The 72,089-nt window shown below is 46.8% G+C and overlaps 3 protein-coding genes across 3 annotated transcripts; 2 read left to right on the forward strand and 1 right to left on the reverse strand.

Moving 5' to 3' along the window:
• Positions 1–36,808: 36,808 nt before the first annotated feature.
• On the reverse strand, positions 36,809–38,263 carry LOC127327706 (senescence-specific cysteine protease SAG39). Its single transcript, XM_051354498.1, has 2 exons — positions 37,778–38,263; positions 36,809–37,680 (listed from the first exon to the last, which is right to left on the reverse strand). The coding sequence occupies exons 1-2, from the start codon at positions 38,229–38,231 to the stop codon at positions 37,103–37,105; spliced, it is 1,032 nt and encodes a 343-aa protein (XP_051210458.1). The 5' UTR covers positions 38,232–38,263; the 3' UTR covers positions 36,809–37,102.
• Positions 38,264–41,224: 2,961 nt separating this feature from the next.
• On the forward strand, positions 41,225–43,095 carry LOC127327707 (protein WHAT'S THIS FACTOR 1 homolog, chloroplastic). Its single transcript, XM_051354500.1, has one exon. The coding sequence runs from the start codon at positions 41,293–41,295 to the stop codon at positions 42,814–42,816; it is 1,524 nt and encodes a 507-aa protein (XP_051210460.1). The 5' UTR covers positions 41,225–41,292; the 3' UTR covers positions 42,817–43,095.
• Positions 43,096–52,999: 9,904 nt separating this feature from the next.
• On the forward strand, positions 53,000–54,003 carry LOC127327709 (transcription factor WRKY19). Its single transcript, XM_051354501.2, has one exon. It carries the CDS (start codon positions 53,108–53,110, stop codon positions 53,852–53,854), a length of 747 nt encoding a protein of 248 aa, XP_051210461.1. The 5' UTR covers positions 53,000–53,107; the 3' UTR covers positions 53,855–54,003.
• The last annotated feature ends 18,086 nt before the right edge of the window (positions 54,004–72,089 follow it).

The following is a 72,089-nucleotide window of genomic DNA, read 5'->3' on the forward strand; positions in this document are numbered from 1 at the left end:
AGCTTTTCCTCCGCTCCGGAGATGGCAAGCTCCACAACCACTTCACAAGCTCCACGAAGGAGAAGCCCGGGCCTCTTCACAATCTTCTTGAAGAGATCACCGGAGCACCAATCACCAAGCCAACTAGGAGGTCACCCTCCAAGAGTAACAAGCTCACGGTCTCTCACTCGAACAAATCGTGGTGGAGAGCTCAACACTATGCAATGATGCAAAGCAAGAACACCGGAGGTGTTCAAGTCCTTCACACTCAAATCCCACCAAAGCAACGAATGCTAGGATGAGATTGGAGAGGAAGAACAAGGGGGAAAGTCAACTAAAGACTCCAAGATCTAGATCCCAAGAGATTCCCTCACTTAGAGAAGAAATGGTTTGGTGGAAGTGTAGATCTAGATCTCCTCTCTCAAATCCTCAAATATGAGCAAGAATCATGGGGGGGAACAAGAGAGAGAGCAACTTCTTCAAATGCAACAATGGAGGTGAGAGAAAGGGGAAGAAGTGCTTGTCTCAAGGTGGAAGAAGGTCTATTTATAGCTAGGAGCAAATAAAACCGTTGGGCGGAAAAAGACAAGAGAAAGGGAAGAAAATCGGGCTAAAAAACACAGCCTAGCCGGCCAGCAGGCCGGCGGCCGAGCTGGGCTGGGGAGGCCGGTCGGGCGTCCGGTCGGGCCGGCCCACCGACCGGACGAGGCGAGAGGCAGCTGCTGGGCGGCGGATTGGCTCGAGCCGCGCGGGGAAGCCAGCCCGCATGGGCACTGGCGCGGTGAGGCGGCCTGGTGGGGGATCCGGTTGGGCCGGGAAGGCAGCCGGGGCGGGGAGGTGCGGTCCGGCACCTGGGCCGGTTGGGGCGGCGGCCCGGTCGGACGGAGGTGGAGCTGGGCTGCCGGCGCGTGGGCCGGTGGCCGCCCGGTCGGCCGGGTGGGCCGGCGAGCAGCCGACGGACCGGTCGCCAACCGGCTGCCCTTCCTCCTCTTTTTCTTTTTCCTTTTATATTTTCTCTTTTTCCTTTTTCTTTAATAACTATTGCTCCCGAACTCCGATTGATATGAAACCAATTTTGTTGGAAAGATAACGACGAATAGAACCCCAACAAAAACTATCGTTTAGTTTACAAGCACAAACCCTAAATATGCTAAGCTCAACTAAATGTAACAATAGCAACTAGAGCTAAGCAAGATAGGCACAAGATATATGTAGCACAAGTGATAGCAAGATATATGTACTTCAAGCACGATGGCTATCACAAGGAAAGAGAGCTCGGGTATAGAAATAACCGAGGCACGCGGAGACGAGGATGTATTCCCGTGTTCCCTTGCTTTGCAACAAGGTACGTCACGTTTGGAGGAGTGGAGGTCCCACGAAGGATTCCCGCGCCACGAAGGCTCACCCTATTCTCCGAACCACACCCACGAAGGATAATGGCCCTTTCCTTATGGTTAGCTTTTCCTCCGCTCCAGGAGATGGCAAGCTCCACAACCACTTCACAAGCTCCACGAAGGAGAAGCCCGGGCCTCTTCACAATCTTCTTGAAGAGATCACCGGAGCACCAATCACCAAGCCAACTAGGAGGTCACCCTCCAAGAGTAACAAGCTCACGGTCTCTCACTCGAACAAATCGTGGTGGAGAGCTCAACACTATGCAATGATGCAAAGCAAGAACAGGAGGTGTTCAAGTCCTTCACACTCAAATCCCACCAAAGCAACGAATGCTAGGATGAGATTGGAGAGGAAGAACAAGGGGGAAAGTCAACTAAAGACTCCAAGATCTAGATCCCAAGAGATTCCCTCACTTAGAGAAGAAATGGTTTGGTGGAAGTGTAGATCTAGATCTCCTCTCTCAAATCCTCAAATATGAGCAAGAATCATGGGGGGGGAACAAGAGAGAGAGCAACTTCTTCAAATGCAACAATGGAGGTGAGAGAAAGGGGAAGAAGTGCTTGTCTCAAGGTGGAAGAAGGTCTATTTATAGCTAGGAGCAAATAAAACCGTTGGGCGGAAAAAGACAAGAGAAAGGGAAGAAAATCGGGCTAAAAAACACAGCCTAGCCGACGGCAGGCCGGCCGACCGGAGCCTGGGCTGGGGAGGCCGGTCAGGCGTCCGGTCGGGCCGGCCCACCGACCGGACGAGGCAGAGGCAGCTGCTGGGCGGCGGATTGGCTCAGGCCGCGCGGGGAAGCCAGCCCGCATGGGCACGGCGCGGTGAGGCGGCCTGGTGGGGGATCCGGTTGGGCGGGAAGGCAGCCGGGCTGGGGAGGTGCGGTCCGGCACCTGGGCCGGTTGGGCGCGGCCCGGTCGGACCGGAGGTGGAGCTGGGCTGCCGGCGCGTGGGCGGTGGCCGCCGGTCGGCCGGGTGGGCCGGCGAGCAGCCGGCGGACCGGTCGCCAACCGGCTGCCCTTCCTCCTCTTTTTCTTTTTCCTTTTATATTTTCTCTTTTTCCTTTTTCTTTAATAACTATTGCTCCCGAACTCCGATTGATATGAAACCAATTTTGTTGGAAAGATAACGACGAATAGAACCCCAACAAAAACTATCGTTTAGTTTACAAGCACAAACCCTAAATATGCTAAGCTCAACTAAATGTAACAATAGCAACTAGAGCTAAGCAAGATAGGCACAAGATATATGTAGCACAAGTGATAGCAAGATATATGTACTTCAAGCACGATGGCTATCACAAGGAAAGAGAGCTCGGGTATAGAAATAACCGAGGCACGCGGAGAACGAGGATGTATTCCCGTGTTCCCTTGCTTTGCAACAAGGTACGTCACGTTTGGAGGAGTGGAGGTCCCACGAAGGATTCCCAGCGCCACGAAGGCTCACCCTATTCTCCGAACCACACCCACGAAGGATAATGGCCCTTTCCTTATGGTTAGCTTTTCCTCCGCTCCGGAGATGGCAAGCTCCACAACCACTTCACAAGCTCCACGAAGGAGAAGCCCGGGCCTCTTCACAATCTTCTTGAAGAGATCACCGGAGCACCAATCACCAAGCCAACTAGGAGGTCACCCTCCAAGAGTAACAAGCTCACGGTCTCTCACTCGAACAAATCGTGGTGGAGAGCTCAACACTATGCAATGATGCAAAGCAAGAACACCGGAGGTGTTCAAGTCCTTCACACTCAAATCCCACCAAAGCAACGAATGCTAGGATGAGATTGGAGAGGAAGAACAAGGGGAAAGTCAACTAAAGACTCCAAGATCTAGATCCCAAGAGATTCCCTCACTTAGAGAAGAAATGGTTTGGTGGAAGTGTAGATCTAGATCTCCTCTCTCAAATCCTCAAATATGAGCAAGAATCATGGGGGGAACAAGAGAGAGAGCAACTTCTTCAAATGCAACAATGGAGGTGAGAGAAAGGGGAAGAAGTGCTTGTCTCAAGGTGGAAGAAGGTCTATTTATAGCTAGGAGCAAATAAAACCGTTGGGCGGAAAAAGACAAGAGAAAGGGAAGAAAATCGGGCTAAAAAACACAGCCTAGCCGGCCAGCAGGCAGCCGGCCGGAGCCTGGGCTGGGGAGGCCGGTCGGGCGTCCGGTCGGGCCGGCCCACCGACCGGACGAGCGAGAGGCAGCTGCTGGGCGGCGGATTGGCTCAGGCCGCGCGGGAAGCCAGCCCGCATGGGCACAGCGCGGTGAGGCGGCCTGGTGGGGGATCCGGTTGGGCCGGGAAGGCAGCCGGGCTGGGGAGGTGCGGTCCGGCACCTGGGCCGGTTGGGGCGGCGGCCCGGTCGGACCGGAGGTGGAGCTGGGCTGCCGGCGCGTGGGCGGTGGCCGCCGGTCGGCCGGGTGGGCAGCGAGCAGCCGGCGGACCGATCGCCAACCGGCTGCCCTTCCTCCTCTTTTCTTTTTCCTTTTATATTTTCTCTTTTTCCTTTTTCTTTAATAACTATTGCTCCCGAACTCCGATTGATATGAAACCAATTTTGTTGGAAAGATAACGACGAATAGAACCCCAACAAAAACTATCGTTTAGTTTACAAGCACAAACCCTAAATATGCTAAGCTCAACTAAATGTAACAATAGCAACTAGAGCTAAGCAAGATAGGCACAAGATATATGTAGCACAAGTGATAGCAAGATATATGTACTTCAAGCACGATGGCTATCACAAGGAAAGAGAGCTCGGGTATAGAAATAACCGAGGCACGCGGAGACGAGGATGTATTCCCGTGTTCCCTTGCTTTGCAACAAGGTACGTCACGTTTGGAGGAGTGGAGGTCCCACGAAGGATTCCCAGCGCCACGAAGGCTCACCCTATTCTCCGAACCACACCCACGAAGGATAATGGCCCTTTCCTTATGGTTAGCTTTTCCTCCGCTCAGGAGATGGCAAGCTCCACAACCACTTCACAAGCTCCACGAAGGAGAAGCCGGGCCTCTTCACAATCTTCTTGAAGAGATCACCGGAGCACCAATCACCAAGCCAACTAGGAGGTCACCCTCCAAGAGTAACAAGCTCACGGTCTCTCACTCGAACAAATCGTGGTGGAGAGCTCAACACTATGCAATGATGCAAAGCAAGAACACGGAGGTGTTCAAGTCCTTCACACTCAAATCCCACCAAAGCAACGAATGCTAGGATGAGATTGGAGAGGAAGAACAAGGGGAAAGTCAACTAAAGACTCCAAGATCTAGATCCCAAGAGATTCCCTCACTTAGAGAAGAAATGGTTTGGTGGAAGTGTAGATCTAGATCTCCTCTCTCAAATCCTCAAATATGAGCAAGAATCATGGGGGAACAAGAGAGAGAGCAACTTCTTCAAATGCAACCATGGAGGTGAGAGAAAGGGGAAGAAGTGCTTGTCTCAAGGTGGAAGAAGGTCTATTTATAGCTAGGAGCAAATAAAACCGTTGGGCGGAAAAAGACAAGAGAAAGGGAAGAAAATCGGGCTAAAAAACACAGCCTAGCCGGCCAGCAGGCCGCCGGCCGAGCTGGGCTGGGGAGGCCGGTCGGGCGTCCGGTCGGGCCGGCCCACCGACCGGACGAGGCGAGGCAGCTGCTGGGCGGCGGATTGGCTCGGGCCGCGGGGAAGCCAGCCCGCATGGGCTGGCGCGGTGAGGCAGCCTGGTGGGGGATCCGGTTGGGCGGGAAAGGCAGCCGGGCTGGGGAGGTGCGGTCCGGCACCTGGGCGGTTGGGGCGGCGGCTGTCGGACCGGGAGGTGGAGCTGGGCTGCCGGCGCGTGGGCCGGTGGCCGCCGGTCGGCCGGGTGGGCCGGCGAGCAGCCGGCGGACCGGTCGCCAACCGGCTGCCCTTCCTCCTCTTTTCTTTTTCCTTTTATATTTTCTCTTTTTCCTTTTTCTTTAATAACTATTGCTCCCGAACTCCGATTGATATGAAACCAATTTTGTTGGAAAGATAACGACGAATAGAACCCCAACAAAAACTATCGTTTAGTTTACAAGCACAAACCCTAAATATGCTAAGCTCAACTAAATGTAACAATAGCAACTAGAGCTAAGCAAGATAGGCACAAGATATATGTAGCACAAGTGATAGCAAGATATATGTACTTCAAGCACGATGGCTATCACAAGGAAGAGAGCTCGGGTATAGAAATAACCGAGGCACGCGGAGACGAGGATGTATTCCCGTGTTCCCTTGCTTTGCAACAAGGTACGTCACGTTTGGAGGAGTGGAGGTCCCACGAAGGATTCCCAGCGCCACGAAGGCTCACCCTATTCTCCGAACCACACCCACGAAGGATAATGGCCCTTTCCTTATGGTTAGCTTTTCCTCCGCTCCGGAGATGGCAAGCTCCACAACCACTTCACAAGCTCCACGAAGGAGAAGCCCGGGCCTCTTCACAATCTTCTTGAAGAGATCACCGGAGCACCAATCACCAAGCCAACTAGGAGGTCACCCTCCAAGAGTAACAAGCTCACGGTCTCTCACTCGAACAAATCGTGGTGGAGAGCTCAACACTATGCAATGATGCAAAGCAAGAACACCGGAGGTGTTCAAGTCCTTCACACTCAAATCCCACCAAAGCAACGAATGCTAGGATGAGATTGGAGAGGAAGAACAAGGGGGAAAGTCAACTAAAGACTCCAAGATCTAGATCCCAAGAGATTCCCTCACTTAGAGAAGAAATGGTTTGGTGGAAGTGTAGATCTAGATCTCCTCTCTCAAATCCTCAAATATGAGCAAGAATCATGGGGGGGAACAAGAGAGAGAGCAACTTCTTCAAATGCAACAATGGAGGTGAGAGAAAGGGGAAGAAGTGCTTGTCTCAAGGTGGAAGAAGGTCTATTTATAGCTAGGAGCAAATAAAACCGTTGGGCGGAAAAAGACAAGAGAAAGGGAAGAAAATCGGGCTAAAAAACACAGCCTAGCCGGCCAGCAGGCCGGCAGCGAGCCTGGGCTGGGGAGGCCGGTCGGGCGTCCGGTCGGGCCGGCCCACCGACCGGACGAGGCGAGGCAGCTGCTGGGCGGCGGATTGGCTCAGGCCGCGCGGGGAAGCCAGCCCGCATGGGCTGGCGCGGTGAGGCGGCCTGGTGGGGGATCCGATTGGGCCGGGAAGGCAGCCGGGCTGGGGAGGTGCGGTCCGGCACTGGGCCGGTTGGGCGGCGGCCGGTCGGACCGGAGGTGGAGCTGGGCTGCCGGCGCGTGGGCGGTGGCCGCCGGTCGGCCGGGTGGGCCGGCGAGCAGCCCGGCGGACCGGTCGCCAACCGGCTGCCCTTCCTCCTCTTTTTCTTTTTCCTTTTATATTTTCTCTTTTTCCTTTTTCTTTAATAACTATTGCTCCCGAACTCCGATTGATATGAAACCAATTTTGTTGGAAAGATAACGACGAATAGAACCCCAACAAAAACTATCGTTTAGTTTACAAGCACAAACCCTAAATATGCTAAGCTCAACTAAATGTAACAATAGCAACTAGAGCTAAGCAAGATAGGCACAAGATATATGTAGCACAAGTGATAGCAAGATATATGTACTTCAAGCACGATGGCTATCACAAGGAAAGAGAGCTCGGGTATAGAAATAACCGAGGCACGCGGAGACGAGGATGTATTCCCGTGTTCCCTTGCTTTGCAACAAGGTACGTCACGTTTGGAGGAGTGGAGGTCCCACGAAGGATTCCCCGCGCCACGAAGGCTCACCCTATTCTCCGAACCACACCCACGAAGGATAATGGCCCTTTCCTTATGGTTAGCTTTTCCTCCGCTCCGGAGATGGCAAGCTCCACAACCACTTCACAAGCTCCACGAAGGAGAAGCCCGGGCCTCTTCACAATCTTCTTGAAGAGATCACCGGAGCACCAATCACCAAGCCAACTAGGAGGTCACCCTCCAAGAGTAACAAGCTCACGGTCTCTCACTCGAACAAATCGTGGTGGAGAGCTCAACACTATGCAATGATGCAAAGCAAGAACACCGGAGGTGTTCAAGTCCTTCACACTCAAATCCCACCAAAGCAACGAATGCTAGGATGAGATTGGAGAGGAAGAACAAGGGGGAAAGTCAACTAAAGACTCCAAGATCTAGATCCCAAGAGATTCCCTCACTTAGAGAAGAAATGGTTTGGTGGAAGTGTAGATCTAGATCTCCTCTCTCAAATCCTCAAATATGAGCAAGAATCATGGGGGGGGAACAAGAGAGAGAGCAACTTCTTCAAATGCAACAATGGAGGTGAGAGAAAGGGGAAGAAGTGCTTGTCTCAAGGTGGAAGAAGGTCTATTTATAGCTAGGAGCAAATAAAACCGTTGGGCGGAAAAAGACAAGAGAAAGGGAAGAAAATCGGGCTAAAAAACACAGCCTAGCCGGCCAGCAGGCCGGCCGACCGGAGCCTGGGCTGGGGAGGCCGGTCAGGCGTCCGGTCGGGCCGGCCCACCGACCGGACGAGGCAGAGGCAGCTGCTGGGCGGCGGATTGGCTCAGGCCGCGTGGGGAAGCCAGCCCGCATGGGCTGGCGCGGTGAGGCGGCCTGGTGGGGGATCCGATTGGGCGGGAAGGCAGCCGGGCTGGGGAGGTGCGGTCCGGCACCTGGGCCGGTTGGGGCGGCGGCCGGTCGGACCGGAGGTGGAGCTGGGATGCCGGCGCGTGGGCAGTGGCCGCCGGTCGGCCGGGTGGGCAGCGAGCAGCCGGCGGACCGGTCGCCAACCGGCTGCCCTTCCTCCTCTTTTTCTTTTTCCTTTTATATTTTCTCTTTTTCCTTTTTCTTTAATAACTATTGCTCCCGAACTCCGATTGATATGAAACCAATTTTGTTGGAAAGATAACGACGAATAGAACCCCAACAAAAACTATCGTTTAGTTTACAAGCACAAACCCTAAATATGCTAAGCTCAACTAAATGTAACAATAGCAACTAGAGCTAAGCAAGATAGGCACAAGATATATGTAGCACAAGTGATAGCAAGATATATGTACTTCAAGCACGATGGCTATCACAAGGAAAGAGAGCTCGGGTATAGAAATAACCGAGGCACGCGGAGACGAGGATGTATTCCCGTGTTCCCTTGCTTTGCAACAAGGTACGTCACGTTTGGAGGAGTGGAGGTCCCACGAAGGATTCCCCGCGCCACGAAGGCTCACCCTATTCTCCGAACCACACCCACGAAGGATAATGGCCCTTTCCTTATGGTTAGCTTTTCCTCCGCTCCGGAGATGGCAAGCTCCACAACCACTTCACAAGCTCCACGAAGGAGAAGCCCGGGCCTCTTCACAATCTTCTTGAAGAGATCACCGGAGCACCAATCACCAAGCCAACTAGGAGGTCACCCTCCAAGAGTAACAAGCTCACGGTCTCTCACTCGAACAAATCGTGGTGGAGAGCTCAACACTATGCAATGATGCAAAGCAAGAACACCGGAGGTGTTCAAGTCCTTCACACTCAAATCCCACCAAAGCAACGAATGCTAGGATGAGATTGGAGAGGAAGAACAAGGGGGAAAGTCAACTAAAGACTCCAAGATCTAGATCCCAAGAGATTCCCTCACTTAGAGAAGAAATGGTTTGGTGGAAGTGTAGATCTAGATCTCCTCTCTCAAATCCTCAAATATGAGCAAGAATCATGGGGGGGGAACAAGAGAGAGAGCAACTTCTTCAAATGCAACAATGGAGGTGAGAGAAAGGGGAAGAAGTGCTTGTCTCAAGGTGGAAGAAGGTCTATTTATAGCTAGGAGCAAATAAAACCGTTGGGCGGAAAAAGACAAGAGAAAGGGAAGAAAATCGGGCTAAAAAACACAGCCTAGCCGGCCAGCAGGCCGGCCGACCGAGCCTGGGCTGGGAGGCGGTCGGGCGTCCGGTCGGGCCGGCCCACCGACCGGACGAGGCGAGAGGCAGCTGCTGGGCGGCGGATTGGCTCGGGCCGCGCGGGGAAGCCAGCCCGCATGGGCACGGCGCGGTGAGGCGGCCTGGTGGGGGATCCGGTTGGGCCGGGAAGGCAGCCGGGCTGGGGAGGTGCGGTCCGGCACCTGGGCCGGTTGGGGCGGCGGCCGGTCGGACCGGAGGTGGAGCTGGGCTGCCGGCGCGTGGGCCGGTGGCCGCCCGGTCGGCCGGGTGGGCAGCGAGCAGCCCGGCGGACCGGTCGCCAACCGGCTGCCCTTCCTCCTCTTTTTCTTTTTCCTTTTATATTTTCTCTTTTTCCTTTTTCTTTAATAACTATTGCTCCCGAACTTCGATTGATATGAAACCAATTTTGTTGGAAAGATAACGACGAATAGAACCCCAACAAAAACTATCGTTTAGTTTACAAGCACAAACCCTAAATATGCTAAGCTCAACTAAATGTAACAATAGCAACTAGAGCTAAGCAAGATAGGCACAAGATATATGTAGCACAAGTGATAGCAAGATATATGTACTTCAAGCACGATGGCTATCACAAGGAAAGAGAGCTCGGGTATAGAAATAACCGAGGCACGCTGGAGACGAGGATGTATTCCCGTGTTCCCTTGCTTTGCAACAAGGTACGTCACGTTTGGAGGAGTGGAGGTCCCACGAAGGATTCCCCGCGCCACGAAGGCTCACCCTATTCTCCGAACCACACCCACGAAGGATAATGGCCCTTTCCTTATGGTTAGCTTTTCCTCCGCTCCGGAGATGGCAAGCTCCACAACCACTTCACAAGCTCCACGAAGGAGAAGCCCGGGCCTCTTCACAATCTTCTTGAAGAGATCACCGGAGCACCAATCACCAAGCCAACTAGGAGGTCACCCTCCAAGAGTAACAAGCTCACGGTCTCTCACTCGAACAAATCGTGGTGGAGAGCTCAACACTATGCAATGATGCAAAGCAAGAACACCGGAGGTGTTCAAGTCCTTCACACTCAAATCCCACCAAAGCAACGAATGCTAGGATGAGATTGGAGAGGAAGAACAAGGGGAAAGTCAACTCAAGACTCCAATATCTCCATCCCAAGAGATTCCCTCACTTAGAGAAGAAATGGTTTGGTGGAAGTGTAGATCTAGATCTCCTCTCTCAAATCCTCAAATATGAGCAAGAATCATGGGGGGGGAACAAGAGAGAGAGCAACTTCTTCAAATGCAACAATGGAGGTGAGAGAAAGGGGAAGAAGTGCTTGTCTCAAGGTGGAAGAAGGTCTATTTATAGCTAGGAGCAAATAAAACCGTTGGGTGGAAAAAGACAAGAGAAAGGGAAGAAAATCGGGCTAAAAAACACAGCCTAGCCGGCCAGCAGGCCGGCCGACCGAGCCTGGGCTGGGAGGCCGGTCGGGCGTCCGGTCGGGCCGGCCCACCGGCCGGACGAGCGAGAGGCAGCTGCTGGGCGGCGGATTGGCTCAGGCCGCGCGGGAAGCCAGCCCGCATGGGCCTGGCGCGGTGAGGCGGCCTGGTGGGGGATCCGGTTGGGCGGGAAGGCAGCCGGGCTGGGGAGGTGCGGTCCGGCACTGGGCCGGTTGGGGCGGCGGCCGGTCGGACCGGAGGTGGAGCTGGGCTGCCCGGCGCGTGGGCGGTGGCCGCCCGGTCGACCGGGTGGGCAGCGAGCAGCCCGGCGGACCGGTCGCCAACCGGCTGCCCTTCCTCCTCTTTTTCTTTTTCCTTTTATATTTTCTCTTTTTCCTTTTTCTTTAATAACTATTGCTCCCGAACTCCGATTGATATGAAACCAATTTTGTTGGAAAGATAACGACGAATAGAACCCCAACAAAAACTATCGTTTAGTTTACAAGCACAAACCCTAAATATGCTAAGCTCAACTAAATGTAACAATAGCAACTAGAGCTAAGCAAGATAGGCACAAGATATATGTAGCACAAGTGATAGCAAGATATATGTACTTCAAGCACGATGGCTATCACAAGGAAAGAGAGCTCGGGTATAGAAATAACCGAGGCACGCGGAGACGAGGATGTATTCCCGTGTTCCCTTGCTTTGCAACAAGGTACGTCACGTTTGGAGGAGTGGAGGTCCCACGAAGGATTCCCCGCGCCACGAAGGCTCACCCTATTCTCCGAACCACACCCACGAAGGATAATGGCCCTTTCCTTATGGTTAGCTTTTCCTCCGCTCCGGAGATGGCAAGCTCCACAACCACTTCACAAGCTCCACGAAGGAGAAGCCCGGGCCTCTTCACAATCTTCTTGAAGAGATCACCGGAGCACCAATCACCAAGCCAACTAGGAGGTCACCCTCCAAGAGTAACAAGCTCACGGTCTCTCACTCGAACAAATCGTGGTGGAGAGCTCAACACTATGCAATGATGCAAAGCAAGAACACCGGAGGTGTTCAAGTCCTTCACACTCAAATCCCACCAAAGCAACGAATGCTAGGATGAGATTGGAGAGGAAGAACAAGGGGGAAAGTCAACTAAAGACTCCAAGATCTAGATCCCAAGAGATTCCCTCACTTAGAGAAGAAATGGTTTGGTGGAAGTGTAGATCTAGATCTCCTCTCTCAAATCCTCAAATATGAGCAAGAATCATGGGGGGGGAACAAGAGAGAGAGCAACTTCTTCAAATGCAACAATGGAGGTGAGAGAAAGGGGAAGAAGTGCTTGTCTCAAGGTGGAAGAAGGTCTATTTATAGCTAGGAGCAAATAAAACCGTTGGGCGGAAAAAGACAAGAGAAAGGGAAGAAAATCGGGCTAAAAAACACAGCCTAGCCGGCCAGCAGGCCGGCCGACCGGAGCCTGGGCTGGGGAGGCCGGTCAGGCGTCCGGTCGGGCCGGCCCACCGACCGGACGAGGCAGAGGCAGCTGCTGGGCGGCGGATTGGCTCAGGCCGCGCGGGGGAAGCCAGCCCGCATGGGCCTGGCGCGGTGAGGCGGCCTGGTGGGGGATCCGGTTGGGCCGGGAAGGCAGCCGGGCTGGGGAGGTGCGGTCCGGCACTGGGCCGGTTGGGGCGCGGCCGGTCGGACCGGAGGTGGAGCTGGGCTGCCCGGCGCGTGGGCCGGTGGCCGCCGGTCGGCCGGGTGGGCCGGCGAGCAGCCCGGCGGACCGGTCGCCAACCGGCTGCCCTTCCTCCTCTTTTTCTTTTTCCTTTTATATTTTCTCTTTTTCCTTTTTCTTTAATAACTATTGCTCCCGAACTCCGATTGATATGAAACCAATTTTGTTGGAAAGATAACGACGAATAGAACCCCAACAAAAACTATCGTTTAGTTTACAAGCACAAACCCTAAATATGCTAAGCTCAACTAAATGTAACAATAGCAACTAGAGCTAAGCAAGATAGGCACAAGATATATGTAGCACAAGTGATAGCAAGATATATGTACTTCAAGCACGATGGCTATCACAAGGAAAGAGAGCTCGGGTATAGAAATAACCGAGGCACGCGGAGACGAGGATGTATTCCCGTGTTCCCTTGCTTTGCAACAAGGTACGTCACGTTTGGAGGAGTGGAGGTCCCACGAAGGATTCCCCGCGCCACGAAGGCTCACCCTATTCTCCGAACCACACCCACGAAGGATAATGGCCCTTTCCTTATGGTTAGCTTTTCCTCCGCTCCGGAGATGGCAAGCTCCACAACCACTTCACAAGCTCCACGAAGGAGAAGCCCGGGCCTCTTCACAATCTTCTTGAAGAGATCACCGGAGCACCAATCACCAAGCCAACTAGGAGGTCACCCTCCAAGAGTAACAAGCTCACGGTCTCTCACTCGAACAAATCGTGGTGGAGAGCTCAACACTATGCAATGATGCAAAGCAAGAACACCGGAGGTGTTCAAGTCCTTCACACTCAAATCCCACCAAAGCAACGAATGCTAGGATGAGATTGGAGAGGAAGAACAAGGGGGAAAGTCAACTAAAGACTCCAAGATCTAGATCCCAAGAGATTCCCTCACTTAGAGAAGAAATGGTTTGGTGGAAGTGTAGATCTAGATCTCCTCTCTCAAATCCTCAAATATGAGCAAGAATCATGGGGGGGAACAAGAGAGAGAGCAACTTCTTCAAATGCAACAATGGAGGTGAGAGAAAGGGGAAGAAGTGCTTGTCTCAAGGTGGAAGAAGGTCTATTTATAGCTAGGAGCAAATAAAACCGTTGGGCGGAAAAAGACAAGAGAAAGGGAAGAAAATCGGGCTAAAAAACACAGCCTAGCCGGCCAGCAGGCCGGCCGACCGGAGCCTGGGCTGGGGAGGCCGGTCAGGCGTCCGGTCGGGCCGGCCCACCGACCGGACGAGGCAGAGGCAGCTGCTGGGCGGCGGATTGGCTCAGGCCGCGCGGGGGAAGCCAGCCCGCATGGGCCTGGCGCGGTGAGGCGGCCTGGTGGGGGATCCGGTTGGGCCGGGAAGGCAGCCGGGCTGGGGAGGTGCGGTCCGGCACTGGGCCGGTTGGGCGGCGGCCCGGTCGGACGGAGGTGGAGCTGGGCTGCCCGGCGCGTGGGCGGTGGCCGCCCGGTCGGCCGGGTGGGCCGGCGAGCAGCCCGCGGACCGGTCGCCAACCGGCTGCCCTTCCTCCTCTTTTCTTTTTCCTTTTATATTTTCTCTTTTTCCTTTTTCTTTAATAACTATTGCTCCCGAACTCCGATTGATATGAAACCAATTTTGTTGGAAAGATAACGACGAATAGAACCCCAACAAAAACTATCGTTTAGTTTACAAGCACAAACCCTAAATATGCTAAGCTCAACTAAATGTAACAATAGCAACTAGAGCTAAGCAAGATAGGCACAAGATATATGTAGCACAAGTGATAGCAAGATATATGTACTTCAAGCACGATGGCTATCACAAGGAAAGAGAGCTCGGGTATAGAAATAACCGAGGCACGCGGAGACGAGGATGTATTCCCGTGTTCCCTTGCTTTGCAACAAGGTACGTCACGTTTGGAGGAGTGGAGGTCCCACGAAGGATTCCCGCGCCACGAAGGCTCACCCTATTCTCCGAACCACACCCACGAAGGATAATGGCCCTTTCCTTATGGTTAGCTTTTCCTCCGCTCCGGAGATGGCAAGCTCCACAACCACTTCACAAGCTCCACGAAGGAGAAGCCCGGGCCTCTTCACAATCTTCTTGAAGAGATCACCGGAGCACCAATCACCAAGCCAACTAGGAGGTCACCCTCCAAGAGTAACAAGCTCACGGTCTCTCACTCGAACAAATCGTGGTGGAGAGCTCAACACTATGCAATGATGCAAAGCAAGAACACCGGAGGTGTTCAAGTCCTTCACACTCAAATCCCACCAAAGCAACGAATGCTAGGATGAGATTGGAGAGGAAGAACAAGGGGGAAAGTCAACTAAAGACTCCAAGATCTAGATCCCAAGAGATTCCCTCACTTAGAGAAGAAATGGTTTGGTGGAAGTGTAGATCTAGATCTCCTCTCTCAAATCCTCAAATATGAGCAAGAATCATGGGGGAACAAGAGAGAGAGCAACTTCTTCAAATGCAACAATGGAGGTGAGAGAAAGGGGAAGAAGTGCTTGTCTCAAGGTGGAAGAAGGTCTATTTATAGCTAGGAGCAAATAAAACCGTTGGGCGGAAAAAGACAAGAGAAAGGGAAGAAAATCGGGCTAAAAAACACAGCCTAGCCGGCCAGCGAGCCGGCCGGCCGAGCTGGGCTGGGGAGGCCGGTCAGGCGTCCGGTCGGGCCGGCCCACCGACCGGACGAGGCAGAGGCAGCTGCTGGGCGGCGGATTGGCTCAGGCCGCGTGGGAAGCCAGCCCGCATGGGCCTGGCGCGGTGAGGCGGCCTGGTGGGGGATCCGGTTGGGCGGGAAGGCAGCCGGGCTGGGGAGGTGCGGTCCGGCACTGGGCCGGTTGGGGCGGCGGCCCGGTCGGACCGGAGGTGGAGCTGGGCTGCCCGGCGCGTGGGCGATGGCCGCCGATCGGCCGGGTGGGCCGGCGAGCAGCCGGCGGACCGGTCGCCAACCGGCTGCCCTTCCTCCTCTTTTTCTTTTTCCTTTTATATTTTCTCTTTTTCCTTTTTCTTTAATAACTATTGCTCCCGAACTCCGATTGATATGAAACCAATTTTGTTGGAAAGATAACGACGAATAGAACCCCAACAAAAACTATCGTTTAGTTTACAAGCACAAACCCTAAATATGCTAAGCTCAACTAAATGTAACAATAGCAACTAGAGCTAAGCAAGATAGGCACAAGATATATGTAGCACAAGTGATAGCAAGATATATGTACTTCAAGCACGATGGCTATCACAAGGAAAGAGAGCTCGGGTATAGAAATAACCGAGGCACGCGGAGACGAGGATGTATTCCCGTGTTCCCTTGCTTTGCAACAAGGTACGTCACGTTTGGAGGAGTGGAGGTCCCACGAAGGATTCCCCGCGCCACGAAGGCTCACCCTATTCTCCGAACCACACCCACGAAGGATAATGGCCCTTTCCTTATGGTTAGCTTTTCCTCCGCTCGGAGATGGCAAGCTCCACAACCACTTCACAAGCTCCACGAAGGAGAAGCCCGGGCCTCTTCACAATCTTCTTGAAGAGATCACCGGAGCACCAATCACCAAGCCAACTAGGAGGTCACCCTCCAAGAGTAACAAGCTCACGGTCTCTCACTCGAACAAATCGTGGTGGAGAGCTCAACACTATGCAATGATGCAAAGCAAGAACACCGGAGGTGTTCAAGTCCTTCACACTCAAATCCCACCAAAGCAACGAATGCTAGGATGAGATTGGAGAGGAAGAACAAGGGGGAAAGTCAACTAAAGACTCCAAGATCTAGATCCCAAGAGATTCCCTCACTTAGAGAAGAAATGGTTTGGTGGAAGTGTAGATCTAGATCTCCTCTCTCAAATCCTCAAATATGAGCAAGAATCATGGGGGGGGAACAAGAGAGAGAGCAACTTCTTCAAATGCAACAATGGAGGTGAGAGAAAGGGGAAGAAGTGCTTGTCTCAAGGTGGAAGAAGGTCTATTTATAGCTAGGAGCAAATAAAACCGTTGGGCGGAAAAAGACAAGAGAAAGGGAAGAAAATCGGGCTAAAAAACACAGCCTAGCCGGCCAGCGGGCAGCCGGCCGAGCCTGGGCTGGGGAGGCCGGTCGAGCGTCCGGTCGGGCCGGCCCACCGACCGGACGAGGCAGAGGCAGCTGCTGGGCGGCGGATTGGCTCAGGCCGCGTGGGGAAGCCAGCCCGCATGGGCCTGGCGCGGTGAGGCGGCCTGGTGGGGGATCCGGTTGGGCCGGGGAAGGCAGCCGGGCTGGGGAGGTGCGGTCCGGCACCTGGGCCGGTTGGGGCGGCGGCCCGGTCGGACCGGAGGTGGAGCTGGGCTGCCGGCGCGTGGGCCGGTGGCGCCCGGTCGACCGGGTGGGCCGGCGAGCAGCCCGGCGGACCGGTCGCCAACCGGCTGCCCTTCCTCCTCTTTTTCTTTTTCCTTTTATATTTTCTCTTTTTCCTTTTTCTTTAATAACTATTGCTCCCGAACTCCGATTGATATGAAACCAATTTTGTTGGAAAGATAACGACGAATAGAACCCCAACAAAAACTATCGTTTAGTTTACAAGCACAAACCCTAAATATGCTAAGCTCAACTAAATGTAACAATAGCAACTAGAGCTAAGCAAGATAGGCACAAGATATATGTAGCACAAGTGATAGCAAGATATATGTACTTCAAGCACGATGGCTATCACAAGGAAAGAGAGCTCGGGTATAGAAATAACCGAGGCACGCGGAGACGAGGATGTATTCCCGTGTTCCCTTGCTTTGCAACAAGGTACGTCACGTTTGGAGGAGTGGAGGTCCCACGAAGGATTCCCCGCGCCACGAAGGCTCACCCTATTCTCCGAACCACACCCACGAAGGATAATGGCCCTTTCCTTATGGTTAGCTTTTCCTCCGCTCCGGAGATGGCAAGCTCCACAACCACTTCACAAGCTCCACGAAGGAGAAGCCCGGGCCTCTTCACAATCTTCTTGAAGAGATCACCGGAGCACCAATCACCAAGCCAACTAGGAGGTCACCCTCCAAGAGTAACAAGCTCACGGTCTCTCACTCGAACAAATCGTGGTGGAGAGCTCAACACTATGCAATGATGCAAAGCAAGAACACCGGAGGTGTTCAAGTCCTTCACACTCAAATCCCACCAAAGCAACGAATGCTAGGATGAGATTGGAGAGGAAGAACAAGGGGGAAAGTCAACTAAAGACTCCAAGATCTAGATCCCAAGAGATTCCCTCACTTAGAGAAGAAATGGTTTGGTGGAAGTGTAGATCTAGATCTCCTCTCTCAAATCCTCAAATATGAGCAAGAATCATGGGGGGGGGAACAAGAGAGAGAGCAACTTCTTCAAATGCAACAATGGAGGTGAGAGAAAGGGGAAGAAGTGCTTGTCTCAAGGTGGAAGAAGGTCTATTTATAGCTAGGAGCAAATAAAACCGTTGGGCGGAAAAAGACAAGAGAAAGGGAAGAAAATCGGGCTAAAAAACACAGCCTAGCCGGCCAGCAGGCCGCTGACCGAGCCTGGGCTGGGGAGGCCGGTCGGGCGTCCGGTCGGGCCGGCCCACCGACCGGACGAGGCAGAGGCAGCTGCTGGGCGGCGGATTGGCTCGGGCCGCGTGGGGAAGCCAGCCCGCATGGGCTGGCGCGGTGAGGCGGCCTGGTGGGGGATCCGGTTGGGCCGGGAAGGCAGCCGGGCTGGGAGGTGCGGTCCGCACTGGGCCGGTTAGCGGCGGCCCGGTCGGACCGGAGGTGGAGCTGGGCTGCCCGGCGCGTGGGCCGGTGGCCGCCCGGTCGGCCGGGTGGGCCGGCGAGCAGCCCGGCGGACCGGTCGCCAACCGGCTGCCCTTCCTCCTCTTTTTCTTTTTCCTTTTATATTTTCTCTTTTTCCTTTTTCTTTAATAACTATTGCTCCCGAACTCCGATTGATATGAAACCAATTTTGTTGGAAAGATAACGACGAATAGAACCCCAACAAAAACTATCGTTTAGTTTACAAGCACAAACCCTAAATATGCTAAGCTCAACTAAATGTAACAATAGCAACTAGAGCTAAGCAAGATAGGCACAAGATATATGTAGCACAAGTGATAGCAAGATATATGTACTTCAAGCACGATGGCTATCACAAGGAAAGAGAGCTCGGGTATAGAAATAACCGAGGCACGCGGAGACGAGGATGTATTCCCGTGTTCCCTTGCTTTGCAACAAGGTACGTCACGTTTGGAGGAGTGGAGGTCCCACGAAGGATTCCCGCGCCACGAAGGCTCACCCTATTCTCCGAACCACACCCACGAAGGATAATGGCCCTTTCCTTATGGTTAGCTTTTCCTCCGCTCCGGAGATGGCAAGCTCCACAACCACTTCACAAGCTCCACGAAGGAGAAGCCCGGGCCTCTTCACAATCTTCTTGAAGAGATCACCGGAGCACCAATCACCAAGCCAACTAGGAGGTCACCCTCCAAGAGTAACAAGCTCACGGTCTCTCACTCGAACAAATCGTGGTGGAGAGCTCAACACTATGCAATGATGCAAAGCAAGAACACCGGAGGTGTTCAAGTCCTTCACACTCAAATCCCACCAAAGCAACGAATGCTAGGATGAGATTGGAGAGGAAGAACAAGGGGAAAGTCAACTAAAGACTCCAAGATCTAGATCCCAAGAGATTCCCTCACTTAGAGAAGAAATGGTTTGGTGGAAGTGTAGATCTAGATCTCCTCTCTCAAATCCTCAAATATGAGCAAGAATCATGGGGGGAACAAGAGAGAGAGCAACTTCTTCAAATGCAACAATGGAGGTGAGAGAAAGGGGAAGAAGTGCTTGTCTCAAGGTGGAAGAAGGTCTATTTATAGCTAGGAGCAAATAAAACCGTTGGGCGGAAAAGACAAGAGAAAGGGAAGAAAATCGGGCTAAAAAACACAGCCTAGCCGGCCAGCAGGCCGGCCGACCGAGCCTGGGCTGGGGAGGCCGGTCGAGCGTCCGGTCGGGCCGGCCCACCGACCGGACGAGGCAGAGGCAGCTGCTGGGCGGCGGATTGGCTCAGGCCGCGTGGGGAAGCCAGCCCGCATGGGCCCGGCGCGGTGAGGCGGCCTGGTGGGGGATCCGGTTGGGCCGGGAAGGCAGCCGGGCTGGGGAGGTGCGGTCCGGCACTGGGCCGGTTGGGGCGGCGGCCCGGTCGGACCGGAGGTGGAGCTGGGCTGCCCGGCGCGTGGGCCGTGGCCGCCCGGTCGACCGGGTGGGCCGGCGAGCAGCCCGGCGGACCGGTCGCCAACCGGCTGCCCTTCCTCCTCTTTTCTTTTTCCTTTTATATTTTCTCTTTTTCCTTTTTCTTTAATAACTATTGCTCCCGAACTCCGATTGATATGAAACCAATTTTGTTGGAAAGATAACGACGAATAGAACCCCAACAAAAACTATCGTTTAGTTTACAAGCACAAACCCTAAATATGCTAAGCTCAACTAAATGTAACAATAGCAACTAGAGCTAAGCAAGATAGGCACAAGATATATGTAGCACAAGTGATAGCAAGATATATGTACTTCAAGCACGATGGCTATCACAAGGAAAGAGAGCTCGGGTATAGAAATAACCGAGGCACGCGGAGACGAGGATGTATTCCCGTGTTCCCTTGCTTTGCAACAAGGTACGTCACGTTTGGAGGAGTGGAGGTCCCACGAAGGATTCCCCGCGCCACGAAGGCTCACCCTATTCTCCGAACCACACCCACGAAGGATAATGGCCCTTTCCTTATGGTTAGCTTTTCCTCCGCTCCGGAGATGGCAAGCTCCACAACCACTTCACAAGCTCCACGAAGGAGAAGCCCGGGCCTCTTCACAATCTTCTTGAAGAGATCACCGGAGCACCAATCACCAAGCCAACTAGGAGGTCACCCTCCAAGAGTAACAAGCTCACGGTCTCTCACTCGAACAAATCGTGGTGGAGAGCTCAACACTATGCAATGATGCAAAGCAAGAACACCGGAGGTGTTCAAGTCCTTCACACTCAAATCCCACCAAAGCAACGAATGCTAGGATGAGATTGGAGAGGAAGAACAAGGGGGAAAGTCAACTAAAGACTCCAAGATCTAGATCCCAAGAGATTCCCTCACTTAGAGAAGAAATGGTTTGGTGGAAGTGTAGATCTAGATCTCCTCTCTCAAATCCTCAAATATGAGCAAGAATCATGGGGGGGAACAAGAGAGAGAGCAACTTCTTCAAATGCAACAATGGAGGTGAGAGAAAGGGGAAGAAGTGCTTGTCTCAAGGTGGAAGAAGGTCTATTTATAGCTAGGAGCAAATAAAACCGTTGGGCGGAAAAAGACAAGAGAAAGGGAAGAAAATCGGGCTAAAAAACACAGCCTAGCCGGCCAGCAGGCCGGCCGACCGGAGCCTGGGCTGGGGAGGCCGGTCAGGCGTCCGGTCGGGCCGGCCCACCGACCGGACGAGGCAGAGGCAGCTGCTGGGCGGCGGATTGGCTCAGGCCGCGCGGGGGAAGCCAGCCCGCATGGGCCTGGCGCGGTGAGGCGGCCTGGTGGGGGATCCGATTGGGCCGGGAAGGCAGCCGGGCTGGGGAGGTGCGGTCCGGCACCTGGGCCGGTTGGGGCGGCGGCCCGGTCGGACCGGAGGTGGAGCTGGGCTGCCCGGCGCGTGGGCCGGTGGCCGCCCGGTCGACCGGGTGGGCCGGCGAGCAGCCCGGCGGACCGGTCGCCAACCGGCTGCCCTTCCTCCTCTTTTTCTTTTTCCTTTTATATTTTCTCTTTTTCCTTTTTCTTTAATAACTATTGCTCCCGAACTCCGATTGATATGAAACCAATTTTGTTGGAAAGATAACGACGAATAGAACCCCAACAAAAACTATCGTTTAGTTTACAAGCACAAACCCTAAATATGCTAAGCTCAACTAAATGTAACAATAGCAACTAGAGCTAAGCAAGATAGGCACAAGATATATGTAGCACAAGTGATAGCAAGATATATGTACTTCAAGCACGATGGCTATCACAAGGAAAGAGAGCTCGGGTATAGAAATAACCGAGGCACGCGGAGACGAGGATGTATTCCCGTGTTCCCTTGCTTTGCAACAAGGTACGTCACGTTTGGAGGAGTGGAGGTCCCACGAAGGATTCCCCGCGCCACGAAGGCTCACCCTATTCTCCGAACCACACCCACGAAGGATAATGGCCCTTTCCTTATGGTTAGCTTTTCCTCCGCTCCGGAGATGGCAAGCTCCACAACCACTTCACAAGCTCCACGAAGGAGAAGCCCGGGCCTCTTCACAATCTTCTTGAAGAGATCACCGGAGCACCAATCACCAAGCCAACTAGGAGGTCACCCTCCAAGAGTAACAAGCTCACGGTCTCTCACTCGAACAAATCGTGGTGGAGAGCTCAACACTATGCAATGATGCAAAGCAAGAACACGGAGGTGTTCAAGTCCTTCACACTCAAATCCCACCAAAGCAACGAATGCTAGGATGAGATTGGAGAGGAAGAACAAGGGGAAAGTCAACTAAAGACTCCAAGATCTAGATCCCAAGAGATTCCCTCACTTAGAGAAGAAATGGTTTGGTGGAAGTGTAGATCTAGATCTCCTCTCTCAAATCCTCAAATATGAGCAAGAATCATGGGGGGGGAACAAGAGAGAGAGCAACTTCTTCAAATGCAACAATGGAGGTGAGAGAAAGGGGAAGAAGTGCTTGTCTCAAGGTGGAAGAAGGTCTATTTATAGCTAGGAGCAAATAAAACCGTTGGGCGGAAAAAGACAAGAGAAAGGGAAGAAAATCGGGCTAAAAAACACAGCCTAGCCGGCCAGCAGGCCGGCCGACCGAGCCCGGGGCTGGGGAGGCCGGTCAGCGTCCGGTCGGGCCGGCCCACCGACCGGACGAGGCAGAGGCAGCTGCTGGGCGGCGGATTGGCTCGAGCCGCGTGGGGAAGCCAGCCCGCATGGGCCTGGCGCGGTGAGGCGGCCTGGTGGGGGATCCGGTTGGGCCGGGAAGGCAGCCGGGCTGGGGAGGTGCGGTCCGGCACTGGGCCGGTTGGGGCGGCGGCCGGTCGGACCGGAGGTGGAGCTGGGCTGCCCGGCGCGTGGGCCGGTGGCCGCCCGGTCGACCGGGTGGGCCGGCGAGCAGCCCGGCGGACCGGTCGCCAACCGGCTGCCCTTCCTCCTCTTTTTCTTTTTCCTTTTATATTTTCTCTTTTTCCTTTTTCTTTAATAACTATTGCTCCCGAACTCCGATTGATATGAAACCAATTTTGTTGGAAAGATAACGACGAATAGAACCCCAACAAAAACTATCGTTTAGTTTACAAGCACAAACCCTAAATATGCTAAGCTCAACTAAATGTAACAATAGCAACTAGAGCTAAGCAAGATAGGCACAAGATATATGTAGCACAAGTGATAGCAAGATATATGTACTTCAAGCACGATGGCTATCACAAGGAAAGAGAGCTCGGGTATAGAAATAACCGAGGCACGCGGAGACGAGGATGTATTCCCGTGTTCCCTTGCTTTGCAACAAGGTACGTCACGTTTGGAGGAGTGGAGGTCCCACGAAGGATTCCCCGCGCCACGAAGGCTCACCCTATTCTCCGAACCACACCCACGAAGGATAATGGCCCTTTCCTTATGGTTAGCTTTTCCTCCGCTCCGGAGATGGCAAGCTCCACAACCACTTCACAAGCTCCACGAAGGAGAAGCCCGGGCCTCTTCACAATCTTCTTGAAGAGATCACCGGAGCACCAATCACCAAGCCAACTAGGAGGTCACCCTCCAAGAGTAACAAGCTCACGGTCTCTCACTCGAACAAATCGTGGTGGAGAGCTCAACACTATGCAATGATGCAAAGCAAGAACACCGGAGGTGTTCAAGTCCTTCACACTCAAATCCCACCAAAGCAACGAATGCTAGGATGAGATTGGAGAGGAAGAACAAGGGGGAAAGTCAACTAAAGACTCCAAGATCTAGATCCCAAGAGATTCCCTCACTTAGAGAAGAAATGGTTTGGTGGAAGTGTAGATCTAGATCTCCTCTCTCAAATCCTCAAATATGAGCAAGAATCATGGGGGGGGGAACAAGCGAGAGAGCAACTTCTTCAAATGCAACAATGGAGGTGAGAGAAAGGGGAAGAAGTGCTTGTCTCAAGGTGGAAGAAGGTCTATTTATAGCTAGGAGCAAATAAAACCGTTGGGCGGAAAAAGACAAGAGAAAGGGAAGAAAATCGGGCTAAAAAACACAGCCTAGCCGGCCAGCAGGCCGGCCGACCGGAGCCTGGGCTGGGGAGGCCGGTCGGCGTCCGGTCGGGCCGGCCCACCGACCGGACGAGGCAGAGAGGCAGCTGCTGGGCGGCGGATTGGCTCAGGCCGCGTGGGGAAGCCAGCCCGCATGGGCCCGGCGCGGTGAGGCGGCCTGGTGGGGGATCCGGTTGGGCCGGGAAGGCAGCCGGCTGGGGAGGTGCGGTCCGGCACTGGGCCGGTTGGGGCGGCGGCCCGGTCGGACCAGAGGTGGAGCTGGGCTGCCCGGCGCGTGGGCGTGGCCGCCCGGTCGACCGGGTGGGCCGGCGAGCAGCCCGGCGGACCGGTCGCCAACCGGCTGCCCTTCCTCCTCTTTTTCTTTTTCCTTTTATATTTTCTCTTTTTCCTTTTTCTTTAATAACTATTGCTCCCGAACTCCGATTGATATGAAACCAATTTTGTTGGAAAGATAACGACGAATAGAACCCCAACAAAAACTATCGTTTAGTTTACAAGCACAAACCCTAAATATGCTAAGCTCAACTAAATGTAACAATAGCAACTAGAGCTAAGCAAGATAAGCAACTAAATGAAATATGGAGACTCCTCACATAACATTTTTAGATGATTTTAGAGAGGGAGTCTCCCACCGTCAAGAAACGGTAAAGACGTCCAAACTCGAAAACGCAATAGAAGATGCATGCGGATTCCGTTTTCGATGAACTTGGGCTTGTTGTAAAGCTAGCAACAAGCTCAAGAACCTCACACAGAGAAACACCAAGAAGCAATAAGGATATGCAAAGTATGCAAAGGGTTGAGCTCCCTAAGACGATGTGATCAAGTTACCCAACCGAAAGCCCCTCTTAATAGTGCGGCTATCTATCCTATAATCCGGTCTCCCAACATCCACCCTGAGACCGGTAAAAGGAAAACCTAGCAAGGCCATACCTTTGCCTTGCGCATCCCGCTTGATCTTGATGATAACTCTTCAAGCTTCACTCAAGCCGGAATGCCACACTTGACCAATGTTGCTTCGTGAAGACTCACAAATGCTCCCCCATACACTATGATGGGAAAGCCCCATTGATGCACATCTTCACAAGTCCATTATCACCAAATGGACGACAAGCTTCAAGCATGTGATCCACTCAAGATACTCATCTTGAACTTGTCCAACTCAACCTTGTATCTTCTCATACGATGTTCTTGATGCCAATAACCAAGGTATACATTTATCTTCATGGCATCCATACTTGAATCCAACACATGGAGAGCAAGTAGTACCTATGGAATATTCCTTCATATAAACTCAATGAAAACATTAGTCCATAGGGGTTGTCATTAATTATCAAAACCACACATAGGGGCAATGTACCCTTACATAACCAACTAAAGGAGAGATACTTCCAAACTGCAACCCATCTTATATGATAACTTCCCTACCCATGATATGACACTACTTGACAGTAAAAAGTAAAAGATAGTGATGATGTGATACCGCGGCACTCCCCCAAGCTTGAAAAAAAACAAGGGGATGCCAATACCGATGATGAATTACTCCTTCGGCGATGGTGGTGATGAATTCCCGTCTTCAGACTTCCAATATAGAGGCTCTCCATCAACAAATGACATCTTGGTCTCGGGAATCCTGAAACTAGCAGCACGGCTTATGTGTTTAAACCTGTTTTCATACTCACAGTTCTGATTATGAACGTCATAGAGTTGAGCTTGGAGTTTGTTGGTGGTGTCGTGAAGTGAGAGGATGTCGCCCCATAGCTTTGCAGTTTCCTTCTCGTGTTCAGCAATGAGTTCAGACACAATCTTGTGGAAGATATCCACTTCACGCTCGGCCATCTTCTTGTAATTGAAGACCTCTTGTTCTAGCTTCTCCATCCTTTCTTCCAAGCTTCCTTCTCCTTTGGGACCCTGAACATCTTTGATCTGCAGTTTTCCCTCGACGAGCATCAACTCCTTTGGGTGCATCCTCAGCTCCTCCATGTACAAATTGCCAACATCCTTGCAGGAGCTCTCCTTCGGAGTTTCCGACGAAGACATGATGGCTCTAGATCCGAAGCAAATCCTGGCAGAAACAGCTCGAAACAAAACACGTCGAGAAAACGATATACGGGCCTCCAGGGGTCCGGGGGATTATATAGCAAAAATTTTCACGACAAAAGGAAAGTACCAGATCGAACCAGGGTCGGAAAGGGGCGACGAGGCGGCCAGACCATAGGTCGGCGCGGGCCCAGGTCAGGCCGCGCCGGCCTATGGTGGCACGCCCTCGTGCGTCTTTTCCACTCCGTTTCGATCTCGTAATTTTTCATATTTTCCAAAAACAGCAAAAATATTGTTCGGAAAGTAAATTGCGTACTTTTCATTACCAGTACTGTTACCTATTCAAAGTCGAGTTCGCAGATTTGTCAATTTGTCCTTTGATGAAAGCCTCCAGGTGTTTCCACTTGAATAATATCAACATCAACATTATAAGAATCACACGAGATATAATGCTTGAGTCTTTGTCCATTCACCACTTGCGTGGCATTGCCTTGGAGAGAGCTAATTTTAATTGCTCTGAATGATACACCTCCTCAACAACATATGGTCCTTCCCATTTCGAGTAATTTCCCTGAAAAGAATCTGAGACGAGACCGATACAATAGGACTTTATCCCCAATATTAAATTCTCTTTTGATAATCCTTCTATCATGCCATTTTTTAACTTTCTCTTTAAAGAGTTTAGCATTTTCGTAAGCTTCACTTCTCCATTCATCTAGAGAACTTAATTGCAACAACCTCTTATCTCCGGCAAGTTTAGGATCTTTATTTAATTCTCTAACTGCCCAATAAGCTTTGTGCTCTAGTTCTAAAGGTAAATGACAAGCTTTCCCATAAACCATTTTATAAGGTGACATTCCCATGGGATTTTTATAAGCAGTTCTATAAGCCCATAGTGCATCCTTCAATTTACTAGCCCAATTCTTTCTAGTTTTATTAACAGTCTTTTGCAAGATAGATTTAATCTCTCTATTTGATAATTCTACTTGCCCACTAGTTTGAGGATGATAAGCGGAAGAAATTCTATGATTAATACCATACCTAGCAAGAGTTTTTCTAAAACCTCCATGAATAAAATGAGAACCTCCATCAGTCATAATATATCTAGGCACTCCAAATCTAGGAAAAATAATGTCTAAAAGCATTCTTAAAGAGGTCTCACCATCAGCACTTTTTGTAGGTATGGCTTCCACCCATTTAGTAACATAATCAACAGCAACACGTAACTGAGTGTTACCTTACGAAGACGGAAAAGGTCCCATGAAGTCAAATCCCCAACAATCAAATGGTTCAATAACAAGAGTATAATTCATAGGCATTTCATTACGTCTGGAGATATTACCAACCCTTTGGCATTCATCACAAGATAAAATAAACTTTCTCGCATCCTTGAAGAGAGTTGGCCAATAAAAACCTGATTGTAGAACCTTTTGCGCGGTTCTTTCTCCGGCGTGATGTCCTCCATAAGCACTACCATGACATTTACTCAATATCTCTTGTTGTTCATATTCGGGAACACACCTTCGCAGAATACCATCCACTCCTTCTTTATATAAGTGTGGGTCATCCCAGAAATAATGCCTCAAGTCATAAAAGAATTTCCTCCTTTGCTGAGCTGAAAAGGTTGGAGGCAAGTACTTGGAAACAATAAAGTTAGCATAATCAGCATACCAAGGACTGTCTCGCGAGCTCACCTTTATTACAGCCAATTGTTCATTTGGAAAACTATCATTAACAGGAACAGGATCGTAAGCAATATTTTCCAATCTAGACAAATTATCAGCGACAGGATTATCAGCACCTTTCCTATCTACAATATGTAAATCAAATTCTTGCAAAAGAAGTACCCATCTAATAAGCCTCGGCTTAGCATCTTTCTTTGTCATAAGGTATCTAATTGCAGCATGATCAGTATGAATCGTAACTTTTGAATCAACAATATAAGATCTAAATCTATCACAAGCAAAGACTACAGCTAATAATTCTTTTTCAGTTGTAGCATAATTTCTTTGAGCAGCATCAAGAGTTTTACTAGCATAATGAATAACATTCAGTTTTTTATTTACCCGCTGTCCAAGAACAGCGCCTACAGCAAAATCACTAGCATCACATATAATTTCAAATGGTAAGTTCCAATCAGGAGGTTCAACTACATGAGCAGTTGTTAAGGCTTTCTTTAGAGTTTCAAAAGCTTCCTTGCAATCATCATCAAAAATAAAAGGTACGTCTTTTTGAAGAAGATTAGTAAGAGGCTTTGAAATCTTAGAGAAATCTTTAATAAATCTCCTATAAAACCCAGCATGACCAAGAACACTACGAATACCTTTAACATCCCTCGGATAGGGCATCTTCTCAATTGCTTCAACTTTAGCTCTATCAACTTCAATACCTCTCTCAGAAATCTTATGTCCCAATACAATTCCTTCATTAACCATAAAGTGGCATTTCTCCCAATTAAGAACAAGGTTAGTTTCTTCACATCTCTGCAAAACTTTATCAAGGTTTCGCAAGCAACTATCAAAAGAATTCCCATAGACGAAAAAATCATCCATGAATACTTCCACAATACTCTCACAAAAGCCATGAAAAATAGCAGACATGCATCTTTGAAAAGTAGCAGGAGCATTACATAAACCAAAAGGCATACGCCTATAAGCATAAGTTCCATAGGGACAAGTAAAAGTGGTTTTCTCTTGATCTTTAGTTTTAACAGCAATTTGTGAAAACCCAGAATAACCATCAAGAAAGCAAAAATGAGTATTTTTAGACAATCTTTCTAGCATTTGATCAATAAATGGTAAAGGGTAATGATCTTTCTTAGTAACTTTATTAACTTTTCGAAAATCAATGCACATTCTATACCCTACAACTACTCTTTGAGGGATGAGCTCATCATTATCATTAGGCACAACAGTCATTCCTCCTTTCTTGGGAACGCAATGCACAGGACTAACCCATCTACTATCAGCAATAGGATATATAATACCAGCTTCAAGAAGTTTTAATACCTCATTCCTTACCACCTCCTTCATCTTCGGAATTAGACGACGCTGATGTTCAACAACAGGCTTTGCATCATCTTCCATATTAATAGCATGTTGGCAAATAGAAGGAGAAATCCCCTTCAAATCATCAAGAGTGTAGCCAATAGCTCCTCGGTGTTTCTTCAATATTTCCAATAACCTTTCTTCCTCAATCTCTGAAAGCTTAGAACTAATAATAACATGATATATTTTCTTATCATCAATATGAGCATATTTAAGATTATCAGGTAAAGGCTTTAAATCAAAAACAGGATCTTCCTTTGGTGGCGGTGTTGTACCCAAATCTTCCACCGGTAAATCATGCTTGAGAATAGGTTGGCGAAGAAAAATTTCCTCAAGCTCATCTCTTTCTTTCCTAAAAACTTCACTCTCGCTATTCTCCAAATGTTGCTTTAAAGGATTATTAGGAACAAGAACAATAGATGCACACTGCTCCATTTTAAAATCATCACTAGGCAAATCAGCTTTATAAGGAGTTTTGGTAAATTTAGAGAAGTTAAACTCATAAGATTCACCAGAAAATTTAGTCAAAATTTTCTCTTTCTTGCAATCTATAATAGCTCCACAAGTATTTAGAAAAGGTCTACCAAAAATAATAGGACAATAATCACTAGCAGCAGAACCAAGTACCAAAAAGTCAGCAGGATATTTAATCTTACCACATAGAACTTCCACATCTCGAACAATACCAATTGGAGAAATAGTTTCTCTATTAGCCAGCTGAATAACCACATCAATATCTTCAAGTTCACAAGAACCAATTTCGTGCATAATCTCCGTGTAAAGCTCATAAGGAATAGCACTAACACTTGCACCAATATCACATAATCCATAATAGCAATGATCACCAATTCTAACAGATAGCATAGGAACACTAACTTGTTTGGGTTTATTAGGATGTGAAACAATATTAGAAGCATCTTCACGAGAAAATAATATGACCATCCTCCACATTTTCAGTCACAAGATCTTTAATTATTGCAACGATGAGGTTCAACTTTTATTTGTTCTTCAGGTTCTACAGGTTTCTTTTCACTTTTATGAACCGCACTATTTATAACAGAGTACTCCTTCATTTTAGCAGGGAAAGGAGTTTTTTCAATATAAGCTTCAGGAATAACATGATCAGCGGTTTCAACTACAACGCATTTATTAATAGATGAATCAATTTTATCTTTATACGGTTCATGATACTTATCAAAATTCTTCTTAGGCAATTCATAATGAGAGGCAAAAGCTTTATAAAGATTTGCAGCAACTTGAGAATCAAGACCATATGTAGCACTCATATTACGAAATTTATCAGTATCCATAAAAGCTGCAATGCATTTATAATCATAAATTATACCTGATTCTCTATCCTTGTCGTTCTCCCAACCTTCAGTATTTTCTTGGATCCGATCAAGAAGGTCCCTTTTAAACTCTTCTTTGTTGCGTGTAAATGATCCAGAACAGGAAGTATCCAGCAAAGTCTTGTCTTGAAAAGAAAGTCTTGCATAGAAATTATCAATAATAACATTACCAGGAAGCTCATGAATGGGGCATTTGAGCATTAAAGACTTCAATCTCCCCCAAGCTTGGGCAATACTTTCTCCATCATGAGGCCAGAAATTATATATGCGGTTACGATCTTTGTGAATTTCACTTGGAGGATAGAATTTAGAATAAAATAAAGGCACAATGTCCTCCCAATCAAGAGAATCACCATTCTTCAGCAATTTATACCAATGCGCCGCTTTACCAGACAGCGATATAGAGAATAGTTTCTTTCTAACTTCATTCATGGCAATACCTGCACATTTGAATAACCCGCATAATTCATGCAAAAACAGTAAATGATCACCGGGATGGACAGTTCCATCCCCATCATAGCGGTTATCCATAACACGTTCAATAATTTTCATAGGTATTTTATATGGTATCACTTCCTCACCTGGCGCCTCATCCACTACCGTTGCAGTAGTAGTAGATTTCCCAAATAAAAATTGAAGAGAAGATCTCTCCATAATGACTTATAGCAGCGAGCGAGAAATAAAATCAGCACAAACAGTAAAGGTTTTCCTTACCAATTCCACTTACCAATAGCGCTTCACTCCCCGGCAACGGCGCCAGAAAATAGTCTTGATGACCCACAAGTATAGGGGGTGTATCGTAGTATTTTCGATAAGTAAGAATGTCGATCCCAACGAGGAGCAGAAGGTGTTGACAAGCAGTTTCGATGAAGGATTCCCTGTAAATGCTCACAGACAAGTATTCAGGGGGTTTTGATGTAACAGTTGAATAAAGTACGAGTAAGTAAAGTGCGAGAGTAACAATTGCAGTGAGTGGCCCAATCCTTTTTAGCGCAAAGGACAAGCCGGGTTGTTTACTTATAATGACCAAACGTTCTCGAGGACATATGGGATTTTAGTCTAGTGCTTTCGCTACATACGGCTAAATAATCTTCATTGTTATGATAAGTGTTGTGTGGGTGAACCTATGCTAACGTACCGCCCTTCCTAGGACTAATACATACTTGTGATTATACCCCTTGCAAGCATCCGCAACTACAAGAAAGTAATTAAGAATAAATCTAACCACAGCCTTAAACTCTGAGATCCTGCTATCCCTCCTGCATCGATATACCAACGGGGGTTTAGGTTTCTGTCACTCCGGCAACCCCACAATTGGCAAACGAGTACAAGATGCATTCCCCTAGGCCCATAAAGGTGAAGTGTCATGTAGTCGACGTTCACATGACACCACAATAAGAATAACACCACAACTTAAATATCATACCATTGAATATTACTCAACCATAGTTCACTACTAACAGTTAGACTTCACCCATGTCCTCAAGAACTAAACGAACTACTCACGAGACATCATATGGAACATGATCAGAGGTGATATGATGATGAATAACAATCTGAACATAAACCTTGGTTCAATGGTTTCACTCAATAGCATCAACAACAAGTAGAAATCGATACCGGGAGAGTTTCCCCTATCAAACAATCAAGATCAAACCCAAATTGCTACAGCGGTGACGGTGTCCAGTGGTGGAGACGGCGGTGATGATGGTGGAGATGATGATGATGGTGATGGAGATGATGTCCAGCTCGATGACGGTGACGATGGCGTCGACTTCCCCCTCCGGGAGGGAATTTCCCCGGTGGATTCCTGCCCGCCGGAGAGCTCTTTTCTCTCTGGTGTTCTCCGCCCCGCAGAGGCGGCTGTAACTCTTCGTGAGGTACCCTCTGTGGCTTAGGTCTTCGGGACGAAGGGTTTCGCGAAGAAAAGGAGGCGAAAGGGGCTGTGGGGCCCCCACACCACAAGGTGGCGCGGCCAGGCCATGGGCCGCGCCGGCCTGTGGTCTGGCCCCACCTTGGGCCTTCTCAGCTCCTCCTTCTGGCTTCCTTCATCATCTTGAAAAATAGGATTTTTGGTATAATTTCCTTCCACAGTTGATCTTCCGAAATATTGCGTTCTGACGGTGCTTTTTCCAGCAGAATCCTGGCTCCGGTGCTTGATCCTCCAATAATGATGAAACATGCAAAATAGATGAAATAACATAAGTATTGTGTCCAAATATGAAATATATCAATGAATAACAGCAAATTATGATATAAAATAGTGATGTAAATTGGACGTATCACCCTCTAATGAGTTTGTTTCGAGTTTGGTGTGGAGGAAGTTTTCAAGGATCAAGAGAGGAGGATGATACAATATGATCAAGAAGAGTGAAAGCTCTAAGCTTGGGGATGCCCCCGGTGGTTCATCCCTGCATATTTCAAGAAGACTCAAGCGTCTAAGCTTGGGGATGCCCAAGGCATCCCCTTCTTCATCGACAACATTATCAGGTTCCTCTAGTGAAACTATATTTTTATTCCATCACATCTTATGTGTTTTACTTGGAGCGTCTATTTGTTTTTGTTTTTGTTTTGTTTGAATAAAGTTGGATCCTAGCATTCATTGTGTGGGAGAGAGACACGCTCCGCTGTTGCATATGGACACATATGTCCTTAGGCTTTACTCATAATATTCATGGCGAAGGTTGAACTGCTTCGTTAAATTGTTATATGGTTGGAAACGAGAAATGCTACATGTGGTAATTGGTACAATATCTTGAATAATGTGATACTTGGCAATTTTTGTGCTCATGTTTAAGCTCTTGCATCATAGACCTTGCACCTATTAATGAAGAAATACATAGAGCTTGCTAAAATTTGGTTTGCATAATTGGTCTCTCTAAGGTCTAGATATTTTCTAGTAAAGGTCGAACAACAAGGAAGACGGTATAGAGTCTTATAATGCTTACAATATGTCTTTTATGTGAGTTTTGCTGTACCGGTTCATACTTGTGTTTGCTTTAAACAACCTTTCTAGCCTAAACCTTGTATCGAGAGGGAATACTTCTCATGCATCCAAAATCCTTGAGCCAAACACTATGCCACTTGTGTCCACCATACCTACCTACTACATGGTATTTCTCCGCCATTCCAAAGTAAATTGCTTGAGTGCTACCTTTAAAGTTTCTATTCTTTATCTTTGCAATATATAGCTCATGGGACAAATAGCCTAAAAACTATTGTGGTATTGAATATGTACTTATGCATCTTATCTCTTATAAGTTGCTTGTTGAGCGATAACAAAGTTCCTGGGGACGCCATCAACTATTTCTTTGTTGAATATCATGTGAGTTGCTATGCATGTTCGTCTTGTCTGAAGTAAGGGCGATTTACCATGAGTTGAATGGTTTGAGTATGCATATTGTTAGAGAAGAACATTGGGCCGCTAACTAAAGCCATGATTCATGGTGGAAGTTTCAGTTTTGGACAAATATCCTCAACCTCATATGAGAACATTATCTGTTGCTAAATGCTTATGCATTAAAGAGGAGTCCATTATCTGTTGTCTATGTTGTCCCGGTATGGATGTCTAAGTTGAGAATAATAAAAAGCGAGAAATCCAATGCGAGCTTTCTCCTTAGACCTTTGTACAGGCGGCATAGAGGTACCCCATTGTGACACTTAGTTAAAACATATGTATTGCGATGATAATCCAGGTAATCCGAGCTAATTAGGACAAGGTGCGGGCACTATTGGTATACTATGCATGAGGCTTGCAACTTGTAGGATATAATTTACATGATACATATGCTTTATTACTACCGTTGACAAAATTGTTTCTTGTTTTCAAAATAAAAGCTCTAGCACAAATATAGCAATCCATGCTTCCCTCTGCGAAGAGCCTTTCTTCTACTTTTATTGTTGAGTCAGTTTACCCATTTCCTTCTATCTCAAGAAGCAAACACTTGTGTTAAATGTGCATTGATTCTTACATACTTGCATATTGCACTTATTATATTACTTTATGTTGACAATATCCATGAGATATACATGTTACAAGTTGAAAGCAACCGCTGAAACTTAATCTTCCTTTGTGTTGCTTCAATGCTTTTACTATGAATCTATTGCTTTATGAGTTAACTCTTATGCAAGACTTATTGATGCTTGTCTTGAAAGTACTATTCATGAAAAGTTTTTGCTATATGATTCAGTTGTTTACTCATTACATTAACCATTGCTTCGAATCGCTGCATTCATTACATGTGCTTACAATAGTATTGATCAAGATTATGATAGCATGTCACTTAAGAAATTATCTTTGTTATCGTTTACCTACTCGGAACAAGTAGGAACTAAGCTTGGGGATGCTTGATACGTCTCAAACGTATCTATAATTTCTTATGTTCCATGCTACTTTTAAGATGATACTCACATGTTTTATACACATTATATGTCATTATTATGCATTTTCCGGCACTAACCTATTAACGAGATGCCGAAGAGCCAGTTGCTGTTTTCTGCTGTTTTTGGTTTCAGAAATCCTAGTAAGGAAATATTCTCGGAATTGGACGAAATCAACGCCCAGGGTCCTATTTTTCCACGAAGCTTCCAGAAGACAGAGAGAGAGACGAAGTGGGGCCACGGGGCGCCGCCACACTAGGGCGGCGCGGCCTGGACCTTGGCCGCGCGGCCCTGTCGTGTGGGGCCCCCGTGAGGCCCCCTGACCTACCCTTCCGCCTACTTAAGCCTTCGTCGATAATAGCCCCAGTACCGAGAGCCACGATACGGAAAACCTTCCAGAGACGCCGCCGCCAATCCCATCTCGGGGGATTCAGGAGATCGCCTCCGGCACCCTGCCGGAGAGGGGAATCATCTCCCGGAGGACTCTACACCGCCATGGTCGCCTCCGGATTGATGTGTGAGTAGTTCACCCCTGGACTATGGGTCCATAGCAGTAGCTAGATGGTTGTCTTCTCCTCATTGTGCTATCATTGTCGGATCTTGTGAGCTGCCTAACATGATCAAGATCATCTATCTGTAATGCTACATGTGCGTTTGTTGGGATCCGATGAATAATGAATACTATGCTATGTTGATTATCAATCTATCTATGTGTTGTTTATGATCTTGCATGCTCTCCGTTGCTAGTAGAGGCTCTGGCCAAGTCATTGCTTGTAACTCCAAGAGGGAGTAATTATGCTCGATAGTGGGTTCATGCCTCCATTAAATCTGGGGGAGTGACAGCAACCTCTAAGGTTGTGGATGTGCTGTTGCCACTAGGGATAAAACATCAATTCTATATCTAAGGATGTATTTGTTGATTACATTACGCACCATACTTAATGCAATTGTCTGTTGTTTGCAACTTAATACTGGAGGGGGTTCGGATGATAACCTGAAGGTGGACTTTTTAGGCATAGATGCATGCTGGATAGCGGTCTATGTACTTTGTCGTAATGCCCAATTAAATCTCACACTACTCATCATAACATGTATGTGCATTGTTATGCTCTCTTTATTTGTCAATTGCCCAGCTGTAATTTGTTCACCCAATATGCTATTTCTTATGGGAGAGACACCTCTAGTGAACTTTGGACCCCGGTCCATTCTTTTACATCGAATACAATCTACTGCAATACTCGTTCTACTGTTTTCTGCAAACAATCATCTTCCACACTATACATCTAATCCTTTGTTACAGCAAGCCGGTGAGATTGACAACCTCACTGTCACGTTGGGGCAAAGTAATTTGGTTGTGTTGTGCAGGTTCCACGTTGGCGCCGGAATCCCTGGTGTTGCGCCGCACTACACTCCGCCGCCATCAACCTTCAACATGCTTCTTGACTCCTACTGGTTCGATAAACCTTGGTTTCTTACTGAGGGAAACTTGCTGCTGTACGCATCACACCTTCGACTTGGGGTTCCCAACGGGCGTGTGCTTTACGCGTCATCAATATCACGTATATATTATATAACTAACACAAAAGTTCATGGAAACATTTTCAATGTATCAATCGTTAGAACTTTGTAATAACACCGAAGGTTCCTTTTGGTCAAACCTGGGGTCCTATATAGAGAGTTGCACCATCTGGTGGAACTCAAAATATTTGTCCGGAGGCAAAGGCCGGAAGTTGGCATCTGTTCTGGTGTTTATACACTGGAACTTCCGACTTCCGCCCTGAAACTTAAGCAAACAACCGGATATGGTGGTGTTCTCTCTGCCAACATAAGAGTTATGCGCCAGTATGAAGTTTAAATGCTGGAAATGCTCACGTCGCTCCCAAATGAAGCAGAGCCTTTCGGGGAGTGTGACTATGATGGCCGCCTCGAGAGGATGCAACCTCTTCCTGAGTTCCTTGATGCGCCTTATTCTAAGTTTCTCGTAGTTCTTGAATCTGAGCCTCTCGTCGTGGTCACCTCGGTCAAGCATATGGAGCGTCATGCAAGCTCGCTGCTCTCTTAGGCGAGGAGGTCGACATGGATCACAAGGGTGGATGCACTCTTGTTTGTTGGAGGCGACGACAACATAGAGAGAGGCATGAGGAGTAGGAGGATGAGAGAGAGAGGGCCGGAGAGCCACTGCCCCACGATGAGTTCGCTGGAAGAGACGAAACGATTAACGGGGATTAGTGGGTGGAACATATTTGTATATAACACTGCAATTTATTTGATTGCACGATTACGTCCGTTCAAGTCAAACCAAACACGAACTAATGTCACTGTTATTGTATTTCTTACAATAATGCCACTGTTATTGTTTTTATACAATAATACTTATGTTATTGTTGGATTATGTGTTACTCCCTCCGATCCATATTACTTGCCACTAAAATGGATGTATCTACGATTAAAATGTGTCTAGATATATCTATATTAATATCAAGTAATATGAATCGGAGGAAGTACAAAAAATGCCAAACCAAACAAGTTCATAGTGTAGAGTCAAAACAAGCATGGGGTACAAATAATCGTTCATTCATATATGGTACATATATAGTGGTTACCCAAAGCAATCTCATGCTATAGTTAGGAGTGGTCTAATAATGCTGTTTTGATCAGGCTGGGTTTATTCAAGTACTATGTATATTTTTAAAAATTTATGAATCTTGTGTGCTTGCGTAGTCGGGCTGTGAGGGTAGACTCATGCGACAGGGTAAGAGGCCATCAGGGCAACGCCGCAGGCGCCGGTGCCTCTCTCGAGCTTCATGTAGCCTCCTTCTCCCCAGTTTTCGCCCCATGAGTTCTTGAGGAGCCAGTAGCTGGTTCCGTCCTGCTGGACACCGTACCCCACCACGGTGACCGCGTGGGTCAAGTGCGTGCCGCAGGCGTCCGCGGTCATGATGCCGCCACCGTAGAGATGGAAGCTCCGGCTCTCCCCGTCAATGCCCACGGACACGGGCTGGTTGGCGACGGCCAGGGCGAGCGCGTCCTCGTCGTTGGCGGGCACGCGCTGGTAACCGCTGATGGTGGCGGCCGGCTGCATGCCACCGGAGTCGCAGGTGCCTTGGGCATGGACGTATGGGTAGGCGTCCTCGGTGGTGATGCCTCCGTTGTTGGCGATGTACTGGAAGGCGTAGTTCATGACGCCGCCGCGGCAGCCGTTGTTCCGGCCGGTGGTGCAGTCGAGCAGCTGCTGCTCCGAGAGGGAGACCAGCTGGCCGGTGGTGATCTGGTGGATGCCCTCCACTGCAGCCGCCGCAGAGAAGGCCCAGCAGCATCCTGTACGTCGATCGTGCGTATACGCGCGCGTGTGTAAGTTTATGTACTTTGTATAAGTATATCGGTAAGGAATGCAATGAGTTGGACGGTACTCTACCACAGTGTCCTTGAGTCTTTACACCGGTAACTGCGCCTCTGGTCCTCCAGTCAACGCCCTGCTCCTCCTCAGCGGAGAGGCTGACGTTCTCGTACTTGAATCCCGGCAGCTTCTCGGCTCCGGGCGGCGCGGGCTTGAACCCGGTGTGCGTGGCGGTGAACTCCTCGCTGGTCAGGTCGGCGAACTTGTTGATGGCGAGGCGGTACTTCTTGGTGCCGTCGGCATTGGACCTGTCGACAAGCTCCGAGTTGGCCTTGAACACCTGGAAGCGCCGAGCTTTCTCGGCGTCGTCCTTGTACTTGCGCCCGTGCTTGGCCATCCACTCCTCGTGCCTCGCCCGCATCGCCGCCGCCTCGCCGGCCAACTCACGGGCCGCCACCACGCTGGATGCTATGCTCATTAGGGCAATGAGCAGCAGCAGTAAGAAAGGGCTAGCCATCTTCGTCCCTGCCATGTATTCGAGTGATTTGCGAGACAAGTGTGGTATGGTAGTTTGGTGCTGAAGGTAGCGGGATCTCGAGGGCTTAAATAGGCGGCCTGCATCTGCATGAGCTGCGACCCGCAGATGGTGCTTCAGTTAAACAGCCCGTGTATGTTACGGCAGATGTAGGCATGCATGTAGCTGAATATTCTACAGGTCGGAGCTAATTTAATTTTAGCCCTCTTGTAGTCTTGTGTGGAAAAAGGGGAAATCCTACGAAACTCCCTCGAGTTATTTAAGTATTTTTCTCCGTCCTCTCTTTGGTCGCTGCAGGATGCACTGGAATACGTATAAGACGGGGCGTGAGTTTGAATGCTGACCAAAGATTACTTGTATGAAACCTTGGACATATAGTGCCATCGTCCAAATTCAGTACTCCCCGGATTTGTCTACATTCGTTTGCAAAAGAAAAATTATTCCTTCAATCATTAATACTGGTCACAAATTTCAACAAAATATAGGCTAAAATATGACACCTAACTCGGCTATTTGCAAAGATGGGAACATACCAAAAGAGCTTAGTAAGTGCAAAAAGCATATACTCATAAATCTGTCATTCAATACTTTCACAGGCTCTATCCCTGAAGAACTTGCAGATTTAGAAGCAATTGCCACATTTTCATTGAAAACTTTCGGGTCATTTTCCAGATTGGATACGGAATAGAGCGAGTGTTCGATTCATATCTCTTGCAGAAAACATGTTCAGTGGGCCTTTCAGCATCTTGTTAGTTTCTCAGCACAAAGCAACCACCTGTCAGGTTCTATCCCAGCCCATATTGCACAATAACAATCTGACTTGGAGTACTATAGACATATTCATTTAAAGGACGCAAGAACCTCACAAAGCTGAACTTGCTAGGTAACCGTCTTAATGGTGATATATGAGATTACTTGGTTCAGCTACCGCTAGTAAAACTGGAATTGTCACAGGAATGCTGCCTTGTGGGAGTCATCAACCATTTTGGAGATTCGTTGGTGTCCACATGTTCGAACTCTCTTTACCCAAAATAGTATATCAGAATGGCTTTTTTTACTAAGCGCTACCAGAAGCCCTCCGCGGGCATCCCAGGTAGAAATGTGGCGCCTAGATAGGTGGTCGAATGATCGATCGAACTGAGTGAGTGAACATTGGAATCCGTACTTTACCTTCCTCACTGTCTAAGCTTGCAAAAAGAATCTGAACAGAGAGATTTAGAGTCTACGACCGATAGATGCCTTGACCCTCCCTCGTTAGGATATGTTATCCTCCCACGTAGAAAACCAAGAGCAGTTTCAGAACTTTGGATTCATCAAATCCGTGACAAGTATTTAGAGGAGAAAGAGTATCACTTTAATTGCTCATAGTACTACTTCTTCCGATTTAAATTAATTGACTCAACTTTATGTAGATACATATGTATCTAGAGATAAAATATTTTACATACATCCTTATCTATATAAAGTTGAGTCAATTATTTTAAACGAAGGGAGTAGTAGTATCCTAACATGTGCGGCGATTGTATACAATGTCATACCCAATGACCTTTGGCCGTGTATACCCCCGTTGAGCTAACTAAGGGGGTACTCAATGACTCGATTAGCATTTGATGAGATTCTCAATTTAGTCAAAGTCAAACTCTGTAAAATTTAATAGTATAAGAAAAATATAAACAACCATAATTCTATAAAATATGCTTTATATGATTCCAATACTATAGATTTTACATTATAAGCATTGATATTATACTAAATAATTGGTCAACTTTTTTTAAACTTTGATTGAAATAAAATACAAAGTAATTATGAGCGGAGTAACTAAGTCACCCGATGAAGCTAATGCATCAGAATCACCCCTCAATTCCAACCTCTATGAGCTTAGTTAAATTAACGCTTTTACTAGCTCTGAGTTGAGATTCGTGCACTTGATTTGCAAGTTAGGTAATAACTGAGATTTTTTTTAGTTATAGCTTGAGTTGCCGCTGAATAATTTTAATTGCTACTGAAGTTGCAACCAAAAAAAATCTTCAAACCGATAGATTTGATTCTTGATTCGTGCTAATGGTTTAGCTAATAAATTTGTGAAGGTTGACATGCCACCTCAAAGACATGCTATTAGTGATCGGGCCAAGCGCGTGAAGATTGGCTAACGGAGAAAAAAGATTAGTCATCGGCGGGTGACGTCGGTGGACTAAGGTACACGTATACGTAGTCTCTCCAAACAGAGACATACAACTGGTGCCAACAACTCAAACTCTAAGGAACAAACATGTGTCTTCCTCCTTTCCTATATATGTTTTGTTCGTGTTTAATCTTTCTTTACTTGTAATCTTGGTTGACGTACTATTTGTGCTATGTTTCCCTTTGAATTATGCTTGAAGCTTCCAGTATAGATTTTCTGCAGCTGTAATTCAGTTAAACACTCCTATTCACCCCCACTAGTTGTTATATCCGATCATTCAAAGACGAAAGACCGATCTATAAAGCATGGAGTTGATGCAGGGAGGTGAGGAGACATGTGTGGTTCGTGACAAAGTGATAATTGCCGATATGACCGATGAAGAAATGAGTGGTTCCTATTTCCTAATACGGTCTCGCCACGTACCCATGAAAGAGGGGTTTGGGTCAAAACAATAGAGTTGCTTGCATGGGCGACCAAGATGGTTCCCTCCATAGGGGAGTGCCTAGCGGCCGACCTCTCACCTCTCTTGCACGTCTTCCTTCTCCCCCAGGATGGTATCTTGATGAGATGGGATGAAGAAATTATTCAAGGATTTTGTGGACGAGCGGAGAAAGTGTTTTTGCCAAAACCTTGCCTAATTCTCTAAAAAAAAAAGGCCGGTCTTCGCGAGACTCTCCGCATACGAAAAGAAACATTACATCGTCTCAACCCAGCCCAAAATATAGTCGGGCCCAATGAACCCACGGGTAAGAGCCCAACGTAGCACGCCCTCCCCAAAATATCACCGCCCAGGACCCAAAATATCCATTCGGAATGGGAGGTTTATCCCCACTCTCCCTCTCCCCCAGTGCGGCGACGCTGAGCTGAGCCGCGGCAATGGAAGCCATGAACCTGAACCTGCTGCTCTCCTTCCCCTCCCCGCCCGCCGCCCTCCACCACCCACCGCCGCCGCCCCCCAAATCCCTCTTCCTCGGCGCCTCCCTCCCGCTCCGCCCGCTCGCCGCACACCCCCCGCCGCCGCCGCCGCTGCGCCTCCTCCGGCCCCGGCTCGCCGTGGTGGCGCAGGCGGCGGCCGTGAAGCGCCGCAAGGAGGTCCCCTTCGACAACGTGATCCAGCGCGACAAGAAGCTGAAGCTCGTCCTCAAGCTCCGCAACATCCTCGTCTCCAGCCCGGACCGCATCATGTCCCTCCGCGACCTGGGCCGCTTCCGCCGCGACCTCGGCCTCACCCGCAAGCGCCGCCTCATCGCGCTCCTCAAGCGCTTCCCGGGCGTCTTCGAAATCGTCGAGGAAGGGGTCTACTCCCTCCGCTTCCGCCTCACGCCCGCCGCCGAGCGCCTCTACCTCGACGAGCTCCAGCTCCGCAACGAGTCCGAGGGCCTCGCCGTCACCAAGCTCCGCAAGCTGCTCATGATGTCCCTCGACCGCCGCATCCTCATCGAGCGGATCGCGCACCTCAAGTCCGACCTCGGCCTGCCGCCCAACTTCCGGGACACCGTCTGCGTCAGGTACCCGCAGCACTTCCGCGTCGTCAGGATGGACCGCGGGCCCGCGCTCGAGCTCACCGACTGGGACCCCGAGCTGGCCGTGTCCGCCGCCGAGGTCGCCGAGGAGGACAACCGCATTAGAGATGCCGAGGAGAGGAATCTCATCATCGACCGCCCGCTCAAGTTCAACCGGGTGAAGCTGCCCAAGGGGCTCAAGGTGTCCCGGGGCGAGGCGCGGAGGATCACGCAGTTCAGGGAGATGCCCTACATTTCGCCGTACGCCGACTTCTCGCACCTGCGGTCCGGGTCCGCCGAGAAGGAGAAGCACGCATGCGCGGTGGTGCACGAGATCCTCAGCATGACGCTCGAGAAGCGCACGCTGGTGGATCACCTCACTCACTTCCGCGAGGAGTTCCGGTTCTCGCAGTCTCTGCGGGGGATGCTCATCCGCCACCCGGACATGTTCTATGTGTCACTCAAGGGGGACAGGGACTCGGTGTTCCTCCGCGAGGCGTACAGGAACTCGCAGCTCATCGAGAAGAGCCATCTCGTGCTGCTTAAGGAGAAGATGAGGGCTCTTGTTGCCGTTCCGCGCTTCCCTCGGCGCGGTGGGCCTAGGACTGGCGAGGAGACTGAGGGCGCCAATGAAGGAAGCGACATGGAAGATGATGAAGATGATGATTTTTCAGATATGGATGATTTGATTGGGGAACTTGGTGGCAAGTCCGACAATGACTACCACTGGGGTGATGGCTGGGTTGGTGAGAGTGGTGCGACGCCGCCGGACTTTGGAGATGGCGATGACTCCAGTTCAGAAGAAGCTGAGGTGACAATGAAAGAGCCGGTTAATTCCATCAACGGCGACTCGTCTGATCCTGTATTTCCTGATGGCAGACAAAGGGAACGGTGGTAAATCAGGCTATTTTTGAGTTCTAGCTGATAGAATTTTTTATCTGTACTGTTAGTTTGATCATCTTGTCTGATTGCATTGCCCTCTGCCTTTTGATGTGCCCTGCTGGCTAGTGTTGTGTATCACCATGCGCGCCAGTAGGATACAGTATGCTATTTTTGAAACCCTGCATGATAACACTTGAATTGTCTCAAGTATAGTCATGTAAGAAACATTCACAATAGACATATATGTAAAACTACATTTGACATGAATGAAAGATGGTCACGGTTGCAAATGGTACCGCCTGGTTTGAAAATTGTGTGTGTGTGTGTGTGCGATCAAGCATACCTTGTGATATGTTGATGTCTATGTATAGGTATCATCTGTCAGGATGTGATGTGCTATATCTTGTTAGCCATGCCTGTCTTCTCTTAGAAAAATGGCTTTGCTGTTTATGCAGTTTAAAGTGTCTACTTAAACATTTAATCTGTGTTGTTAGTTTTTTCATCCTCTCTTATTGCAAAGCCCTCTGTCTTTTGATGTGCACAGCTGGCCAGTCTTATGTATCACATTTTGAACAATCTGTATGATAACAGAATAGTTGTCTTCAGTACAGTCCTCCAATGAATATGCACAATAGAGATATCTATGAAAATATATTTCACATGCATAGTTGCAAATTTACCATTTGTTTGGAAAATGTTCAGTGCATGATTGATGATACCCTCATATAGTGATGTGTCGATTTGTATGTAAGGACGAAATAGCAGTATCAAGATACAATATTTAAATATAACATTTTGTTATTGGCATCTGCCTTCTCTTGGACAAATGTGGCAGAATACACCGTGTAAACTCTGAACGTTTGCAAAATCATTCATATATTGTAGTTTCGAACTGTCATTTTCTAGGACATACTTGTGGGTTTAAGATCATTAGTAACCTCTGGGGATATGTTTTAGACTTTTAGTGGAACTGGGATGAAAGGCATCATTGCTTGTTGAAGTTAATACCAAAGCAACGAACTGGAATGTCCACAGAGAATTATATCTCTTGCAGTTTACTGTGTTAATTTTATACAGTTTAATGATGAGATCGAATCCTGGGGAGACCCAATCACAGTTTGATCAAAACTGATCCTGGAGTGCTGTACTCTGGTACCTTATCTTTCCCTTTCTGAATTGTCGGTAATAAATTCCAGAAGCATTAAATGATTCATCAATTGAACAACAATCTAGATCAAGTTGTGTAAGTCCCACATGTTTGTTTTTACTCTTTTGTCCTTGCAAATTCACAACTTCAGCATTCAGTGGCCTCACCTCGACCTCGTGGACATGTGTCGCAGCACTGGAATCTGCCGGTACATGGAGTGGAGCACGTTCTGAGTGGTTAGTTTATTTTTAACAACCTGCATGATAGTAAAATTGTCTCGAGTATAGTCCCGTGAAGCTGATCATTGATCGACCACTCAAGTTCAACCGTGTGAAGCTGCCCAACAGGCTGAAGGTTGTCCTGGGTAGAGGCGCGGAGGATTACACAGTTCAGGGGAATGCTGTACATTTCGCCATACGCTGACTTTTCGCATCTGTGGTCCGGGTCGGCCGAGAAGGAAAAGCATGCCTGCACGGTAGTTCACGAGATTCCGAGCATGACACTCGAGAAGCGAGGCTGGTGGACCACCTGCCTTGTTTCCGGGAGGAGTTCCTGTTCTCGCAATCTTTGGGGGATGCTCATTCGCCATCTTGACATGTTCTATGTGTCACTCAAGGGGGACAGAGACTTGGTGTTCCTCCGTGAGGCATACAAGAACTCACAGCTGATGGAGAAGAGCCATCTCGTGCTGCTTAAGGAGAAGATGAGGGCTCTTGTTACGGTTCCACGCTTCCCTCGACGCGGTGGGCCACTGGTGAGAAGACTGAGGAATGGCGGTGCACAAAGGTTTAGTGATGGAAGCGACACGGAAGATGAAGATGATGATTTTTCAGGTATGGATGATTTGATTGGAAAACTTGGTGGCAAGTCTGAGAATTGACTACCACTGGGGTGATGGTTGGGTTGGTGAAAGTGATGCGACACCGCCGGACTTTGGAGATGGGGATGACTCGAGTTCAGAAGAAGTCGAGGTGACAATGGAAGAGCCTGCTATTTCTACCAATGGTGACTCGTCTGATCCTGTATTTCCTGATGGCAGACAAAGGGAACGGTGGTAAATCAGGCTATTTTGAGTTCTAGCTGATATAATTTTTAATTTGTATTGTTAGTTTTGTCATCTTGTCCGATTGCAAAGCCCTCTGTCTTTTGATGTGCCCTGCTGGCCAGTGTTATGTATCACCACGGGCACCAGTAGATTAACAATATTTTATTTTGAACAACCTGCATGATAATCTAAAATTGTCTTGCAGTCCTCTGAATATTCGCAATAGACATGTTTCTAGAACTGTACTATTAGATATGAATTGCAGATAGTCATGGTTCACGGCTGCAAATATACTAGTATTTGTTTTGAAGCTATCGAGTGCATGATCAACCATATGCTGCATATGTTGATTTGTATGTGAAGCCTAAGTATCAACCAGGAAGATACAATGTGGTATCATAACATCTTGTAGCCATGGCGATGTCGGCCTTATCTCAGGAAAATGCCTTTTCTTGTTATATAGCTAAAAGATTATCTTGAAAGCCTGAGAGGCTGGCATAATACACCTTGTAAATTGTGAATGTTTGCAAAATAATGCATGTGTTGTAGTTTTATAGTGTTTTTTTTTAATTACTTGTGGGTTTAAGGTCATCATAACCTCCGTGGAATCTGTTCTAGTGCCACTGGGACGAAATACAAGGCTGATACCAGAAAGGAAAGGCAATGCTGAATTATATGTTCTGCAGTTTACTGTGTTAATTTTATCACAGGTTGATGAGATCGAATTCTGGGGAGACCCAATTACAGTTTGATCAGAAAGATGATCCTGGAGTGTTGTACTCTGCTACCTTATCTTTTTGAATGTCGGCAATAACTTTCAGAAGCATTAAGTCGTTTATCAATCTAGATCTCCAGTGTGTACAACCACATGTTCGTTTTTGACTGTTAGTCCTTGCAAATTCACAACCTCTGACCTTCGCACATGTGTCGAGTGTCGTGGCACTGAAATACCCAGGCACACGGAATATAGGACGTTCTGAGTGGGTACAGTTATGAATCTGCATGATAACGCTAAAATTATCTCGAGTAGTCTGCGTGATCGATCATACGGAGTACCTCTTAACATGCTGATCTCTATGAAAGGATTTGGTATGAACTATCAAGACGCATGTGTTAAAATAAAGTTTTGTTTATCTATATATGTGCTGGTCTTCTCTTGGGAAAGATCTCTGTTTTTCACAGTCAAAAGTGTCCATTTTGAATGGCAGCTTGTGCCTAAGCTCTGAACTAAGCATGCATATATTGTAGTTTCGACGTGCCATCTTTTAGAAAAAATGATTGTGATTTTAAGATCGCAGGTAACCTCCTAGAAATCCGGGCAAGTGCCAGTGGGATATAAGGCATCGATGCCTCATCAGGTTGATGTCGAAGCAACGAGACGCCAAGACGGATATTAGAAATTCAGTAGACTAGTTATTCTGTAGGAACTCAGGAATTATATCTTGCTGTTTACTAGATCATTAAATTTATTATGGTGTGGTATATGAAATCTATTTCTCGGGTGTTTCTCATTTCTCGCCTCGCTCGGAGAGTACCCTTTTATGCCGAAGACCACATGATCCGAAAGACTAGAACATGTTACTCAGTTAACTTATCTTTCTATCTTTCTGAAGTGTCGGCAATTACTTTCTGAAGCATTCATTGATTTATCAGCTACAATCAATAGTACACGGGAAGAACTTCATCACCAGAATCATCACTTCACCAGTTATCATTATTAGAAGATGAGTAGCAGAAACTAAAACAGCCGCCAGGGATCGAAACCAGCAACCGCCAGGAGGTTTATTTGGGAAAATCAGAGAACAAAGTGCATTGTGCGTCAGTTGATACTCAATGAATGTCCAGGACACCATATTGCATTGGCCTTCTGACCTTGAGCATGCCATGCGACAACGACTATCATCAACAAGCTGACGCGTCCCGGTCCTTCGAAGATAATAATTATAATAACGATTATTCTACCAAAAAGACTAGTGGAGGAGGAAGAACGACTGTATTATTATTATGTTACTTTTCTTGAATTACATCCTTCGAAAGATGTTATCTTGTTAATGGTCACGCCGACAAGAGAGAATGGACTATCATTTAAATAGCTCGTGGGTCCAATTTTTAGTCGAAACTACGTCCAACGACTCCTCATTATAACGTGTCATTTTCTTAAAATAGTTTGTTTACCATCTCATCAGAAATTGCCAAGGATGTTCAAATAACTAGTCAACTCACTAAGATGCAACTGTTTTATAGTCCACATTTTCTTAAACTTTAATTGTATATATGATGAGAATAATTACAGTTGCATTACTACCTAAATGTGAATCTGCCATTATTAGCATGGTTGTCCAAATATGTACATGTCTAGTGTTTATTAGTCATTACGTTACACTTAGTATATATTGATACGACATGGTCAAACATGGTCTATTTTCGTTCCAACTCTGGAGAGAAACAGTCAATGCACGAACTTATCGGAAACAATATGCACCAGGACACCAAATACATTCAACCTATACCCTTTAACAATTCCATTGTTTATATTAAACTTTTTTATTTTTTCCAGCTCATTCTCTACATGTATGATCTTAATCATACTATTCTCCCATTGCCCATCGTTTGGGGAGAGAGAGGCCGAGAGGAGAGTCGCGGAAAAAGAAGTGCAAGAAATATTCCGTAATCCAGTTTTAACAAAATGACAATTTCAAACTAGTTTTCCTAAAATTCCTCCTAAAATCCATTTTACTAAACTTGCTCCAAATACATGTTATCCAAACAAGCATCGGAGGAATTTTCATATATATGTTTTAGAAAAATATAGTCCCGGTGGTATATTAGGTAACGATTAATGATTAAATTATTTATACTAATCATTTTTGCTTATTACAACTAGTTCTCTAAAAATACAATCTCAATGATAAATGCATTCGAATACACCTTAAAAATTTACTAAATTTATATCACATTATCAAGTATTTTACATTAATTTTTTTAGAACACGCCTTTAGAAAACCATGTATTAAATGTATTAAATGTTCCTTTTAAATGTACTAAATGCTACTAGATCGCAGAAACAAACAAGGACAAAATCATATATCTGCATGGGTTAATGTGTCACTTAGATGCATTGTAGGTATATCTGTTTATGTCTATAAAAGTAACCTTAAATATCTTGTTTGACATATCTAATTATGCACTCAGATAAATATCTCAAGAGAGGGTTTTTTTAACATAACTAATGTATATTTTTAGGTTAAACAAATGCAAATTTCGGGGTTTATATGTTGTCTAGCAGCCTTGAATAACTCTATTTTGTTGTCTTAATAGTTCTTTCATTGTTAAATATATCAATCATGTTTCTAGGTTCAACAACTAGAGCATCGCACGCTTGTATTCTACTTGGTGTTGTAACATCATAGGTTGGCTCAGTCGAGATGTCATGCTTGCTCTTTACTTGGCAATTTTTTTTTCGATAATGGGCGCTTTATTACTCAAATAATATTACACCCGGCCTCTGCATAACTAGGATGCACACAGCCGTATAGATCCATTTATTACACACCGAACAAAAGTAAAAGTCTAGGCAACACCGAAGCAAATGACTAAAACCAGAACTATGTGGTAGGCGGGCCAATCCGCAGATCACGCTGCCACCCATGTTGGGAAAAAGTATCCCTCGCCGTATCCTCAAACCGTGTAGACACCTCCGTAAAGAGGTCTCGATGAACCACACGTTGTAGACGCGACCATAAACGGAGCATAGCTGTGCAACGGTAGATGACCATGCGAGTCTAGATTTGCTCTTTACTTGGCAAAATAGCATGATTTGTTATAGATACACATGAAAATCGCACATATGTATATTTTCCTTAGTTTGAGATAATATTTATAAACACTCTCTATCCAAACCCAAAATAACATTGCCTTAAAGACCCCCTTGTAACCCTGCTTAAAACAACCTAAATCATAAAGAAATACGTATTAACCGTGGAAACTATTGTGTCAGAATCCACATACGCACAACCATTCAACATTGCTTCGCCCTATTGTAATCGATTAGGAACACATTTCATATACACATGAATTAGTTCCTACAAAATGAGATGCTCTATGCCAACATCAATATTGTTACACTTAACCGAACGCCAACCTTAAATTCTATGTGAGGACACTTATCCCAAATCATCTAGACCTTCCACTGACATACATGTTGGTTTCTCTTACCTTCGGTGGCCATTTCTAAGTTTATTTTATGTCCGACGCGACATCGCCATGGAAGTTAAGGCGGAGGTGTGAGGAGAAAGAGTCTCAGTGTACATCTACGCGATGATATATCCAACACTAATCGTTCAGATTCATTGTTTGGGCTCCAAGATTGTAGATTCCATATCATGAGTGTTGTTCAGATATCCCTTCTCATTCCACAATACAAAAGTTGTCATCATCGGTGATAGTGGTAGAAGTAATAATAAGGTATGACTCTGAGCACACGACAGGTACCCCTCAGGTATAGGTATAGATAAAATTTTATAACCATGGGTACGGGTATAGGTACTAACTATACAGGTATGTGTATGGTATTGCTCAACCCTACTCATTGCCACCCTTAACTTCCTCCATCTATATATGATGTCGGAGATTTATCAAAATTCGGATGCATCTATACACTAAATAGTGTTTACATATATCAAAATTTAAATAAAATTAAGATATATTCTTTTATGGCGAGACATGTAGCAGATAGGCTTGGATCGTTTGTTCAAAGCCAAACGGAGGCTTGAAATTTCAGCTTGTTCTGAATACTCCGTAGCATGTTCAAAAAAAATAAAGAGAATACTCCGTAGCACGCCGAGCAGAGGATAGCTTGCATATCTCTCTCTCCATAGTCTGAACAGGCGGCAGACCGACGCGTCAAGGCATCGATCGTTGCCGGGCCCGTCGTCGTACGTACACTCGGCGATCCCGCTCGGGGGCCACCGTGATCTGCCACAGTGGTATATGTTACCTGATGTTCACCGTTGGATGCTGCAACCGCGTGGCCAAAATCTTCTCCCCTGTCCAATTGTCCATCATGCCCCAACCCTACTGTACGTGCCAAAGCAGCCGTGACTACCTATCCGGCTATCCCTCTAGAGCCAGGTTTTTCTTCCGTTCACTTCAAAAGGTAACCCATCGAACAAGCACTCGGGTAATGCACTTGCAGCATGTAACAGCAGCGAAACTTCACTGAAAGATCGATCGATCGACGAGATTCGGCGACCAAATGAACACACACACGTACACTCGCCAGTAGTTGCGCCTTTTTCAGTCTAATCGTGTTGCGTGTTCTCGAGGGAACACGCTAGAACGGCGACCGCACCTCGGGCCATGTCGCTGTATTGTCCTTGCACCTTTGTACTCGTACATGTAAATGCATGCATGGTACCAATCCAGGTCCGGCAGCCGCACGCGGCTTAAGAGGATCGCCAAGACCTTACCCATAATTCGCTTATCTAAAGTATTTTCTTTATTTTTAAAAAGAGAGCCGTCAGAGGCGTCAATTTCATTCAGCTCATAAACAGGTCACATCGAAGTAGAGTTCTGAATAGCTAGAGCTATGGGACAAATCATGTTGGCATGAGCTGATGAAACAAAATTAAAGATAGGCCTAGATGTTAGACTTCTAATGGCATGTTGTCAGCATGTTCTGAGCAGTTGTGTCCCACACCGTTTAAATTCCTGGAAATGTGGTAAATCTTGACATGTACTCCCTTCAGTCTCTTTTAATTTACTCGAATTTAGTATAATTATGTACTTAATTTGAGTTAATTCAAAAAGACCGGAGGGAGTAGCACATGCGAATTGGAGAAATGCATCGAAACCTCATGGGCCCCTGCGCCGCTCTCACGAGGGCGACACGGGCGGTGGCCCAAACCCTAGCACGTGCAGCCACCCCTCCCCTCCTCCGCATTCCTCCCCTTTGTCGCCGGAGGACGCCGCCCGATGAAGCCCGCACAGCTGATGGCGACTGCGGGGCTTCGCCCGCAGCAGGTCTTTGCATCAGACGGCCGTTCTCGCGCGCCTCCTTTAGTTGATGAAGTCGCGCATCCACTTGCCTCCAGGGTTGGTGCCAGTGGTTGTTGCCTGCCCTACGCCGCCAGTTGGGTCTGGACTGCTTGGGTGAGCTCGAGTGGTGTTATGGTTTTAGGATTTTAGGGCTGGGTGGGATCTTGCCTCTGAAGGTTGTTGTGGTGTGCTCGGGTGTTGAACGTGGCGTGGATTCTCGACGGTTGACGGCGATAGATCACCTTCCCCTACCTAACGGCTCGCTCCCATGGGAGCTAGGTGGTGCGATCCACTTTCTGGGCAGGCTGCCTGGACCTGGTTGGGAAGGGGGTTCGTGGTTGGTGGGGTGGGCGCAATTAGATCTCACCGGCGGCATACCAGCCTTCACCATCTATGATTTTCTTTCCTTTCCTCCTGCCAGATCCGGTGACTGTCGGGGTGGTCGCCTAGATCACCCTATCTCCAGGAGGCCCTGTCGCCAGTACATTGCGGGGTGCTGGCGGCAGGATTAGATTGGCTCCCTCTTCGTTGTTTTTGTTTGCAAGTACGTCAGTGATTAGGATGTGGTGTGAGCGAAAGCACCGAAAGGCTTCAGGCGCTGGCTTCGTTAATTCAAAGTTGGGCTCATTTCGAGCCTTCCGTGTAAACCTGTTGGAGGTTGACAACGAGGTTATGAATTTTCCAAAGAGCTTGAGTAGAAGAGGCGCGGGATCAAACTACGGGCGGCACACATGAGCCACATTGGGGATGGGGGGAGGGGGCTGTGGCCGGGTCGGTAAGGAGCACCGAATCGATGAGCACCATCAGGAGCAAATCGACGTTTTCGAGATCTTATACAGCCATGGATGGCACCACGGGACTTGAGGACACGGCGAGAGGTCTAACATCGAAGCATGGCCGCCGAAGATGGTGAGGAAGGATGGCATCCGACACGTGAAATTTCCACGCCAGTAGTTGATCTCTCTCCGAGTAATTCATCGTCTTTTGTGTGCAGGGGCGTGGATTGCAAGATATGCAAATTTGGACACGGATTTTGGGCCATGAACCAAAAGGAAAAAAAAAACATAAGTTTACAACCACATCTACGTAAGCTGTTTTTCTTTCAATAAAAGACAAATTTTATTGCATTAAATATCGTACCACAAGGTAAGTCTTGCTGAAAACGAACCAACACGTCGATGATAGTTCCCCTTGGCCGTGGGCCTTGGCGGCTAGCTTTACTGTTGTTCTTGTACGCGTTCCTCAGCCTGTCGCTAGTCAAGTCTCCTTCTTGCACCGGTCTACTTGTACCCGAGCTTCACTCTGGGCAGGTAGTAGTGTGATCAGGGGCAGACCGCAGTAGGGGTAGGCTTACACTGTCTACTCCCTGATCCTTTTCCTGTCACGCTCAGTTAAGCCAGTGTGCCAAAACGGTGCAATCTCCATCGAGTTCCGGCGAAGGCTCCCGGCAGCTGGCCGCAGCCTTCCGGGCATCTTCCTCCTCCCGGCAGAATCACACATCCATTGAGGAGTCCACAGTACTACACGTACTGACGCTACATAACGCCAACGCAAACCACTTTTCCCCACCCTCTAGGCTCTCACGATGCATGAATCTTCCACGAAAAACGCACTCCATTTCATGCCATTTTACATTTCCATCAGCTTGACCGCTGACGATGACGCAGCTGGTTTCGTAACCAGCCGCGTCACTGGGCCAGTGTGTGAAGTTAGATAAACTATACTGACAAAATTAAGATCGAAATCTAACAAGTGGTCGCAGAGCATCATGGTCGATCTCCATGTATACAATTCCTAGGACCAGAGAACCGGTCCAAGCGTACGGATCACACACTCGCCAGATGGGCTGTTGTGTATTATTCTCTCTCGCGTTAGTCCTAACCTTTTCTCCGGTCATCAGTCAAACATCCAGACTGATCAAATTCCAAGCCGGGAACAGTGGCTCTTACTCAGTCCAGCACTATAAAACCCCCATCGCCACCACACTCATCATCATCATCGAAACAAAGCATCCAACCACACGCACGCACAGGCTCACGCGATTGATCGGCTAGGCGCACATCCGACGGAGGGCAGGTCATGGAGGACACGGCACTGGCGTCGGAACTCGACCGGCTACAGGCCATGGCGAGGGAGCTGAAGGCGAGCGTCGTGGACAAGAACACGCCGGCCGCCGCGCGGGAGCTCTGCGGCGAGCTGGCCGCGTCCGTCGACAGGGCTGTCCGCCTCGCCGGAAATGGCAATGCCAAGAACAGCGGCCATCCGAGGAACAGCAGCAAGAAGTCCACCGCGGCGGCGAAGGTGAGGAAGCAGGTGCGGGTGGCGTCGATGCAGGACACGGCACCGCTCGACGACGGGCTCAGCTGGCGGAAGTACGGCCAGAAGGACATCCTCGGCGCCCCGTACCCGCGGGCCTACTTCCGGTGCACGCACCGGCACACGCGGGGCTGCCAGGCCACCAAGCAGGTGCAGCGCGCCGCCGCCGACCCGCTGCTCTTCGACGTCGTGTACCACGGCGACCACACCTGCGCCCAGGCCCCCGCGCTCTCGCTCCTAAGCGCAGAGCAGCAGCATGCCTTCGGCCAGCAGGAACAGGACTCGCCGGCTGCAGCGCCGGAAGGAATTCTTCAATGGCCATTAGAGCCCGTGACGCCACCCGGTGCCATCGACGGCTGGACCTCACCGGCAGGCTCCTGGTACCAGCATGCCGGTAGCTACGGCTACGCCGCGGGTGCCGGCCTTGGAACTGACATGGACTTCGAGGCTCAGCTCGACGAGTTCTTGAACCCGACCAAGTTTTTCCAACCAGAGATTCACAGCCTGTAGGCATCGCGGCTAGTATTGTACTTTACTCGCACTAGTGTTAGAATTAGATTCAGACTATTACTCGCGTCACCACTATGGACGTACTATCACTGTTACTCAGGATTGCAGCACCTACTCCTCCATAATAACTCCAATATATTATGGATCAACGATATGTGCAAAAGCCCTTTTCCCCCCTTTCTGTCCCGAAGGAGCATATAGCCAAAAATCACCATTTTAATACTTAAATTTACCATTTAGTACCGGTTTATATTTGCGGGATGAAAAACCACCACATAACCGGAAGTTCTTAGCAAAAAACGCTAAAAGTTGTTTGAGAGCGAATCAACACGGAACAAGACCCCACACCTAAACGATGACGTGGAATAGCGTAGACGGCGGTGAGAGATGGTCATTAACGGCCATTGTGGGTCCCATTTTCAGGTCATGCAGACATATCCTCTTCACTCGCCGCCAATTGCACGACCGCCGCCGGCGGTCGTTGCCATGCCCACGACATCGACTTTTCGAACCATTCCTGGTTAATGGTAAGTTCATTCGGCCCTCTCTCAACATCTGGGGTTAGGGTTTGGTTTCGATTCGGGAAATTTTGATTTAGCCTAGATTAATTTTGATTTCATTGCAATTTATGTTGGGTTAGGATATTAGAGATATGGATAATGCTCCAAATACTTACGACGACCCCACATTTCGCGGGTTAGTGGTGGATTGGCCCTAGGTGTGTTGTGCCCACAAGCTAGAGCAGCTCAAGCGTGTCGTTTTTTAATGGAAGAACACAATCCGTAAATTCTACATGTGTTTGGTGCAGAATATAAGGTTATTCTGCGATTTGTGACTTATTATGTAGTGTTTAGTTCAGTGTGAAATGCGGTGTCAGATAAGTGCATCATTTATAGTTGCAGTTAAACGCAAGAGTTATAGTCGAAGTCCGCATTGTTGTTAGTTACAATGATTAGTTCAATGCAGTATTGTTAGCTACATTGATTAATTGTTATAGTTGCAGCAAACATTAGTTGTGATAGTTGTAGAAAATATTAGTTAGGGTTGTTATAGTTGCATAAACGTTATTTGTTATATGAATGTTGTATATGCGAGTATATGAAGTAATGCATTGTAAGAAATTGTTGTTTGCAGTGTATAGTTTAGTTACATAGTGATCTGTAATTTAGTTAGAAAACGTACTGTATACTAATTTTTGATGAGAAAATATTTGTTATAAGGAATTTAGATCACTCACACCATCTTTATGCATGTACTATATTTGTTCCCAATTTGGATCTTCTCACATCATCTTGTTTCTTGTCTTGGTTAAATGGGGAGTGGTCAGTTCCACTCCAAAATGCATTAGCTAGACTTTGGAGGATGTACCATGTCACATCCCGAAATGTAAAATAAAAAAGAATTCAATGCTTGATTGTTTAAAATTGTTTGAAAGTTCACAAAGAATTAAAACTTTTTGGAGTTATTTAAAAGTATTTTTTTAAATGTTGGTTTCCAAATACTTTTGGTTCCAAAGTATTTTCAAAACCAAGCATATCTTGGCTTTCAAGGTTTCAAATCCATGCGTTTTTATTTGAGAAAAATCAAAACCGAGAAAACTCTATTTGCAAAGTAATGCCCAAATAGCCATATAGGACAAGTGTATAAAACGATTATTTTATTTTTCAAAATGGATATTAAACGGGTCCCTTAATGTCCTAAAACACTATTTTGATTTTTTACAAATTTTTAGAAACTTGTTCGATTTGCATATGTTGAAAACTATCGCATATGGCCATAATGGCATAATAGTAATAAAATAATATAAAATAATAATTTATAAAATGTTTATCTTTATACTGAACAAAATAAATTTTCAAACTTATAGAAATTTGTGTCACTCAAATCGGAGTTACTAAACTCATTTTATAAATGAAACAAAAAACAGTTAAAAAAAAGAAGAAAATGATCGGGCCGGCCAGTTGCCGCTCGGCCCAGCTCGCGCGAGCGGCAGCCAGCCAGCAGACCAGCGCCCCGCGCGCTACAGCCCACCCGGCCACCCTGCCCGGCCAGGCCAAGCCCAGCAGCAGCCCAGCCGGATCACCGAACCGACCGAGCCTGAATCGGTCGTCTTGAGGAACCACGAATGATTTTCCTTTTGAACAAACATACCTTCACTTAAACCATAATATTTTCGTCTACACAACTTTAAATTCGGATTCGTTTATTTTCACGCGTTCTAAACTTCGAGGACTATCTTTTCGACCGATCTATGGTCTATATAAATCCTCCATAACCCTTTGCTCCTCCTGAAACCCTAGATCAATGAATTTTAACTCGTTGTTTTGATCACCAAAATCACCTCAAATCGCTTCGACTTCTACACAAAAGTTGTAGATCTCGTCGAGATCTTTGAATCCCGACCAATCTCGGATCTTTCCGTTCACTGTACACGGAGAATTTCGCATCACAAGAAGTCAGGTCTGACAAAGAAAATCCTCAATTCGTTTGCTTGTTCCACGACATCCAAATTCCTTTGGTGAGAAGATAGATCCGATCATTCTCTACAACTTTCATGTTGTAAGGTTTTCTATTTGAAGAAACCGATTTATCTCTCATCTATAGATCTATTTCGATTCATCTAGAGCCAAATCGAGTTTCAAAACTATCCCTAATCGTCGTGCATTCAACACGGAAGTTGTTTCTCTCGTCAAGATCTTTTGATTGCCGTAAGTCTCACCTTGTTTCGTTTGTCGAGCAGAAAAAATATCGTGTTACAAGATTCAGATCTCATAAGGTATAATCCAAATCTTGTCAAACTCATTATTTCGATTTGAAAAGTAATTTGTACGTTACATAGATCTATTAGTTCTATACAACTTCGATGTAGAAAGTTTTTCATCTGAGCAAATTTTTCTGTCAACCTTTATGATATCACCATGACATCAGCATAGTCAAATCAGTCTGGTCAAAATCAATTAGAGTCAGCGGTACGGTAAGCGGTACAGTCAGCGGTGCAGTCAGCGTCGCAGTCAAACTCGGTCAAACTCGCTTTAAATTTAATTTTAAATGTTAGCTTAGGTGTCTAATCTAACTTAGAAATCTCTACTACTTAAAAAGAACGAACGTGTTCCCCCTTCTCCCCTACTTTCGTCGTCCTTTTGGTCGACCGTCCCACTAAAATAGGGAAAGTCTCACGCTGCAATCCAGCAATCAATCAGTCAATATCAATCACGCTGCAATCCAGCACTTTGGTCATCCTAACTTTTCCAGAATATTAACTCGCGCATTTAATCAGCCTGGGCCGCTTTAGGAATCACCAGCCCAGAAATCACGCTATGGTAATCTCACAAATTACCTTCCTCGGACATTTCTCTACTATATCTCTATCTCTATATATAAAAAGGAGGAACTTGTTCTGTTTCCTCCGATCAAAAGTTTCGTCCTACGTATTTTTCATATAACCATTTTACCGTCCCACAAAAACACATACATCGATTCTCCATGATTTCAGTTGATTGAACGCACACAATAACTACATGATTTCAGCACAATCTACGTTTGGAGGTCACCGGCCAAAACTAAAACATTTCAACTTTGGAACGCGCAGAACCACGAGAATGGTTTCCATTCATGTCTCCTTTCCTTTTGCTTGCCTATTGCTATGATTTCCTGCCTACAACCACGAATCAATCAATTAATTTTCATCAACACACCAAATATCAGATTGGTACATACCATATATTGGTAATTGCCCCATATATCGCCGAGATCGGAAAATACGAACCATATTTCTATGTCCCCACCCCCCGACCTCTTTCTCTCCACTTCTGCCGGCCCTCATCTCTGCCCGTGCCACCAGCGAGGCAGAGCGCAGCGGCGGGCATGCGGACCATGCCTCCGCGGTCAGATAGATCAACAACGTGGCGGTGACGGTAGCAGCAATGTTATCCGCGCGCCTTGACCTATACGCACCAGCTCGCCCGCAGTTCACCACCATGCTTCAACTACATCGACCTTTCTTGTTCGCCCACACAGGTCATCAAACATAAGCAAAATTGTTGAATTATCAAAGTTCCGTTATCAAATTGCTTATATATTTCTTGCTGCAGCTCACTGTGTCTCTGTTGACTTATTAGATTTTTATCAACAAGTGCAAAAATGCACCGGAAGGCTGGAAGGGGAAGGGGTAGCGAAGAGGAGAGGGAATTTGCTTTTCTAAAAAAATTAATTGTGTCCTTGAGTGACTAGCAATAGTTGTCGGGGATTTGTCTAATTCACTAATTCTGTTCGTTGTAAAAACTTTTTTCCTCCACCGTACTTTGTTCGCAGTTGTACTTTCATTTTTCCACTGCTAAATTGCAGGTTAAGGATAGAGGCTCCATTGTATTATACTCCGGTTGCAGGACCAAGATGGCGAATCTGTTCTGGCAGAAACATCCAACAAGGAACTTCCCTGCATAACGAAGAGGGTAAATTCATATGGATACAGCGAAAGGAAGAAGTGTGACTGCGCCTACATTTACGGAGACAATTCAGGAAGGACATTCGATGGAAAGAAAATATTCCGGAAAAGAGGTAATTGTCCATCCTTTTCTCGATTTACGGTCGTGTCAAGTTCTGAAACCAAGAGACTTTGCTTTTTGATATTTCTGTTATAGAAATGTGTTTAATAGCTTCAAGCCTCATGTAGGAGGTGCAATGAGAGGCCGTGGTTGGAAGTACGGCTCTAGATTCCTGGATCAAATCTTCCCCATGATCAGTCCGAGGGCACATGAAATCCTAGAACTTGTCTAGACGTTGCCAAGATCTTGTAATTGATGTATACCATCCCTTCCACTGTTCACACACAACCTGTTGGACGACATCCTCAACATCGCCATCCAGCTCCGGCTGATCCCACAGTGGGATCTGATCATATCGGTAGGACCCCAAACCAGCACCACTGACATCATTCATTGCGTCTAAGCTATGATCAACATTTTGATGTGTGATTTCTCAGAACTGTTTGTAGGTCTGCGAATGGATCGTCTTCCGGAGCTCCTCCCGTCCGGACATCATCTGCTACAACCTGCTCATAGAAGCGTATGGCAGCAAGCGTTAGCTGGACAAGGCATAGGCTATGTACATGGCTCTGCTGGAGGCGCGGTGTGTGCTGACGGAGGACACCTAAGAGCATCTCCAGCCGCGTCCCCTAAACTAATTTGGGGCGTGTCGGACCAAAAAATCGTTTCAGCCGCGTCCTCCAAAGCCCATTTTTGTCCGGCGCGGCCCAATACGGTGTCCGACGCTCCAAGCCCGTCCCCGTCCCACAGGGGACGCTCCGGGGACGCCGGACCCACCGAAAAGCGAGGCGGGGAGTGGCGGGGCCGACCCGTCAGCGGCACAGTTAATTTTAACCTAACCGACGCCTACCACGCGACGGAAGTTATTCGCGCGCAGTGACACATGGCGGCATCGTTGCCTTAATGGCGACGGAGGGGCAGGCGAGACGTCTCGTCGGTGCTGCGCAGCCTCCACGCCTCGCCGGCGTTCGCACGCCACCGCTCGTTCCCACGCGATCTTCACGCCTCTTCTCGCCTGTTCCCGCGCTTTCTTCCCGACGCCGGCGTCTATAAAAGGTCTCCCGACTCAATGGTAGCTACCACACCCCGCCGGCAACAAACACAGCCCTCGTCGCTCCACCGCCGTCTCCTCCACCACCAGTGGCAATGGCGAACCGCCGCGGCGTTGGCCACTTCCCTCCACCGCCGTCTCCTCCACTTGCAATCCCGGAAACGCAGGTCGACACCGACCCCGCGGCCCGGGAAGAGCGGTGGCGTGCACACCGTCAGCAGCGGCGGGAGGCAATGGAGCAGCAGGCCCGCCAGCACCGGGAGGCGGCGCAGGCGGCGGATCTAGCGGCATTCTGCGCCCATGGCCCCGCTGCTGGCGAGGCCGCGGCGGCAGCAGCGTGGCACGAGCAGCAGTGCGACACCGTTGCGGTGTTCGACGCCTCGACGGGACAAGAGGCGCGACGGTGCCGGTACCGGGAGGAGATGGAGCAGCGGTGGGCTGACGAGCGCCGGCGCCAGCGCGATGAGCGGGAGGCGCTGTACCGAGAACGGCGGGAGTCGAACGAGCGCCAGCGGCAGCTAGCGGCGGAGGAGAGTCAGCAGCGGGAGGTGGCGCTGGCGGCGATCTAGGGGAGGTGGGCATACCAGTTTGCGGCGGAGGCCGACGTTTTGGCGGCGGCGATGATGGAGGCGCCAACAGATGTGGAGGACGATGCGCCAATGGAGGAGGAGGAGGCCGAGGCGGAGGAGACCGAGGTGGAGGACGACGACGAGTTTGAGTGGTCCGACGACGACGGGCCGCACCCGGACGAGATGGCCGATCAGCAACGCGCGCTCGTCGAGTCCTTCGAGTCGGAGAAGAAGCTCCAGGACGACGCCCGTGCCCGCGAAGAGGCGCAGATTCGTCGCGCCGTCGAGCTCTCCCTCCAAGCGGCGCAGCAGGGGAGGGCGGAGGAGGACGCGCGGCAGGAGCGGAGCCGTCGAGCCACCGCCGAACGCAAGGAGAGGAGGCGTGACACGCGTACAGCACGCGACCGTTGGGAACCCCAAGTGGAAGGTGTGATGCGTACATCAGTAAGTTTCCCTCAGTAAGAAACCAAGGTTTATCGAACCAGTAGGAGTCAAGAAGCACGTTGAAGGTTGATGGCGGCGGAGAATAGTGCGGCGCAACACCAGGGATTCCGGCGCCAACGTGGAACCTGCACAACACAACCAAATTACTTTGCCCCAACGTGACAGTGAGGTTGTCAATCTCACCGGCTTGCTGTAACAAAGGATTAGATGTATAGTGTGGATGATGATGTTTGCAGAAAACAGTAGAGCGAGAATTGCAGTAGATTGTATTCGATGTAAAAGAATGGACCGGGGTCCACAGTTCACTAGTGGTGTCTCTCCCATAAGATAAATAGCATGTTGGATGAACAAATTACAGTTGGGCAATTGACAAATAAAGAGGGCATGACCATGCACATACATGTTATGATGAGTAGTGTGAGATTCAATTGGGCATTACGACAAAGTACATAGACCGATATCCAGCATGCATCTATGCCTAAAAAGTCCACCTTTAGGTTATCATCCGAACCCCTTCCAGTATTAAGTTGCAAACAACAGACAATTGCATTAAGTATGGTGCGTAATGTAATCAACAAATACATCCTTATACATAGCATTGATGTTTTATCTCTAGTGGCAACATCACATCCACAACCTTAGAACTTTCTGTCACTGTCCCAGATTTAATGGAGGCATGAACCCACTATCGAGCATAAATACTCCCTCTTGGAGTTATAAGTAACGACTTGGCCAGAGCCTCTACTAATAACGGAGAGCATGCAAGATCATAAACAACACATAGATAATAGATCAATAATCAACATAGCATAGTATTCCATATTCATCGGATCCCAACAAACGCAACATGTAGCATTACAAATAGATGATCTTGATCATGTTAGGCAGCTCACAAGATCGAACAATGATAGCACAATTAGGAGAAGACGACCATCTAGCTACTGCTATGGACCCATAGTCCAGGGTGAACTACTCACACATCACTCCGGAGGCGACCATGGCGGTGAAGAGTCCTCCGGGAGATGATTCCCCTCTCCGGCAGGGTGCCGGAGGCGATCTCCTGAATCCCCCGAGATGGGATTGGCGGCAGCGGCGTCTCTGGAAGGTTTTCCGTATCGTGGCTCTCGGTACTGGAACTATTCTCGACGAAGGCTTATGTAGGAAGAAGGGTAGGTCAGGGGGCGCCACGAGGGGCCCACACAACAGGGCCGCGCGACCAGCACCTGGGCCGCGCCGCCCTAGTGTGGCGTCGCCTCGTCGCCCCACTTCGTTTCCCTTTCGGACTTCTGGAAGCTTCGTGGAAAAATAAGATCCTGGGCGTTGATTTCGTCCAATTCCGAGAATATTTCCTTACTAGGATTTCTGAAACCAAAAACAGCAGAAAACAGCAACTGGCACTTCGGCATCTCGTTAATAGGTTAGTGCCGGAAAATGCATAAATATGACATAAAGTATGTATAAAACATGTGTGTATCATCATAAAATAAGCATGGAACATAAGAAATTATCAATACGTTGGAGACGTATCAGCATCCCCAAACTTAGTTCCTACTCGTCCCGAGTAGGTAAACGATAACAAAGATAATTTCTGAAGTGACATGCTATCATAATCTTGATCAATACTATTGTAAGCACATGTAATGAATGCAGCGATTCGAAGCAATGGTAAGACAATGAGTAAACAATTGAATCATATAGCAAAGACTTTTCATGAATAGTACTTTCAAGACAAGTGATACGTCCCCGACGTATCCATAATTTCTGTCGTTCCATGCTTGTTTTATGACAATACTTACATGTGTTTGCTTGCACCTTATGATGATTTTATGCGTTTTCCGGAACTAACCTATTAACGAGATGCCACAAGGTGCTTCCTCGTTTTCGCTGTTTTTTGGTTCCTGTAAAGGCTGTTCGGGCAATATTCTCGGAATTGGACGAAATCAACGCCAAACCTCCTATTTTTCCCGGAAGCATCCAGAACACCGAAGAAGAGTCGGAGAGGGGCCAGAGGGCCACCACACCCTATGGCGGCGCGGCCAAGCCTGGGCCCGCGCCAGCCTAGGGTGAGGCGCCCCCAGGTGCCCCCCTGCGCCGCCTCTTCGCCTATAAAATCCCTTTCGACCTAAAAACGCGATACCGATTGACGAAACTCCAGAGAGACTCCAGGGGCGCCGCCACCGTCGCGAAACTCCAATTCGGGGGACAGAACTCTGTTCCGGCACCCTGCCGGAACGGGGAAGTGCCCCCGGAAGCCATCTCCATCAACGCCACCGCCACCACCATGCTCCGTGAGTAGTTCCCCCATGGACTACGGGTTCTAGCAGTAGCTATGTCGGTATACTCTCCCCCATGTACCTCAATACAATGGTCTCATGAGCTGCCTTACATGATTGAGATTCATCTGATGTAATCGGTGTTGTGTTTGTTGGGATCCGATGGATGATACATTATGATTAGTCTATCTATAAAGTTTGTGAAGTTATTGTTGCTGCAATCTTGTTATGCTTAATGCTTGTCACTAGGGCCCGAGTGGCATGATCTTAGATTTGAGCTCTATACTTATTGCTTAGATTGTATCTACAAGTTGTATGCACATGTCATTGTCCGGAACCAATGGCCCCGAAGTGACAGAAATTGGGACAACCGCAGGGGATGGTAGTGATGTGAGGGACACATGTTTTCACCAAGTGTTAATGCTTTGCTCCGGTACTCTATTAAAAGGAGTACCTTAATATCCAGTAGTTTCCCTTGAGGCCCGGCTGCCACCGGCTGGTAGGACAAAAGATGTTGTGCAAGTTTCTCATTGCGAGCACGTACGACTATATACGGAAAACATGCCTACATAATTAATAATCTTGATGTTCTATCTTAATGCTTTGATTCCTATCAATTGCCCAACTGTAATTTGTTCACCCAACACTTGTCACTTATTGGAGAGTTACCACTAGTGTAGATCGCTGGGAACCCCGGTCCATCTCTCATCATCATATACTTGTTCTACATGTCATTGGAAGTAGTATCAACTATTTTCCGGTGCCATTGCTCCCATATTGCTATTCTTTGCTCTTTGTGTTACTATTACTACTGCTCTCATATTACTGCTACTTTCACATCACCCCTGTTACTAGTGCTTTTCCAGGTGCAGCTGAATTGACAACTCAGTTGTTAAGGCTTATAAGTATTCTTTACCTCCCCTTGTGTCGAATCAATAAATTTGGGTTTTACTTCCCTCGAAGACTATCGCGATCCCCTATACTTGTGGGTCATCAAGACTGTTTTTCTCAAGCGGCTGTGAATTCTTGCAGTGAGGCATAGCTCTACTCATAAGTTCACCTGGGGAGTACACTCTACCTCTCTCTCTGTTTTATTTTATTTTGTTTTGCTTAGTTTACTTTTTCCTAGTTTACTTGTGCTTAGTTTATTTCTGTCTAGTATTACTTTGCTTAGTTTACTTTTGCCTAGTTTATTCCAGTTTTGTTTTATTTTCCTCATATACCCAAAAATCCATAAAAATTTGAAAAACCGAAAAATAAAAAATTGCTGTCATGGGAGAACCAACAACCTACTTGGAGCTTATGGAATGTTATAATTGTTATAGAGAATCAAGAACTGGTAAAGTAATGAGTTCTATGATAGAAAAATTGAATACAATTGCTAGAATCTTGCTTAGACGCCATGATATAAACTGTTGCTCTCAACAGGATAATAAACATCTTAAATTTCAATGTGGCTTTAGTGAAGAATATTTTATTAAGAGCTATAATCGGAATTGCTATATTCATTATGGGTTCGAAGAGGTAGAGCAATTTGTCTTATTTATGGGAGCCTCTGAGATAGAATCCTTCATGGTTGAGAATTATGAAACTTGTGCTATTTGTAAGGACCTTAAAGATTATGTCTCTACTATCCTTAATTCTTGCATAGAATGCTACAGTAGGAATCCTTATATCCTTGATTATAAAGAGAGACACATTAATGCACAAGAATGCACTCACAATTTGCAGGAACCGGTGGAAGAAGAAATTGATGAACCTGAAAGCTCATTGGATGAAAAAGAGGAGGAAATTGATGAACCTGAAAGCTCATTGGATGAAAAAGAAGAGGAGAGCGACAAACAAAAGGGGGAAGAATGGATTAGCTACCCATGCCAACCTTCTAATGAGAGTAACTCTTTATCTCTTACACTATTTGATTGTCCTCCATGCTTACCGAAAGAGGTTGAATGTTATGTTCCTGTGGATTCTCTTGAAATATTCCCTATGAGTAAAACTTGTGAGAATAATTATGCTACTGTTATCTATGATAATCCATTCTACTTTGATAAATCTTATGATAATGCTTTGTTTGTGCCTGATGTCGAAATGCATGGTACTAAAGAATTTTGCTTAGCAAATGTTTATGATAAATCTCTAGATGATGGTCCTATGTTACTTGATAATATTAATTGTACTACTAATGAAAATGGGATTGGAGAAGTATTGACTTTATTTAGGAGTCCCATATCTCTTGAGATTGATCGATCACCTTGTTATATTATTAATAAAAGTAAGTTTGAAAGTTTTTATTCCACTATTCTTGAACTTGATAAAAATTATGTGTTTGGAAATCATGAGAAGCATGCTGCATGTGATAGTTATATGGTTGAATTTGTTCATGAAGCTACTGAAAATTATTATGAGAGAGGAAAATATGGTTGTAGAAATTTGCATGGTACTAAAACACCTCTCTATGTGCTTAAAATTTTGAAGTTACACTTGTTCTATCTTCCTATGCTTGTTACTTTGCTTTTAATGAACTTGTTTATTTACAAGATTCCTTTGCATAGGAAGCATGTTAGGCTTAAATGTGTTTTGAATTTGCCTCTTGATGCTCTCTTTTGCTTCAAATACTATTTCTTGCGAGTGCATCATTAAAACTGCGGAGCCCATCTTAATGGCTATAAAGAAAGCAACTTCTTGGGAGATAACCCATGTGTTATTTTGCTACAGTACTTTGTTTTATATTTGTGTCTTGGAAGTTGTTTACTACTGTAGCAACCTCTCCTTATCTTAGTTTTGTGTTTTGTTGTGCCAAGTGAAGCCTCTAATCGAAGGTTGATACTAGATTTGGATTTCTGCGCAGAAACAGATTTCTATCTGTCACGAATCTGGACTGTTTTCTCTGTAGGAAAATCAGAAAAATATGCCAATTTACGTGCGTGTTCCTCAGATATGTACGCAACTTTCATTAGTTTTGAGTTTTCTGATTTGAGCAACGGAAGTATTTTATTAAAATTCGTCTTTACTGGCTGTTCTGTTTTGGCAGATTCTGTCTCTGTTTTTTGCATTGTCTCTTGTGGACTTTAAGCGAGCTTTTCTAGACATAGAGAGCTGTAGCTAATGTTTTATTGAGTTCTTGCAATGTGCCACTACAGGACCAAGGTGGATTCAAATTTTTTGAGTACTAACCCCTCTAATGAAGTTTATGAGAAGTTTGTTGTGAAGGAAGTTTTCAAGGGTCAAGAGAGGAGGATGATATATGATCAAGAAGAGTGAAAAGTCTAAGCTTGGGGATGCCCCCGTGGTTCATCCCTGCATATTTCAAGAAGACTCAAGCGTCTAAGCTTGGGGATGCCCAAGGCATCCCCTTCTTCATCAACTTATCAGGTTCCTCCCCTGAAACTATATTTTTATTCGGTCACATCATATGTGCTTTACTTGGAGCGTCTGTGTGCTTTTATTTTTGTTTGTGTTTGAATAAATTCGGATCCTAGCAATCCTTGTTTGGGAGAGATACACGCTCCGCTTTTTCATATGAACACTTGTTCTTCGTTTTACTTTTAATGTTCAATGATAAAAGTTGGAAGCTACAATACTTATCTTTATTTGGTTGGAAGCAGAAAATGCCTCATATGTCTTGGATAATTTGATACTTGGCAATTGTTTTGAGCTCTCAAGTAGATCATAAGTTTTTGCATGTAGTTTAAACCTATTAGTGGAGAACTACCGTAAAGCTTGTTAAAATTGGTTTGCATAATTGGTCTCTCTTAAGGTCTAGATATTTTCTGGTAAAAGTGTTTGAGCAACAAGGAAGACAGTGTAGAGTATTATAATGCTTGCAATATGTTCTTATGTAAGTTTTGCTGTACCGATTTATACTTGTGTTTGCTTCAAACAACCTTGCTAGCCCAAAGCCTTGTACTGAGAGGGAATGCTTCTCGTGCATCCAAAACCTTGAGCCAAAACCTATGCCATTTGTGTCCACCATACCTACCTACTACATGGTATTTCTCCGCCATTCCAAAGTAAATTGCTTGAGTGCTACCTTTAAACAATTCAAAATGCTTCTCAATTTGTGTTAATGTTTTATAGCTCATGAGGAAGTATGTGGTGTTTATCTTTCATTCTTGTTGGGCAACTTTCACCAATGGACTAGTGGCTTCATCCGCTTATCCAATAATTTTGCAAAAAGAGCTGGCAATGGGATTCCCAGTCCCAAATTAATTAAACTAAATAGACACTCCTCCATGGTATGTGATTGTTGGACGGCACCCGAAGGATTCGGTTAGCCATGGCTTGTGTAAGCAAAGGTTGGGGGGAGTGTCATTATAATAAAACTAAAATAAACAGGCACTCCTTCATGGTATGAGATTGTTGGCAGGCACCCGAGGATTCGGTTAGCCATGGTTTGTGAAAGAAAGGTTGGAAGGAGTGCCACCCAAAAATAAAAATAAAATGGGAGCCGCTCTTTGAAGGTTTGTCTGGCAAGGGGGTTAGAGTGCCCACTACCATTCGTTGACAACAACAAACACCTCTCAAAACTTTACTTTTATGCTCTCTCCATGTTTTCAAAATAAAAGCTCTAGCACAAATATAGCAATCGATGCTTCCCTCGTAGAAGGGCCATTCTTCTACTTTTATGTTGAGTCAGTTTACCTACTTCCTTCCACCTTAGAAGCAAACACTTGTGTTAACTGTGCATTGATTCTTACATACTTGCATATTTGCATTCATCATATTACTTTGTGTTGACAATTATCCATGAGATATGCATGTTGAAAGTTGAAAGCAACCGCTGAAACTTATATCTTCCTTTGTGTTGCTTCGATGCCTTTACTTTGAATTTATTGCTTTATGAGTTAACTCTTGTGCAAGTCTTTTGATGCTTGTCTTGAAAGTACTCTTCATGAAAAGTTTTGCTATATGTTATCTACTTGTTAGCAACTATAGATCATTGCCTTGAGTCACTTCAATCATTTCATATGCTTTGTAATAGTATGATCAAGGTTATGTAAGTAGCATGTCACTACAGAAATTATTCTTTTTATCGTTTACCCTTTCGGGACTGAGCAGAGAACTAAGCTTGGGGATGCTGATACGTCCCGACGTATCCATAATTTCGCTGTTCCATGCTTGTTTTATGACAATACTTACATGTTTTGCTTGCACTTTATGATGATTTTATGCGTTTCCGGAACTAACCTATTAACGAGATGCCACGGTGCCGGTTCCTATTTTTACATTGCTGTTTTTGGTTCCAGAAAGGCTGTTCGGGCAATATTCTCGGAATTGGACGAAATCAACGCCAAACCTCCTATTTTTCCCGGAAGCATCCAGAACACCGAAGAAGAGTCGGAGAGGGGCCAGAGGGCCACCACACCCTATGGCGGCGCGGCCAAGCACAGGCCGCGCCAGCCTAGGGTGAGGCGCCCCCAGGTGCCCCCCTGCGCCGCCTCTTCGCCTATAAAATCCCTTTCGACCTAAAAACGCGATACCGATTGACGAAACTCCAGAAAGACTCCAGGGGCGCCGCCACCGTCGCGAAACTCCAATTCGGGGGACAGAACTCTGTTCCGGCACCCTGCCGGAACGGGGAAGTGCCCCCGGAAGCCATCTCCATCAACGCCACCGCCACCGCCATGCTCCGTGAGTAGTTCCCCCATGGACTACGGGTTCTAGCAGTAGCTATGTCGGTATACTCTCCCCCATGTACCTCAATACAATGGTCTCATGAGCTGCCTTACATGATTGAGATTCATCTGATGTAATCGGTGTTGTGTTTGTTGGGATCCGATGGATGATACATTATGATTAGTCTATCTATAAAGTTTGTGAAGTTATTGTTGCTGCAATCTTGTAATGCTTAATGCTTGTCACTAGGGCCCGAGTGGCATGATCTTAGATTTGAGCTCTATACTTATTGCTTAGATTGTATCTACAAGTTGTATGCACATGTCATTGTCCGGAACCAATGGCCCCGAAGTGACAGAAATTGGGACAACCGGAGGGGATGGTAGTGATGTGAGGGACACATGTTTTCACCAAGTGTTAATGCTTTGCTCCGGTACTCTATTAAAAGGAGTACCTTAATATCCAGTAGTTTCCCTTGAGGCCCGGCTGCCACCGGCTGGTAGGACAAAAGATGTTGTGCAAGTTTCTCATTGCGAGCACGTACGACTATATACGGAAAACATGCCTACATAATTAATAATCTTGATGTTCTATCTTAATGCTTTGATTCCTATCAATTGCCCAACTGTAATTTGTTCACCCAACACTTGTCACTTATTGGAGAGTTACCACTAGTGTAGATCGCTGGGAACCCCGGTCCATCTCTCATCATCATATACTTGTTCTACATGTCATTGGAAGTAGTATCAACTATTTTCCGGTGCCATTGCTCCCATATTGCTATTACTGCTGCTGTGTTACTATTACTACTGCTCTCATATTACTGCTACTTTCACATCACCCCTGTTACTAGTGCTTTTCCAGGTGCAGCTGAATTGACAACTCAGTTGTTAAGGCTTATAAGTATTCTTTACCTCCCCTTGTGTCGAATCAATAAATTTGGGTTTTACTTCCCTCGAAGACTATCGCGATCCCCTATACTTGTGGGTCATCAACAAGCATCAATAAGTCTTGCATAAGAGTTAACTCATAAAGCAATAAATTCAAAGTAAAGGCATTGAAGCAACACAAAGGAAGATTAAGTTTCAGCGGTTGCTTTCAACTTGTAACATGTATATCTCATGGATATTGTCAACATAAAGTAATATAATAAGTGCAATATGCAAGTATGTAGGAATCAATGCACAGTTAACACAAGTGTTTGCTTCTAAGACAGAAGGAAGTGGGTAAACTGTCTCAACATAAAAGTAGAAGAATGGCCCTTCGCAGAGGGAAGCATTGATTGCTATATTTGTGCTAGAGCTTTCATTTTGAAAACAAGAAACAATTTTGTCAACGGTAGTAATAAAGCATATGTATTGTGTAAATTATATCCTACAAGTTGCAAGCCTCATGCATAGATTACCAATAGTGCCCGCACCTTGTCCTAATTAGCTCGGATTAACATGGATTATCATTGCAATACATATGTTTTAACCAAGTATCACAAAGGGGTACCTCTATGCCGCCTGTACAAAGGTCTAAGGAGAAAGCTCGCATTGGATTTCTCGCTTTTGATTATTCTCAACTTAGACATCCATACCGGGACAACATAGACAACAGATAATGGACTCCTCTTTAATGCATAAGCATTCAGCAATAAATAATATTCTCATAAGAGATTGAGGATTGTTGTCCAAAACTGAAACTTCCACCATGGATCATGGCTTTAGTTAGCGGCCCAATGTTCTTCTCTAACAATATGCATGCTCTAACCATTCAACTCATGATAAATCTCCCTTACTTCAGACAAGACGAACATGCATAGCAACTCACATGATATTCAACAAAGTGTTGATGGCGTCCACAGGAACATGGTTATCGCTCAACAAGCAACTTAATAAGAAATAAGATACATAAGTACATATTCAATACCACAATAGTTTTTAAGCTATTTGTCCCATGAGCTATATATTGCAAAGACAAAGAATGGAATTTTAAAGGTAGCACTCAAGCAATTTACTTTGAAATGAAAGAGAAATACCATGTAGTAGGTAGGTATGGTGGACACAAGTGGCATAGTGTTTGGCTCAAGGATTTGGATGCATGAGAAGTATCCCCTCTCAATACAAGGCTTAGGCTAGGAAGGTTATTTGAAGCAAACAAAAGTATGAACTGGTACAGCAAAACTCACATAAGAATATATTGCAAGCATTATAAGACTCTACACTGTCTTCCTTGTTGTTCAAACCCTTACTAGAAAATATCTAGACCTTAGAGAGACCAATCATGCAAACCAAATTTTAGCAAGCTCTATGTATTTCTTCACTAATAGGTGCAAAGTATATGATGCAAGAGCTTAAACATGAGCACAACAATTGCCAAGTATCACATTATTCAAGATATTATACCATTTACCACATGTAGCATTTCCCGTTTCCAACCATATAACAGTTAACGAAGCAGTTCAACCTTCGCCATGAACACTATGAGTAAAGCTAAGGACATATTTGTCCATATGCAACAGCGGAGCGTGTCTCTTTCCCACACAATGAATGCTAGGATAAAACTTTATTCAAACAAAAACAAAAATAAAAACATACATATGCTCCAAGTAAGACACATAAGATGTGATGGAATAAAAATATAGTTTCACTAGAGGAACCTGATAATGTTGTCGATGAAGAAGGGGATGCCTTGGGCATCCCCAAGCTTAGATGCTTGAGTCTTCTTAAAATATGCAGGGATGAACCACCGGGGCATCCCCAAGCTTAGAGCTTTCACTCTCCTTGATCATATTGTATCATCCTCATCTCTTGATCCTTGAAAACTTCCTCCACACCAAACTCAAAACAACTCATTAGAGGGTTAGTGCATAATCAAAATTCACATGTTCAGAGGTGATATAATCATTCTTAACACTTCTGTACATTGCACAAAGCTACTGAAGTTAATGGAATAAAGAAATCCATCAAGCATATCAAAACAGGCAATGCGAAATAAAAGGCAGAATCTGTCAAAACAGAACAGTCCGTAAAGACGGATTTTTTGGGTGCACCAAACTTGCTCAGATGAAAATGCTCAAATTGAATGAAAGTTTCGTACATATCTTAGGATCACTCACGTAAATTGGCAGAATTTTCTGAGTTACCTACAGAGACTACTGCTCAAATTCGTGACAGCAAGAAATCTGTTTCTGCGCAGCAATCCAAATCTTGTATGAACCTTACTATCAAAGACTTTACTTGGCACAAAAATGCAAAAAAATTAAGATAAGGATAGGTTGCTACAGTAGTAACAACTTCCAAGACTCAAATATAAAACAAAAGTACTGTAGTAAAATCATGGGTTGTCTCCCATAAGCGCTTTTCTTTAACGCCTTTCAGCTAGGCGCAAAAAGTGTGTATCAAGTATTATCAAGAGACGATGCATCAACAGCGGGGTTTGTAGTTTCCTCAACTATGCATTGTATCTTATATATGTAAGTTTCAGAGGCTCCCCTTTCATTAGTCTTAGGCTTGCTATTCTCATCAAACAAATTTTCAGGGACAAGCCAATCATAGTTATTTTCTAGAGCTTCATGCATTCCTAGGAGCTTACTAGGTATCGTTGCTTTAATCTCCCCACCATCATTAACATTATTAGTGTACCTTATTCTATCCATGTTCATCTTTTCAAGTGTTCTTTTAAAATCAGTGAACAAACCAAGCCTCTTATGCTTAATAAAAACTTTTCTAGCTTCTTTAGCTACCTCTTCAA

Source organism: Lolium perenne, chromosome 1, assembly GCF_019359855.2.
Source record: "Lolium perenne isolate Kyuss_39 chromosome 1, Kyuss_2.0, whole genome shotgun sequence".
Lineage (NCBI taxonomy): Eukaryota > Viridiplantae > Streptophyta > Magnoliopsida > Poales > Poaceae > Lolium > Lolium perenne.

Coding starts and splice junctions, on each gene's coding strand:
- LOC127327709 (XM_051354501.2), top strand. CDS start 53,108: ATGGAGGACACGGCACTGGCGTCGGAACTCGACCGGCTACAGGCCATG.
- LOC127327707 (XM_051354500.1), top strand. CDS start 41,293: ATGGAAGCCATGAACCTGAACCTGCTGCTCTCCTTCCCCTCCCCGCCC.
- LOC127327706 (XM_051354498.1), bottom strand. CDS start 38,231: ATGGCAGGGACGAAGATGGCTAGCCCTTTCTTACTGCTGCTGCTCATT. Junction 37,681..37,777: donor AAAGACTCAAGGACACTGTG/GTAGAGTACCGT, acceptor ATCGACGTACAG/GATGCTGCTGGGCCTTCTCT.